This window comes from Pleuronectes platessa, chromosome 22 (assembly GCF_947347685.1).
Source record: "Pleuronectes platessa chromosome 22, fPlePla1.1, whole genome shotgun sequence".
Taxonomy (NCBI): Eukaryota; Metazoa; Chordata; class Actinopteri; order Pleuronectiformes; family Pleuronectidae; genus Pleuronectes; species Pleuronectes platessa.
This window is the reverse complement of record NC_070647.1, coordinates 6,601,468-6,654,834: the sequence shown is the minus strand read 5'-3', so window position 1 is coordinate 6,654,834 and position 53,367 is coordinate 6,601,468. Positions and strand designations below refer to the sequence as shown.

Genomic DNA, 53,367 nt, shown 5'->3' with positions numbered 1-53,367 from the left:
TTTCAGCTAATCACAATGTATTTCATTAGTCACATCTTTAAAACGATGACATCGTGGATGAGACACACATCGCACCTGGTCTTAAAGGGTTGAGTCATTCCTTGTTTACAGTTATAAGCTCTGTAGCTCTGAGCAAAGCCACACGCCATTGAATATATTTTGGAAAAATTGTTCCTCGCTTGTCAAGTGCACCCGTTTGAGCACAAGCAGAGCATGTCCAAGCACAAGCCGGGGATATTTGAGTGATAGTGCAGGGTTTTGATTGAAAGCGTTACAAAATCTGACTGTGAAATGACTGAATCCTGTTCTCAAAACAAAACGGCAATAATTTTACGGTCAACAGGTCTATCACTCAATCAATCAATCAAATTGAAATTGTCTCATAGGGCTTGACAAGGTGCGACATCCTCTGGCCTTAAACCTCAACATCTATATCTTATAATATAATGATGGCTTAAATAGGAGAACGCATTCGAGTGACTTGGAGAGCTTGACGGAGAATCAGGAAGAGAGCTCACAGTGTGTGTTTCCCAAATTCATGTGAGGCACTGAAAGAGCTTTGGTCCACTGAACTGAAGAAGCGTCACACAACAGAACAAGAATGTAGATTCAAGCAAGCCAGGACTGTCCCACGGTGGAATCAGTGTGTGTGTGTTTGTGTGTGTGTGTGTGCATTTGCGTTTGCGTGTGCGTGTGTGTGTGTGTGTGTGTGAGAGTGATGGTGGTGAGATTTGGCAGCAGTTGGACTTTAAGATTCCCATGAGGTACACAAAGGCATAATACTGAGTGTGTGCGCATGTGCCTTGTGAGTGCAGCTCCACAAGCAACAGGCTTCAATGGTGCAATAACAAACAGTTGTGGAAGCTTCTAAATGTCTGTGAGAGAAAGAGTGTGTGTGTGAGTGTGTGTGTGTGCGTGCGTGCGTGCGTGCGTGCGTGTGTGTGTGTGTGCCACAGGCTTTGGCTCCACAACAACAGTTAGTGAGTGTGTGTGTGTGCATTCATTAGCATAAATTAAGAGGAGATAATCCTCTTTAATTCAGGCGGGAGGCTTGTCTGAATTGTTGCACCAACATTTTTTCGGATGCTTGTTACAATATCCTCCCTGGCCCCTGCGCTACCAGGATATAAGCCTGTGTATTTGTTTGTGTGTGCGTGTGTGTGGGAGAGTGCAGTGGGGCTTTTGGAATACCAACATGTACATTGTATCTCTCGTGTGATTACAAACCAAAATAGAATTAATAACGAAAAAGATAATAATAGAAACGGGGAAAGAATGGGAGGAAAATGCTCAATTAGTCAAATACAATAAAAAATAAATTAACTGTCAAATTCAATCTTAATTCAATCTTCAATTTAAATAAACCAATTAGTGTTAAGTAGATCTACTTAAAGCTTGGTTATACTTCATTCATTTTCTTAAGTTGTTTCAAATTTAAATGGCAAGTGCAATAAGTTTGACTGAGTTTCAATAAGACAATTCAGTCTAGTTGCTTTCAAACATGCACTGAACTCTGGATAATCTCCTGACAATCTCCGGAAGGACCCGTATGTGAAAATACAAACGTGAGACTGAGAGCATGAGAGAGTTTCTCCTGCCGGCCCCCCTTATTATAAACTCAGGATAATGTCGGAGTGAGCTAATGAGAACTCGGCAGGAGATCCTCGGCAGGATTCACCACAACAGTGTCGATGCCTTTTCTAACACGTGACAGATGCAAAACCGAGCCGTACATAACAAAGATGTCATGAGAGTTTAAGGTGATAACCCCCGATGCTTGGGTAGAGGTTCTATAAAGAAAAACATACATGACATCCTTCGTTGTTCATGAATGTGAAAGACAAACTCCAGCTCGAGCTCCGGCTCCAGCTGATGCCCTGGTCTTGTGGGGAGTGCTCAATTTTATCAGTGGCAACCACTGTAGTGGTTTTAATCACCTTAACCGTGCACATAGATTAACTCATGGTTGCAAAATGCATCCTTTACAACAGCAGCTGCACCTGACATGATAAGAGAACTAAATACTACTGGCATGTTTCAAACATCTATGATCTCTTAGAAAACAACTTAATTCATGTCTACAACCCCGTCCCAGAGCTTCAGGGAGGCTCCGCCCATCAAACCTCAACATGCTACAACCCCACAATGGATGGTTCCTGCCCATGTGCACTACTGAGCTCTCATCACTTCAGTCCTATTTACCCAAGTGAAGATACCTGTTACAGGCAAAACAACAACATTACTAAAACTGCATGAGTGAAATGAACTGAATAATGAAAAATGAGCAAAAACACAAAAGGGTTAAAACTATAACGACACCACCTCAACGCAACCCACATGTTCACGCACAGGGAGCGACAGGTGGGAAGACAGGAGCTGTGTGGTGACCCGTCGCTGCACCAACCTCCTGTGAAATATCCTGAGCTTTTTTCTCTTTTCTGTAGATCCTGTTACTGTGTAAAGCTGATTCTATTTTGACTGCATGCTGGCAGCTATGGATTATGGATTACGTGCTGGCTGCCTCTTTCCTCTCTCTGACTGTGCATTCATACTGAGAGTGGCGCCACGTCAACATCCCCGAGTGGACTTTCATTTAGGTCAACCACTGTCAGCTCACGCAAATCAGCTCTGTCCATCACACAAAATATCTTAGAGGGCACAGAGAGCTTTGGGAAAAGACGCACACCCCGGTTGTTCTGTGTCACAAACATTCCTCTCCTTAACACGCAGAGTAAGCCAGGTCTTTCTAAATTTTGAGTTTGACAAAGTGAAATATCTGAGAGATGTTAAACATGTCCTAAATGTGTCAAAAGTCCTAACCAGCCTCAGATTATTATTACCAATATTATGTTAAGGCTACTCATCTGGGGCAAATGAACACCAGATTTAATGGCAATCGACCGGTCTGATCATCTTCTCACCAGAACCCACTCCTTACAGGGTTAAAAACTGAAAAGCACACACAAGAATAGACCACGAAACACTACTCTGGATCCAATAAGATACAGGCTGAGACTTCCTCCAGTGAAGTGTTTGCTGTCAAGTGATTTCTTTCTCCACAAGTTCAGCTGAAAAGGTTATCTCTAAACATACAGTACAACGGTTATCAGAGCAAGGAAAAGTCAAAGATGCACAAAACCTGCAGCTTTCCTTTAAAATGTTCTCTTTCGGTCATCACATCGATCTCATAATTTGTTTAGGAGCATTTGCTTTTGTGTGTTTGACAGTGTGTGCATGTGTGTGTGTCTGACCCCTGTTGCCATGACAGTGGATGCTGTTCCTGAGTTGACAGTGATATTGACTTCCAGCGGTGGCAACTGGAGGTCAGTATCCTGGACGACACTGGGCTGACAAATAGCGCTCGATGTATGTGTGTCTGTGTGTGTGTGCACATGTGACAGATGATGTCAGTTCTCAATGCCTGCTGTGGAGCAATGCAGCTCTGTGTGTGTGCTGAACAATGTATTGAAAATGCATCCTTATATCACAGATATCAACATGCGCGGTACACATATCGCAAAAGACTGCTTGAACTGCGGTAGATGTAGGTCCTAGTGTTTTGCATTCACGCTCTGAGTGTCAATATATTTGGCCAATCAGATGGATCCCTGCTGCCCTGGATAATAAATTAAAGATATTCAGATCATTGACAGGTTTTCTGTCAATAAATCATTGTCGGAGGAGGAGAATAGAGAATTGCGAAGCGTCTCCATAAAATCTTGCTCTGCCTCCTCCTGATTAAACTCTACAGTTTGTCCCAGGTTGAATTCATCACTATTAGTGGTTGATTATATAAAATAATTGCGTAGCTTATTTATGATCCTATAACCTGAGGGGGCTCCCTCTCTGCTGACGTATACTTTTCTTAATGAGTTAAGGTGTTTGCCCCAGACTAGGTGCTGTGAGCTGTACATGGTCCCTGTGATAAAACCATGTTGTTGGAATGAAAATAATGCTTTAGATTTTCTTACAGTGTCTGCATAGACCACTTCCTATATGGGGTCTAGGTTCCACCACAGATCTTCAAGTCATATGACTCACCTGACACTTGACACACACAATCCCAGCTGAAGGTCTTCAGAGGATTCTGGAGAGTTCAAGGATCAGTTTCTCTAGTCACAAACGGACCCTTCCTCCTTATCAGGGTTCCCATGCTTGCCTTGAAAAAAAATTCCATGCTACCTCCTGATTTTCCAGGTACCATATTAAGTGATGATCTATAGGCCCCTGAAGCTCACCCCAAATGTTCCTATTTAGTAGTATCATTTTTTTTAAAGAAAAAAACGAAAAATCACAAAATAGCTAAAAGTAGATATAAGATTGAATGTTAACAAATGTATCAAGACTAGACTGGTCATGTCAACTAGTATAGAAGTAATGTCACAGCCTAATGTGAAAATGTATTGGTAGTTAGCTAGCAATGCAAGCTAACTACCAATACCAACTACGAAGATTGCACTGCATGTGCTTGCTAACCATCATTAATGAATCCAAATTCAAAACAAACTCCCCTAAATGTGGTGAATAACACGGTTTTAGGAAAAGTCAATGAGTGAAATACAGATGGGGATCAAACATAGTTCTAGTATTTTAAAAGCAAGGTAAAAATTACCTAAACAATTATAGTGTAAGCTGCTAGCTAGCAAGTTGCAGTTAGCTAGTTAGGAAGATTGCACTGCTTACTAACTAACGTTGATAAACCCAGGTTTACCACACAGTTAAAACACAGCTACTTACATTTTGAGGATAAACTTGCATAAGAAGTTTCACTGTAGATGTCAAGGCTCCCGTGTTGGCTGGAAATGCATGTATTCGACCCTTCTATTGAGATTGCGAGTAATGTTTCTCGGTTATTATTCCCGAAGTCCACCAATCCGAAACTATACTTTTAAAGTCCATATCACCAGGTTTCCTGCATCGAATTCCAACATCAAATATACCAGATAGGATGCCAAGAGCATGTTCTACAACATGGGATCATCCATTTCTATCTACAGTGAAAAGCTGTTCACATGTAAAGGTTTTTATGAATTCATCTTAATTCTGTGCTCAATAGTTTAATTATATTACTATTTTACACATCGATAAAATTTCCAGGACAACTGTTTCAATTTCAATGTGAGTGTTAACCTTTGCTCAGTTTCCATGACTTTTCCAAACCTGGAAAATGAAAAAATAAATTCCATGTTTTCCATTCCAAGTTCAAATTAGTGGAAGTAGAAAGTTGAACCGAATTAATGAATCAAAAGAAAAACTTGGGGAATTAAAAACATTTTGAATAGCAAAACTGATTTGAATAGAAGAAAACAAAAGATACAGAGAGAGACAGTTTATTTTCAAATTCAAGTGGAGGCGATCTTCCCATGCACACGGAAGCGGTAAAGACAAGTATATTCCGCTTGTCCCCAGTTACTGAGGACATGCATTTCCACACCACGATATATGTCGTCAGTTGGGTTCTGGTACCAGGGCACAGGAGAAAAGAAGAGAATGGAGAGAAACAAAGAAGACAGATATCAATTGGGATGAGTGAGTTGGATAGAGTGGGATAAAGAGATAGAATCAAACAGACATAAACTTTACTGCATTCTAACATTTAAGACTTAACAATGGTTTCGTTGCCTGTATAGATTTGATAATTTGCACTTACAGGCAGCTGAAATGTCTGCGTGGACTCGCCACTCTGATCGTAGGTGAACGTTCCAAGAAGACTTCTCTTCCCTGAGATGTCTCTCATTCCCTGGGAGAGAAATAATGCATTAGAGTTGCGACTATTGTATGTGACTCACTTTTTTCTCCAAGGTTTAAACACAGAGTGATAGGACGTCTGCAGTGCCTCTTATAATGGATTTCAACTAATAGTATTGAGAACACTCACATAGAGTTCAAATTCTTTGGGCGCGGACTTGATGCTGCCACTGGGTGAGATGTAGCGGGCTATGTGGTCCACTGTCACGTGTGTAATCTTAACAGGATTAGAGAGAGTGATGGCAAGAGTTCCCTGGGCACCAGGGAAAGACCAACACCTCCCTGGGAGCAGTGGTGCCATACCCTGTGGAGAGAGGAGATGCAATTAGGAAATAATATCTCCTTGTAGTAAACTAATAGTCACTGACTTGCAGTGAACAATACCCAGCCCCACAGAAGATACAAAGAATACAGGGCAGGAGTTGATCATTCATTATACCTGAATAGCGGTCCGCGGGTCCACAGTGAAACTCCAAATCTTGAAGCCAAACAGGGTCACAAACGCCATACTACCATGATAGGTCTCTGAACACCTAGAAGTGATCACCCTGGCACCTGCAAACAGAAACACAAAAATGGGTCATTTGTGTGAATGCTAAGTCATCAGTCTGCAAGAATGTTACAAGAATGGTCATACTGAGCTTATAGAAGTGATAATTATAACTGATATGTGATGCTGATGACTAAATCTGTAATGCAGAATCATTCACTTAAAACAAGTAACAGTGATATGGAGATATTCCTGACCTTGAACCTCGAGGGCAAAGTCAGCCATGTTGTCAGCTATCGAATGCCCAAATCCTTTGTCATCAGGAATGAATACGGCCTGCTCCTGATAGACATTAAAATGGTACATAATTAATTTGTATTGACATTTGTGACATCTACAGTCGATAAGTAGTCTTGGAGATGATCTAGATCTAGAGGATCTCTCCATCTACCTTGATGTGGTTACTGAGCCACTTCTCCATTGCCTGTTGGATTGCTGGGGTTAGTTGACCGTTGGTAGCTAAAGGAGCCGGTGGTTTGACCCCCTGGTAAAGCAACAAGAAAGTTACAGTCACATTTCAGTCACACCATGTCAAAGAAACACAGCAGCAAGTTTGAAGTAAACAAGAACTAAAGATTAATGGCTGTGTGTGTCTGTCACTGGCAGACGTCTCTAGAAGCACTGTTACCTCTGCATTCTTCATCTCCAGCACTTTGATCCTGTCACGAAGGCTGGATATCAGCCCGATCAAGTCCTGCATCTCTAGATTCATCAGCTTCTTGTTCTGAGGGAGAAAGATATGGTCAGAGTGAATAGATGTCTTTGCATTGGGGCTACATTTTTGCAACTTAACTAGTTTCTCAGCAAGAACTTAAATCCTGTATAATTTCTCTCTGGGTAAATCACATGGATGTAAGTAAGTTAGATAAAATACCTTTTTTTTTTAATTTTTCAAAGGAAATTGTAGTTTTAGGTTTAGAGTTGTAAAATTCGTCAGTACTGGCAGTGGTGTGTACTTGTAAAAATATACAGAAGATACAGGGATTATGTTTCACCAAGGATATAAGGCACAACCCAGAGTCAGAGTCTAAAATCTGGATTAGGGACTACTCTACTAGAGCACTACTATATTGTTCAAGAATATAGGAAAATGTAAATGAAGAAATGCATGATTTACACAAGGGTATAGTTTGAGAATCTGAATTCCTCAGAAGCTAAATAGAAATTATAAACACAAATACACAGTGAGAGACATGTAGGTGATCTACAGTTGAGTCCTACCTCCTCAGCAGCATCAAGATGGGTGCTGGGTTGATGAGGTAGAAACTTGAGCAGTTTTAAATCCTTGAAATGGGTCATCACAGGAAAGAGTAACCAAACACCTGGAGAAAACAAGGGGGCACAGTTCTTAGAGCTCCAAAGGTCTGAGAGAACAGCAAGTAGTCTCCTTGCCAGATGACCTGCAAACTTGAATCTTGTAGAATGTCAATGCCACTTACAAAGTGATATGACGAGGAGAAGTAAAAGCAGACCACATGTCTTCTTCATGCGACTGCTGACTGGATTTTTCATGTTAGGACAAGGAAAAAAAAGGAGATTTTTATGCAGTGATTGTGAAAACACAAACTTATGTCAAATGATAGTTGTTCATGTGAACATGCAGCAATGTGAACACAGCCCACACAAACCGACTTAACAGTGCCATTAAAACAAGCACAAGTATGAGCTTGAAGATCAAGGAAACAAAAGCCAAACCTAAACACATCCACCATCAACTTACCTAAATCTCCCACGTGCATCATCCTCGAATTAGCTTCGGCCCCCGTCCATGAGAGTGATGCTGCAAAAAATTGAATATATCAGATTATTATGCAATAATTTATGATATCGTGTTATATTTTACAATGACGGATAATTGTGACACTCACTCATCGAAAAGGCACTGCTAATTGCTCTCATGTATCCATGAACTGAATCCTTTTTGCTGGGACCGTTGGTAACTCTGTAGGTGTAGGTAGTCCGGGTACTGCTGGTAGTACTGGTTTTATTTTCAATGGGCAGCCTGCTGGACAGGCCCTCAGACATCAAGTACCTTGCAGGGATGGTTGGCATGAAGCTGATTGTTTCAGCAGCACTCCTCTTCTTGAAAAGCCTTTAAAAATTGACAACACACACACACGCACAATTGAAGAAATTGGCATTAGGGAATAGACAAATGTTGAATTCAAGCTTGAGACACACACATAGTGTTACGTACTTGACAGGGTTCTCGCAGTTGTATATATTTGACTGACGCAGCGCATCATATTCCTTATGTGTGTCGTAGTAGCCAGCGGACCTCAGGCGTGCACTCGTACGACGCATGACTGAAAGACAGAGGGAAACAGGATATGAATTATCACACTGTTAAACTGCACAGTACTGTATATGCTGGTCTGCTACCTAGATATGTTCCCTAAGTAAATAATTTTGCCTTTCAAATGTGTAGCATATGAATTGCTTTACTGCTCCTTACTTGCCTAAAATTTCCTTTGAATAGTACACAATGGAACTGCTTTGCTGTAAAAAAAGGTTATCAAAGGACTGTGATGTCACCAGGCCCTTGTGTGATGTCACAGAGAGAGAGAGAGAGAGAGAGAGAGAGAGAGAGAGAGAGAGAGAGATTTGATTTTTTAAGTCACTTTTATTTTCTCAGTTTAGTTCCAACAAACAAGTTACTATAACATATCAAAAAAATTGATCGAAAAGAAAAAACAATAATACAATATTCAAACCAAAAAAAAATGACCAAAAACCAGCTGCTCTTTTTTGACTTCAAAACAAAGAACTTCCACATTTAAACTCAGGGACAAAAGGTTTTCATCGGGAAGAGGATCACTGGAGTCCGGCTGAATGAGTCCATCACAGTGATCAACTGAAGGTCAGGGTGAGTCAGCTGCTGGTTCCAGCCTCTCAGCAGGAGGCTGACCACCTGACTGACCTGATCCCCCAAACATGAGGCCAGACCTGCAGCGTAGTCCAGGTGAGGGCCACACCGCTCCAGTATGGCACGGGCTACTGGTCTCCAGACCAGGTTGGATGAGAGTGTCTTTAGACCAAAAACATAAAGGGTCAAAACAGACAGAGGAAAAACAGACAGGGTTTAAACATCAAGTGGCCAATTGGGCTTGGATTTTTGCCATTATTTTTTTCAGGCGGTAAAACTCCTGTGAACCACGGGTCATCCTCATCCTTCAACACGGAGTGTCTCACTGAGTGGAGGAAAAGTTTCAAATCAGGGAAGTAGTCTTCTACTTTAACCAGTCTTGAGCCCTTAGTCTGTTGTAAAAAGGTCCGGATGCTGGTGAAGGTGTAAAAACCTTCTTCATCCACCTGCTTGTTCTCCTGTGTTTCTGTTAAACGTTCCTCTGACTGAGAGGAAGAACACGGTGGGTTTTTCTTTGAAACTTTTTTAGCTTGGTCACTATTTGTCTTGTTTTCTGGGTTTTTTCTTTTGGCTGACAGTTTTTTAAACTCTTCCTCCATCAAAAAATCCTCCTCATCAGAGAGCTCTGCCTCTGCTCCTCTAGTGTCTGTTTGAGTGTTTCTGACCTCGTTCTCCTGATGGACGTCCTCAATGTCCTCCACCCGTGAACCTGGTGTGTCGCCCCGCGGCTCCATCAGGACAGAGGCCCCAGCACCCCCCAAGGCCGGCGGGGGCCCCGATGCAGGAGCAGACGAACCACCATCCGCCAAATCAGGCGGGGGCCCCGGTGCAGGAGCAGCGGAACCATCAACGGCCAAGGCAGGAGGGGGCCCCGGCGCAGGAGCACCGGAAACACCACCAGCCAGGGCAGGCGGGGGCCCCGGTGCAGGAGCAGCGGAACCATCAACGGTCAAGGCAGGCGGTGGCCCCGGTGCAGGAGCAGCGGAACCATCGACCGCCAAGGCAGGCGGGGGCCCCGGTGCATGAGCAGCCGAGTCACCACCCGCCAAGGCAGGCGGGGGGCCCGATGCAGAGGCAGCCGACTGGCCCCCACCGGCTCTGTCAGGGCACAAGCGGATCAGGTGTCCCTCCTTCCCACAGCCAAAACATTTAATGTTCCCTGATGTTACATGCACCGTGTAATTGAAATCCTCAACTTTAAAACTAAAAACCAGGTTCAACTCTTCCTCACTTTTCTTGAGCACCATAAACACGTGTCTCCTAAAAGACACGACATGTTTGAGGTGTGGAGATCTACTGTAAATGGGGATCATTTTTATGGGGGACATTAATTGTCCATGTCTAGCCAGTTCTTTCTCTATTAGCTCATTCTTCAGGAATGGGGGGACATTAGAAATGAGGACCTTCTTGACCGGATTAGCCAGGGACAACACAGGTGTGAAGGAGCCCTGAATCACCACTCCCCTCTCCAGTAGCTGGTTAGCTTTTTCAATGCTATCCACAAACACAACCACAGCACTGTTCATACGTGAGGCCGACTTCACACTGTCATACCCCACAACCTCACCCACAGCCAGACTGACCTTCTCCACCGAGCAGTCCACAGCTGGACACAGTTTGATGCCGTGTCGGCGTGTTAACTTGTGGAGGCCGGAGCATCCACCTGCAGCAGCCATGCTGCACAAACACAAACACAACTAACAACTAAAAACTGCTGCTCATGACACTGTCACTCACACAGAAACAAAAAACACCTCTACTACAAGTGCAGAGGGAAAAAAGAGCAAAAAAACAGGTAGAAAAATCAAACAATTTGAACAAACTTTCTCCAGCTCACTCACCACACTCAGTCCCAACATGCACTCAGAGAGAGAGAGAGAGAGAGAGTAACCCTAACCCATGAGACTAATGAATTATTGTCTGACATCCAACCGGTCTATAGCTGTAGGTTGGGGACTGCTGATCTAGGTTGTCTAGTTATTAGCAACAACTCCAGTAGCATCACTTACGTGACAGAAATGTCTTATGCTTTACGCTTGTCAAGACACTTGTCTCGGTCACGTGACTTTTTCGCCAAACACAAAGCCACATGGTATTTGTCGGACCCATTTGTCAACAAACCAGGTGAATCCAGCATGTCTGTGCAAGAATAAGATCAGTTGCTGGAGATCGCAAATGACGGCGGCCTTAAAAGTATGTTCGAGAAAACAACTCTGCCGGTGTTCTGGATTAAAGTCACAGCAGAATACCCTGAGATCGCCACATCAGCACTAAAAACTCTGCTGCCATTTCCGACATCACATTCCATTATTGTTTACATCTGATTTTCTTGGTTGAATTTCATCAAATTTAAACTCCATTAATCTCCTTCTGGTGACATTTACGCACCAAGCCTGCACACACTGTACATGCCAATGTGCATAATTCGTTTTGTTCGGCTTTGGAGTCTGCAGTTATTATTTTATTATAAAGTGATGCTGTTGTTAAGAAAGCTTTATATATTTCTTACAATATTGTAACGTCCTCACTTACAGAGGACAAGGAACTTCTTCGTAGTTTAACAACTTTTATTAATCTTTTCACGGACATGTCACTTCTAGCTTCACTCCGTTCTCGTACCCTCCACAACAACCCCACTCCTGCTCATCAACACAAACAGCCAATGAGAGACTGTCTCCCCCGAAAAACCCCATTCTATTGGTCCAAGCAATCACATGTCCCACCCCTGACCCCTTCACAGACCCCAGGATATCAGAACACTCCTTGAACACAGTGTTTTACTGAACAACGTCAAAAACGCACATAAACATAAACCCAGTCCGTTACACTACCTCCCCCCATCAAAGTCCCTCGTCCCCGAGGGACTCCCAGGTGGTCAGGAGGTCTCCGTTCCCTCTGCGGCCGTGCAGCAGAGGAGGGTCCAGCCAACGTGGAATCCGGGGCATGAACCGGAACCTCCGAGCTATGTTGGGGAGAAGCTCGAACAGTGTCCCCGACGCTCTGTGTTCCAGCCTCTACTCGCAATGGAGTCGCCATGCCCCGATAGGGAGCCAGTCTGTCTATGTGGAGGGCAACTTTCCTTCCTCTCAGCGGCAGTTGGACCCTGTATACGACTTCACTCACCCTCTCCAGGACCCTGCAGGGCCCCATCCATTTACTGTCCAGCTTTGGGCATCTGCCTTTCTTCCTCTGTGGGTTGAACACCCAGACCAACTCGCCGGCTTCGAAATGTCGTCCTCTGGTGTGTACATCATAGTTCCTCTTCTGTCTTGCCCCTGCACTCTGCAGCTGTCCCCTGGCAAACTTGTGTGCGGAATCCAGCCGATCCTGTAACTTCCTGGCATATTCAGGCCCCGGAGGATCCAGCGGGGTGTCCGGAGGTCGCCCCATCATCATCTCAGCCATAGTCCGGATTTCTCTGCCTAGCATGAGTAGGGCGGGGGAGCAGGATGTGGAGTCTTTGGTAGCAGACCTGTATGCCATCAGCACGAGGGGAACATGGGTGTCCCAGTCCTTTTGGTGTTTAGCGGTCACTATGGCAAGTTGTTGCGCCAGTGTGCGGTTGAACCGTTCGACCAGGCCGTCGCTCTGTGGGTGGAGGGGTGTGGTGCGTGTCTTATGGGAACCCAGCTTTTCACACATGGTTGCAAACACACGGGACTCAAAGTTCCTGCCCTGGTCGGTGTGGATGACCTCAGGTGCCCCGAACCGGCTTTACCATCTCTGGTTTCACCAGCGTCGCTGAAGAGCCTGTGTCCACCAGCGTAAAACACTCTGAACCCTCGATAGTCAGTGGTGCATACCAGCAGTTTCCAATCCACGTTTGGCCCAGCATGATGAGGCTTTCCAGCTGGCTGTCAACCTCACCTGCTGATGGTGGCACTCCCATCCGATTAGTGCAGCTTAATGTCTCTTTATTTGAAGGGGTGCGGGAAACAGAAGCAGGGGTCCGCATCATCCCGATGATGCGGTCCCTTGCTCGTTTCCCTGGTTAGCTGGGTTTCGGGGGCATTGTCGAACCAGGTGGCCAGGCTGTCCACATGCCCAGCAGACCCTTGAACGAGCAGTGTAGTGGCATGCACGAGCTGTGTTAGCTTTTCCACCCATGCAGGTTTTGTCGTACTCAACTCAGCTCCACGCGCAGCTCTCACTTGTGCAGTAATATCCACTGCCGTTTCCCTTGTCCCACCACACAGCATCTCTCTCTCTGTGGCTAATTCCAGAGCCGCCTGGAGGGACCTGGGATGGGCTAGCAATGTCTGGATACGCAGGTCAGTTGGTAATAAGGCCTGCAGGAAATGGTCGCGGGCTAGCTCACTCTGGATGGTTGGGTGCATGTGTGTATAGGTGCGGTGGACATGCCCCTCAATGTCGTTGGCGAGATCCCTCAGCAGCTCCCCAGGTCGACGCTGTCTACTGCACAGTTCAGAGCGAAGCAGGCTGGCTGTTGAGCACAATCCGAATCGTCTCTTTAGGGCCCCCACCAATGCATCGTAGTCGCTCCTATCAGCGGGGCTTAGCAGCAACAGGCTAGTCAGTGCATCCCCCGTAAGGCACCCAGCGAACTGGAGGGCTTTTTCCTCCACAGACCATTTTCCAGCCTGGGCTAACAGTTCAAATTGAGCATGAAATGCTTCCCAGTTAGCTTTCCCGTCGTATCTGGGGGTTTTCACCGACGGTGGGATGGCGTCCCTGTGTGGCTCCGCCCGCGAGCTGCGGCCCGTTATCCTCTTCCTCTTTTTGCCCTGTAAACAAACACAAACATTTCAGAATCTCCATCTGACAGCAGCTGCAGTGACCTTGTTGCATAATCTGGCTGTAAAATGTATGAGTTGTCTGTGGGCATAGTGTACAGTACTCACATAATTATCACCCGCTGACCACTCAGGGAAGAGATGAAGGTGGAGCTGCCTCTCCCTCTCAGATTCTTGTTGGATAGCGACTTTCATTGTGGACATAGGACAACTCGCATGCCTACAAGCACGCATGCAGGAAGGCGTTCGGTGGCTTCTAAACATACGGCATGTTCTCGGGGTCCAGCTGTCAGTTAATCTTTCCCTTTTTATGGGAAAACAGGAAAAAAGAGGCAGAGATAAATTTCTGCGTTTGAAACTGTCATCAAGGACACAAACAATAAAGTCGACAAGGATCTTGGAACACAAATAAGAAATAAATATATGAAATATAAGGTGAGTGTGATTAGATTTTGACACAGATGATGAACCAGTCAGGTGGACTTTCTCTGGAGGGGGGCGGATCACTAGAGGATCATTAGGAACAACAGGAGCTGTATAGGCCGGATAAAGGAAAATCCCCTGTCCATTCCTACATAGACACAATCAGGGAGACACATAGCTGAGTGAACATATGGGTTGGAAGATACACACAGAGGCTCCCAGTTATGTGTTTGTTTGTATTTCTGTGTGTGATACTTACACAAATCCAAAAGGAACCAGGTTGTTCCCCAGGTCCTGAGACTCACAACTGGGACGTTGTTGAACTAGAGACATGAACAGACACAAAGTGTCAGTTACTGCCTGAAAGAGCTGCAGTGGAGTAAAAACACAGCCTGTCCACTTCATATCAAACTTACATTTTGCAGTCACGCAGCCTGTATTACTTAGCTTGTTTGATGTTAACACCTCCCTGCCACTAGGTTCCAGTAATGCACCATAGGCTGGATGCCAATAGCCATTAAATAATAATAAGAAGCCTCCAGCCCACATGAATCTCCGTGAAGTGCTGCCGCTCAGGTGTATTGGTGGTGGCATGCCCGCGTGCTAAAATAACGAAGACACGGGCATTTAAGCCCTCACAGCTAGAAGACTATGGCTTCACAATTCTGAATATGAGTGTGGCTGGTGGGATTAATAACAAATTTATTATTGCAATCATAATGAGATAAACATGTTTTTTTTAAGAGTTGCTCTATATATAGCCAATATGGATGGAATAAAATGACATGTCTGTAGGAAATATTAATGTGGTTCAATAATAAACTTAATATAACATTTTTTTGATATGGCACACTAATTAACAAGAACATTTTACATCAACACTTATTGTCAAAAAGGTTGCCGACCCTTGAATGTATACTAGTGTTGTGCATATGTTGTTCAAATAACATTGATCGGATACATTTTATAAAAAATAAATAAAAAGCTCTAGTTTGAGTTTCCCCTTTCTTATTTTATTCCTAATTTATAACTACATTACACATGTTAACAATCTCAACAAATATCAACAACTAATTAGTGTCTGTTGCATCTGCATCCTAACCAACCAAATCAGAACGTTCCTGCACATTTCAAATATCATCATGCCCTTAAACTAATGGCCCAAGTCATTTATTCAGGTTTTTCAGAAAACACAAATTAATTAACAAAATATTGAATATATGATATTTATTAATGAATTCACTCAAAAAGGTTATGAGAATAGATGACTATTGAGATACTTAATATATAACAATGTCTGTCAATTATGTAACATAAGAGGAATAAATGACCTTCAACTTTCTCTTCTTGATTGACAGAGCACAGTCGGATCTCAAGCTTTGTTGCCTGGTCTGATGCTTATGAAGTGAGATACATTCATTTTCAAGGAACTCATCATGCTTGAGCACCTTTGCATAGTAAGGTGGTGGGCTGATTCTTGCAGTCTGGAGAATGATGACGTAGTCTCTTGGGGTGAAGTTATCTATAACTATTTTGCGGTAAATAGTACTATGCATGCTGACACACTCCATTTGTGTGTGTCCTGCAACAAGGTATTCCTGTGTTTGACTTTGATCTTGTTGCGTTCTGGATGGTCTATGATCAAACCTTCAAAGGACTCTTCGAAGGATGGGGTATAGTCTGGATCGCTTTTGACGTCATCAGATATTTCCTCTTCATGGTGTCTGCTGTGCATCTTCAACTACATCAACAGGAGTGTTTAAGGTATTGTCTGCTCCATCTGAAACAGAGTCTTTGCCTGGTACATGCTGCTTCATCGCTTCAACGCGTGCCTCATTGTCATTTTCAGTGGATGAGGCCTGATTGGTGTCAGAATTGTCAAGTGCATCTCTTACCAAAAAGGAAAAACAATTCAACCTTTTGAGGTGTACAGTCAAAAATGTTGGATCACCCTAAGGGTGCACAAGCTGTTGTAAAGAGGATCCTTTGTAATATCTTAGTTAAAAACATACCGCGCTTTGATGCATGAACTGTTTGCGGGAAGACTGATTCTCCTCTTCTTGGTGATACCGCAGCTGAAGAAGTGATGAGCTATCAGTCAAACCCCCCCAAGCCCCTTGGTGCAGCAGCTCCCCGCCTTCATCAGCCATTTCTGCCAGCACCTGGACTTGATGCTGCAACAGGTCCTTCCAGGTACCTGCCTCCAACTGTCCTGCATCCAGGCCTCTGGTACAACCAGGCAGCTCATTGCAGCCAACAACAGGTAGGGTATCAACGACTACACATCAGTGGATTTGGATGATTTAGGTGACAAACTTACGATGGTGGGTTTTGTTATGAATCGATGGTGTCGGGTCATGTCTGCGTGTCGCTCCGCTCCCTTTAACACTGTGAGCGTCTCGTGTTGTACTGAGCACAACATGCTGACGAGTCATTTTTCATGATGTTTAAATGCAGCCTCAAACTCTGGAGTGAATCAAACGAACACTAAGTGACTTCATGTGCTGATCAGGTCCTGATAACTAGTGAGGAGTGTTTATTAGTTCAAGTGAGAGCAGGTCAGAGTGGAGGACACAGGAACTCAAGCACGGTACAAACCAGCTGCAGCTTCTGCTCTGATCACTGAGCAGCTGAGACCAGAGAAACAATGTGTTTTCACTGTTTCCGCTGTTCTTCTACTGCGCGTGTCGCTGTGAGCGAGTGAGTGGGGGGCGGGCCCCCTTTGCCTGTGTGCGTGTGCGCTCTCTGAGCGCACATGCACACAAACACAGTTTCTCTCGCTCCTGGCATTTCACACGATGGCCTGATACGATGATGATTTTAAAAAAATGCATGCGAACGTAAGTGGTGTACTCATGTTCATCATATATAAAAAGATTCATTCAGTTCATCGATGACGAAATATATGAACAACATATGCACAACACTGCTATACATTACACAAAGCTCTGGTTTGGTATAAAGTGGACAGGCTGTGTTTTACTCCACTGCAGCTCTTTCAGGCAGTAACTGAAACTTTGTGTCTGTTCATGTGTCTAGTTCAACAACGCCCCAGTTGTGAGTCTCCCTCAAGGCCAGGGGAACAATTTGGTTCCTTTTGGATTTGCGTAAGTATCACACACAGAAATGCAAACAACCACACAACTGTGAGACTCTGTGTGTATCTTCCAACCCTAATGTTCACTCAGCTAATGGGTCTCCCTGATTGTGTCTATGTAGGAATGGACAGGTGCTTTACCATTATCAGGCCAATACAGCTCCTGTTGTTCCTAATGATCCTCCAGTGATCCGCCCCCCTCCAGAGTAAGTCCACCTGACTGGTTCATCATCTGTGTCTGACCACAACAAAGCCAGAATCAAAATCTGAACACACTCTTCTCATATTTCATATATTTATTTCTTATTTATGTTCCAAGATCCTGGTGAACTCTATTGTTTGTGTCCTTGATCACAGTTTCACACACAGAAATTTATCTCTGCCTGTGTTTTTTTCTGTTTGTCCATAGAAAGAGAAGGGTTCAGCAACAGCCGGACCCCGAGAACGTGCCGTATGTTAAGCAGCCACCAAACGCCTTCATGATTTACCGCAAGGAACAGATGCCAAAAGTTGCGATCGAGATGGGAAAGTCCGACTGTGCCTCTGTCAACAAACTCATTGGACAGAGAGTAGGTATCTTTATTCTGAATGTTTCAGTCAGTATCATACAAACTTCACCAAAGTTTAATTAAAGATTCACAAGCGTCGTGCTGTCATCTATCGAGCAGTGTCAGACATTACTTCAAAAAAGTTTCTCTGTCACTCTTGACATTGTGACTCAATTAGTTTTGTTCTTGGGAATGATTTGTATTTACTGTCACGTGACCAGCGAACCAACCTAAATTGGAAAAGAGAATTTCCAATATTTTATGTCACAAATACACTGTGGGAGGTTTCAATGCAGGACCTGCACCAGTTAATGTGGATCTGTGTGTATTTATGCTTGTGTGTGTTGTCCTGTGTCCACAGTGGAATTCGATGTCCGACGACGAGCAGAAAGAATATTTCACAGAAGCTAAAAGGCTGCGTCAGCTCCACAAGGATCTCTTCCCTGAGTGGAAGGCGTCTGATAATTATGTAAGTACTGTACACTATGCTCACAGACATCAAGGTCACTGCAGCTGCTGTCAGAGAGTCTGACATGTTTGTGTTTGTTTACAGGGAAAAAAGAGGAAGAGGATAAGGAGGAGGGGTCTGCCTGAGACTGGAGAAACTGACACTTGAACTCTCCAAAATCATCTCAAGACCTTCAGCTGTGATGGCTCTTCACCTTCAGTCCACCTACACATTTTTTTTAATTTTTTTTATAAAATTACTAATTACTAAATTACCAGGCCCATGTCTATAGTTCTTCATCATGTACACAGTATCAAACTCAACTTGTAGAGACCTCACACATGTGAGATTTCTCATGTACTGTCGGTTCTGCTGGAGACTTATATCATTTTCTTTTCTTGGAACAGGTCAAGTGAAAATGGTAACAGGAAGAACTACAGATACACTCAGTTGATAGAGCACATTCCTCCACCAAGCCCAAACAGTTCCATTACATTAAAATAGGCCTTATAACCAAAGCCAAATTATGTTCCTCAGGTGCACAGTGGAGGTAGTTACAGGTTTCTATTTCTATTTGTTAACATACAGTGGCTGGAAATGAGTAATGTAAAGTGGAATGAAATGTTAATAAGTTGTAAGGTTATTAAGCTTAAAGATACTCTCATATGCACCAATATGAACATACACTATTTTTTTCAAATACTTATTGATCCCATGCCCAGCAATAAACAAGTTCTACCACCTCCATGTTTGATTAACACCCCCTAGCGATGCCTACCTTACCTAACCCACTCAGCCTCCTCTACAATTTTCTTGTTACTTTTTTTAATGATTGTTCTTTTCATGTTGTACACTTTCCTTGTAGATCATTTGTGAATTTGTGCAGTCATTTCTCGGGACAGGAGTTTTGAAAACACTTGTGCTTTGGTCCTAGATCTCCATATTGGAGCACAGAAAAAAAACTGACAGCAGAGGAAACAAACTTGGCAGTCGGGTCAATAGGTAAATAGTGTGTGACAAAAATAGTGAATTATGAAGCTGTGTCTTTGAAGCAGCAAGAGAGACACACTCAAGTCTCACACACACACACACACACACACATGCACACGGTGACAAACACTTACTTTGCTAAGAACAGGGCTTGCACCTAACCCCATCAGAGTGCTTGTGTTTTTAATTCCCTTCAGTCTGCACAGGCACACAAACTGAGATGGATTTGTGCTGGGCACCATGGCAACCAGTGGGGTTATTCTCCATCACTGTGGCTGTGGAAAAGAAGAAAAAGAAAGGGAGAGAGAGAGAGAGTTGATCAACAGCAGACATTTACACACACACACACACACGCACAAATGTATTGTCATTCTACGGTTGTTGAAATTGCGTTCATGCAGCTCACTGACAAAGGGGTGTGAATAGAGGCTTCCATGGAAGGAATAAATATACAATATGTTTTTCTTTGATGAAACAAACAAACACACATTTTAACTTGTATACATAAGTTAACGATACTGCTACACTTCACTGGGGTTCCTGGATAGAGAAAAATGGTTAATTATGATTATATGTGATGTACATGTGTGACATTATCTATTTGGCTGCACTTCACAGGAGTCCAGATTGTATGGAGTAGTTGGACTGGTTTATTCTGCATTAGATTGGACAAACACACAACCACAGTTGTGAAGTACAGTTGTAAGCTGATCGAGTCTGTTCTCGCTGAACCATATTAGTACACATACAAGTCAGGTAAACTCCATTGAGCCGTTAAGCAGATAGCTAAAACACTGCTCGTTAACACGAATTCTTAACAAAGCAATACAAATACGAATTCCACAAGCATTTCGCTTGATAGACAAGTCAAGCGGTAAATTTGACACATCATACGAAACATAGCTTACAGTAATGACTTAGTTTATGTCCGAGCGAACAGAGGGGCAACATACCCACAGCAAATCAGTTCATTTCTGGATATTACAAAGTTCACTAAAATCACTTTGCTCAATAAGTTCAGAGTGAGACTGATATGCCTGCGTTCAGGACCTCTCTGACTACCTACATACTGAATATCAAAAAAATTTACTGTATAGATTAAGAGATTTAAAATAACTTAAAACAAAATAATATTTTGTTTGATAGATACTGCTATACTTTACTACAGTAAAAGTACGGTGGCTGCTGTATGTACCTGTGTTTTCCCAAACCACATCCCCTATTTGCAATGCGTTGAGCTCTCTAGGCCACCGTATAAAAAAGTGGACTATTTTAGACACAAGACATATCCCTACTGTTACAACCCGGCTCGACGGAAGTAACATAAAGTAGACAAACAAGGATTAAATATAAGAAAACTGGGTTTATTGTTATGAATGGTAACCAGACTGGTGAATGGGAGCCATGCAGCCAGCCCTGCCTAGCGAGCCCCATGAGTGAAGCCTCCCAGGCTTTTAAGGCAGCAGCAGGTGCCAGGTAACGAGGAGAAGGAGGGGCTGAAGGAGGAGCTCCAGGAGCACTGCAAAACAAGGAGCAGATCTGCACATAACACCCCCCCCTCTTAAAACGGTTGCTCTAGGCAACCGCCAAGTTACACACAACAAATTTACACCAAAATAAATTGAAATGTTGCATCACATATGCTTCTGACACTTATGACCTTGAAAGGGCATCTGCGAGCACATTGTCCCTTCCACGGATGTGCTTTATTTCCAGGTTAAAGCCCTGCAGAAACAGACTCCATCGCATCAGCCGGTGGTTGGAGTTCCTCATTCTGCCGATGAACACAAGTGGGTTATGGTCGGTGTAGACCACCAGGACCTGACTGGAAGAGACATACACATCGAAGTGGTCCAGAGCAGAGATAAAAGCCAAGGCCTCTTTCTCAATGGTAGAATAATGCATCTGATGAATGTCAAGCTTCTTTGAAAAATAACAAACAGGATGCTCAACCCCTGACGAGTCGTCTTGAAGTAGGGCAGCACCAACCCTTGTCACCAGGAGAGAACGCTCGATGCTTTGCCCTTTGGTCATATCACCCCTTCATCCGTCCTTGGGCTTCCCCCAAGTTTTGCCTCGCCAGCTCACATGCCTTGTTCAGCTTTGACCGAAAATTACAAACAAAGTCTAGCAAATTTGTGGCGGGGGACTGGTTTGCCAACCATCTCTCTTTCAAAAGTTTCAAAGGGCCCCTCACAGTATGACCGAACACCAGTTCAGCTGGACTAAAGTCAAGGGACTCTTGAGTGACCTCTCTAGCTGCAAAGAGGAGCAAAGGGGTTCCCTCATCCCAATCTCTCTCAAACTCCTTACAGTAGGCTCGTAACATGGACATTAGGGTCTGATGAAACCGCTCAAGGGCCCCTTGAGACTCTGGATGGTAAGCAGATGAAGTCTGGTGCTCAATAGACAACTGCTGGAGAACCTGAGAGAACACACGGGACATAAAATTCGAACCCTGGTCGGTCTGGATAACTCTTGGCAGGCCAAACACTGTAAAGAACTTAATAAGGGCCTTGGAAATGGCTGAAGCAGTGATTCTACGTAGAGGAATAGCTTCAGGAAATCGGGTAGCTGTACACATGATTGTCAATAAGTACTGGTTACCTGATTTGGTACGAGGAAGGGGACCAACACAATCAATCAAGATACGCTCAAAAGGCTATCCTATGGCAGGGATAGGATGTAAAGGAGCTGGGGGAATCTTCTGGTTGGGCTTACCAATAGTTTGGCACACATGACATGTTCTACAATGCTCAGCAACATCAGATTTCACACCAGGCCAAAAGAAATGTCTCAGCACTCTGTCTAAAGTTTTCTTAATCCCCATATGACCAGCAAGACAATGATCATGAGCCAACTGCAAGACATCCTGACGATAGACACTTGGCACTACCACTTGAAACACACTACTCCAATCATCATGACAGGACAGTTTTGGAGAAGTCCACTTTCTCATTAACACACCATTGTTTACAAAATAGCAACAAGACACAGCTGTCATCTCATCATCAGGAACAACCTGGTCAAAAAGAGAAGATAAGGTTTCATCTCCCCCCTGCTCACACTTGAGCTCGTTACCAGAGGGAAACACTTTACCAAATCCCAACATGTCACCCTTCGCCAAAAATGTGTCAAACAGTGCAATATCAGAATCAGCTTCTTTGTCTTGTTTCTTCTTCTTTGACATGGCACGGGTAGTGACACAGACAGGGAATGCTTCTGGGTATTGCTTCTCAAGATCATCTGGGCATTTTGACACTACAGGAAAAGGAACAACCTCAGGAGCCGCAAGCCCCCTACCACCGGCTAGGTCATTTCCCAAGATGAAGGACACCCCTTTAATGGGAATGCTTGAACACACAGCTACAGCTACTTCCCCAGAAACAAGACCAGTTTCAAGTGTAAGGTTATGCATAGGCAGAGACAGATACCCCCCCCCCCCCCCCCAAACCCTTGGACGAGGACACTGGAACCCAACTTAGACTGGTCAGAAAACGGTAGGAGGTCCTGTAGAATCAAAGACTGAAAAGCTCCACTATCTCTCCAAATCTTAATCGGTTGCTTGGTTGAAGGATCAGTGACAAGAGACACAAAACCATCCATAAGGAAAGACGAAGAACCAGGCAGCTCACTCTTTTGAGCGGGTTGGTCGATGTTTTGGATGACAGCACTATTTTTCACAGTTTTTAGTAAGGCAACAGGCTTATAAGACTCTTGTTTCTTACTCAAGACAGGGCAATCTGCAATGAAGTGACCACTGTTCTTGCAATAAAAACAAGTCCTCTCTAATGGAGTACTCACAGTAGCCGATCTTCTAGTGAAAGCTGTAGAAACGGTCGGAGGAGGTTTTGAGCTGGTGGAGGAAGTGGTTGGAAACCGAGGTCTATTAAAACCAGTCCTTCCTTTTCGCTCACCTTGGTCGTTATCAAAGTTTACCTTGAGCGTCAATACAAACTTGTCTGCTAGAACAGCAGCCTTATCAAGAGTGGTCACTTCTTGCTGATTGAGATAAGTACACACGGCAGTAGGCAGACAATCTTTAAAGTCCTCCAGCAGAACTAATTGTCTAAGATCTTCCTTAGTTTCCGCCTTCTGTGACTTGCACCAAGAGCTAAAACTGATCTCCTTTTCTCTTGCAAACTCAACATAAGTTTGTTCATCCAGCTTACTGAGGCCTCTAAAACGCTGGCGGTACGCCTCAGGAACGAGCTCATAAGTTCTTAGAATAGCACCTTTAACTTTTTCATAGTCCTTGATATCCTCAATGTTTAAAGCAGTGTAAGCGTCTTGTGCTTTTCCCACCAGAACGCTTTGCAAAAGCGATGTCCAGGCATGTATTGGCCAGTCTGACACAGTAGCCACTCGTTCAAAATGAGCGAAGTACCTCTCAACATTTTTCTCAGCAAATGGAGGTACTAATCTGATGTTGCTCGCTACATTAAACTGAGCCGAGGCAGAACTGGATGAGCTCAAAGCAGCATGCTTAAATTCAAGCTCTTTTAGGAAACGCTCATGTTCTAGGTGCATTTGTCTTTCCCTAAGGATACGCTCTTTTCCTTTATCCTCTAGTTCTAATTCTCGAAACGCCAACTCCTTCAACCTGAACTCCAGCACAGCATCTGACATTTGAGGAAGATCAAGTTGATGCTGATATGCTGGTAAAGCAGACGGCTTTAGGACGCCTCCTTCTGCTAGGCTAGCCTTAAGTGCTTCTCTTAAATTATCTTTAAGACGTTTATCACCACTGGCAATCTTAATGTCATAATGGCTGGCAAGGCTAAGGAGCTGTTCTTTAGTGAGTGGACAAAGCAACTCCTCCGAGGATGCACTAATAAAGTCATCGATAGCCTCCATACTAGATAACTTCAGTAACCAAACATAACAAAATACACCAATCGCCGTTACCCAAGGTTTCAACTTAAACCAGTACGCCCAGTACACACCTCATCCAACACTACAGCTTATCACAAATTCTCTCTACTAAATGATTCTTGAAACCATGATCACAGAGATAGGCCTAGTAACTCCCATCTAGCTACTAAGTAGCACAAAATATTACCCATAAAAACCCATTACCAAAATGGACCCTGCTGGTAATCAAGACCAAGGCAACAACAACCTCCGGGAGAACTAGCCCACAAAGTCAAGCTAGACACCACACACACCGCACCTGACAAATCCACAAGCTATACAAAACAAAGATAGGACCCTGGACATGTTACCACAACTGTCCCCATAAAGCAGTCACTAACTCAAATAACTTTACAAATCAATCACTGCTGAGCACAGTGAGCAAGCCTCCGAGTGCAAATGATCATCTAAGCAAGCCCCCTGGTACCTGCCTAACTTCAAACTAACCCTAACTGTCTTCTGAGGCGTGCCGGGCTCGAGGCCTCTTTAAAGCAAAGCTCAGTTAACCTCAGCCATGTGACCAAGGCCCTGAAATGCTCGCCCCCACCAGAGAACAAGTCTCCACCCAGGATTACCTCGAAAAAAATAAATGAATAAATAAATATAACAAATAGTGCACCGATGGAAGGACAAATTGCTCTGCCCAGCTGGCACACTCCCTAACTAACCAGGGAGATCACTCACAACTTAAAATCATAGCACTCAGATTCAATGCTCACCATACTCACCATGACAAGAAGCTGCTCACAGCCACCCTACCAAACACCACCAAAGCATACCGGGTTACTCTGTCTAGGGGAAAAATAGAAAAAAAATAACTCATCCAGATTGATCCCGGACGAGCCCCCAATATGGTACAACCCGGCTCGACGGAAGTAACATAAAGTAGACAAACAAGGATTAAATATAAGAAAACTGGGTTTATTGTTATGAATGGTAACCAGACTGGTGAATGGGAGCCATGCAGCCAGCCCTGCCTAGCGAGCCCCATGAGTGAAGCCTCCCAGGCTTTTAAGGCAGCAGCAGGTGCCAGGTAACGAGGAGAAGGAGGGGCTGAAGGAGGAGCTCCAGGAGCACTGCAAAACAAGGAGCAGATCTGCACATAACACCTACACATAGTGAAGACGACATTTGAACATTGAGTCAAACCTTTATCACACTTCACACTGGGTTCTTCACACTGTAGCTCTGTTAAAATGGAGAGAAATATGGACGCGGTCTTGTCGTTTTTCCATCACTTCGCCAATGAACCCCCTGCGTCGTCGCCTGACGGGTTTTGTCGATTGGGTGTGACGTCATCAGGCAGCGACAACCAGGAAGTACCGCCGCGCGTCCTTCAGTGCTGCCCGGTGCTGCTGAGAGTCTTGTTGTTGTAGCAGCAGCAGCAGAGTGCATGTGCTTCCTCTGGTTTCATGGAGTGACAGGAGCAAACAGCAGCGGAGAGAGGATTCAACCTGCCACTCGGTGAGTGCCTTCAACACGAGTCACCTCAACTGCCATCAGTTCACTCTCTGTTCGGATGAGCTAAGCTAATGATTCGCAGCTTAATGTCGAGCTGAGCCTGACACAGAGATGCCAAGTAGATTAAATGAATATGTTGGTGTGTTATGGCCGAGGCGAGGACGTAAAAACGCAACGATTGTGCAGAAACAAGGAGTAAACTCAGAGTTCAAAGGAGCAGCAGGTTTAAAATAATGAAGTGACTGTGCTGGTTAGCATAGCACAGGTCAGTGTTAAATAAGATACAACTTTGTGGATCCACACACCGGGGAGAGGCAGTTGATCCAGCAGCAGGCACGTCAGAATGAGGGAAGACAAGAGAAGATAAATATAGAAAAAGGAGATAGAATCAAATAGTATGTACATTATATTGTTAACTGTTTGTGTAGAAATGTTGAGAAGTAAAGTGCAGTGGTATGATGATTGCACGAGCAGGTATGACAACCTGTTGTACATAAACAGAAGGACATATTGTGATGTGCAGGTGACACAAATGTGCCTGTTAGAGATAATAGTATGAGTGGAGTGACATGAGAAACAAAGCAGTGCAGTAAGATATTCCATCTGGGCCGGTGCCTCTAGAGCAGGGATGCCAGGGTGAAATTTGGACAGGGGGCCAGATTTTTTTTCAAGCAACCTCACGGGGGCGGATTACACTTTCGGTCTGAAAAGGCCAAACACTGACTCAACACATGGATAGGTTTGCTATTTGAAATTATTCATGATGGCCTACACATCAATAAGAAATTGCATTGGCACCAAAATAGCCTCACAGTGAGGCCCACATTACATCTTACTCCTAAAGCAGGAGACAGTTACCCTATAAAGACGTAACATTTTCCTATCCATGCAAGTAGCCTACATTTATAAATTAGAAATGCAACAAAATAGACTAGGTGCCAACGAAACACATTTCCTATAAATAACATAAGTATAAACTGCTAATTACTATTATTATATTTATTGAAGGCTTGCACATGAAAACACGTCAATGCATAATTAGGCCAATTAAAAGAAGTCCAGGCCAAGTAGGCCTAAACGAGTCACAGAAAGTAAGCGCCAGAATAAAGTAGTCAAACAAAAGGCCATGTGATTGAATATCCAGTAGGAATTAGTAAAACAAAAAGGTTCTTGAAAAAATTGTCAAATATGAGCTATCGAAAAACATTGGCTCAACAACAGATAAGGCACATTAACTTTGCCAATCATCACCAGTCACCCCCAACCCATATTTCCACACACCCATATGCCTATATGGCACTAACCTGGCTATCAGTCAACCCCAACCCCTTTTATTCCCTCCCGACCATATCACACTGGATTATGATAAATGGGGAGACCAGCATACTTCGGCTACTTGTCGAAGCCAGACCCCTTTTAACTTTCACCAGCTTGTCCATATCGGGGGACAGTTTGGGCAGTGGCTATTTTCATAACATCATTCAGATGTCCGTGCGTCGTCTCTTCACTTCTAGCATCAACACTCGTCTTCTCCCTCCACTTCCTCATTCACCCCTGACCCGCCAACAAACCAACCAATGAGAGCCTGTCATCCCACACAACCCCATAGCCATTGGCGGTAACCCTGGCATCCCTGCTCTAGAGTCTGACAGAAGTGGAGACCTGCAGAAGTGTTCCCTCTTGCATTGTGTGTTACTGTGTGTTACTTTGTGCAGCACCTGCTTGTTCACAATGGTGTTTTGGCAGCAGTTACTTGCGCTCCTGTATTGACTCGTCCTGCCCTATTGTGTGTGTTTGAACTCCCTCCAAGACTCAGGTAGAGATGCCGGCTCCGAGTTCATCAGAGAGAAAGGCCTGCTGGGATGCCAGGGACCTGCTGTGGAAATGTCTGGATGACAAGGACGACAACGCTGCAGCCTGCCAGAACTTCCAGAAGGAATTTGAGGCAAATTGCCCTGCACAGTGGGTAAATGATCCCGCTCTCTTTCCCGCCTCTATGAACTGTTAAATCCTGGGGTTTACATTTAGACGTTGGTGTTGAGAGCAGTCCCTCAAAAACCTAGAAATCTGTTGGATTTAAGAGCACACACTACCTAAAACTGAGCTTCAGGTTTATAGCAGGACTCATCTTCTCTGTTTTACCCGACAGGTGAAATATTTCACCAAGAGGAGAGACTACTTGAAATACAAGGAGAAGATGCAAAATGAAGGCTTCATACCTGCCAAAGGCCCCCAACAGCCCTCCTAACAACTGGAGAGCCGACAATCTGCAGACTGAATGGCTTTAGCCTCATTCACACACGTTCAGGACTGGGGGAGCAGTTTTGTTATTTATTGTATAGAGAAATAAGGTGCAGCAGGACAGCATACAGAAAAATAACTCTAAATGAGAGCGACGTGTGGCATCACTCACACTGAGATACTTTGTATGAAAGGAAACCACAGGAAAGGAAGAGGGAAAAGATCCACAATAATTGAGTCAAGTGGTCTGAAAATGATTTGTTCTTTTGTCTGGGTGGACAAACTTGAAATTTTAAATGAATTCTGATTAGTTCTGATAAACGCAGGCCTTACATATATCTGGATGTACAGTACACACTCATAATGGATTCTTTGTCAGCACTCATCAACATGATTTTTCTGTTATTGAAACCAAAACGTGTGTAGTTCTGTTGTTTGGGTTGACGTTTTTTTGCAGTCAAATACATACTTAGCCTTAATAATTCCTGATCAAGGTTTTTATTCTGTGACAGGATCAAATCTGATGTGTTTTTCTGTGAATAAATAAAAAGAAACTCATTGTTTGATGTGATTTTTGCTTTATTGTTGTTGTACATGCGTAATGTTGTATCGTCCTAAATAGAGTCTCTGAGATGGATACAAATGAGACATCGAGGTTTAATACATAATTTAGGAATATAACATCTCATTTAGAAACAGTCAGAGGCACATTATCTTTATATTACAAATCTGGATGTATTTACAAAGAAGTGTGGGCGCTGGGTCAAAGGTCATCGCTGCAACGCCGCGGAGATGTACGAAACCTTCAGCAGAACTGAATAAATTACAAAAGACAAATGTACGCTTCTGATTCCTCCTACAGTTATAATGTAGTGATGTAAAAAAAAAGCCACAAATTACATTTCAAATTTGTGTAAAAATACAGTATCAAGCATTTCTTTGACATTGTTTTTGCTAAACACAGCAAATGTTATGCGCAAACCTTTTCATTGATAAACCACAGTGTGATTAAATGGCTGATTGGAGAAACGTCTGCACCACACAACCCTGCGCTCACTCGCTGGGAATACTTTGGACGCTGCATTCAATACAACTCAGAACTTGCAAAGACATGCATTTCATAAAAATAAAATGTTTTTATGACAATTACTCAAGCTATTGAAGCTTGATAAAATATGAGTCAAAGGGTTTTCTGCTACTAGCAAATGCAAAAATTTAAATTTTCATTGATAAGGATCATTACATGGGCATAACTCGGGATCAGTGAGTAGCATTTTCTCAGATTTCATGAACGCCCAGAAGGCAATATTGTTCAGGAATAAAAAGCATGTATTGCTTTCCAAGTTTTAAGGAGGATGGTAGTGAACCATTCCTTGGTTCTTGCGCTGCTCCGCGTTTGCAGCAAGGCACTAAACCAGTGAGAGGTTGAATTCCCACAGGAGACATTCGTGTTGCAATCGTATTACAGGCATAGGGTAACGGCACAAGCTGTCCAGCATGTGTATGTTCAAAGTGTGACAGGGAAGAAAAATCTGCTATGGTAAAGACACCGGTCTGATATTAGGAGACAGATTTCCAAATGAAGATGGAGATAGCACCTACAGACATCTATGGACTGTATGTGCTTTCAGTTTGTAGCTGAATATACACACGTTTTTTTCTCTATAGATACAAATCATATAGACTCTAATGAAAAGACACTGGGGACAGCATAATAGCAGCCACATTAAAAGCCCCTTTTCATGCATTTATCTTCTTTCAGCACAGCACTCAGCTCTTCTTTAACACTGTAATCTCAGGGAAAACACGAAAAGAAGCATGTCCGTGGCCATTTGGCTTATTTCTACCAAAACGACTCCACAGAGGAAGGCATGAAGTGGCTCTAAAACACTTTCCAGGCATCTAGAAATATCACTCATAATTTTCCTAACATGAATCAATAAATCAGCTACAAATAACACTTCTTGATCAGCTCTGTAGTTTTTAAGGATCTCCTCAGTGATTCGGTGAGAGCAGGATTGCCCTCATAGATTAATGGAGGGTAAAGAAAGGTTTTGCCCTGGAGGTCAGAGCTCCACCTAGTGGCCAGTTTCACGTCCTGCATTCCTTTTGAAACCAGCTCATGGATATATATTTATTTCTAATGTTTAAATCTAACAATAGCATAGTGTTTTTCTCTCTCTCCTTTTCCTCTCCTCCTACCCTCCATCCATGCGCCCTCTAACCAAGAAAGGCTAAACGCTGAGTGAGACCATCCTCTCGGCACAACGTGTGCCATTCGCTTGTCAAATCCACACAGAAACATTTGCTCCATCTCTTCCTCTCTTTCTCTCTCTCACTGATTCATCCCCCTCTTCCTCCCACGTGGGCCCCATCATCACAGCGGTGGTTATAAGATCCCGGTGACGTTCCTGGCCTCTGCCCAGGCTGGGAACTCGTTCAGGTTAAAGAGGGGAGCACCCCACGTGGATATGGCCAACATTACCACCGCCACGCCGATCAGGTTCACCCCGAAGCCTGCTTTCACCTGGAGGAGAAAAAGGGGGAAAACAATGATGTAGAGACAAATACAAACCAAATCGAAATACTCTACAAACTGTCTGCTTTAAAAAGAATATTTCAGTTTGCAAAGAGTTAAGAAATGAAAGAGTTCCTCAACCTTCTGGTTACGTAAAGCGACTTTGACTCACTGTACCCTTGGGCCTTTTGATGCTGCAGGTGCACAGAGAGCATGTGACTTTGTGTGTGCGTGTGTGTGTGTGTGTGTGTGTGTGTGTGTCGTACCATGTCACTGATCTTCACGTGGCCGTAACTGAAGACGATGGCGTTGGGGGGGTTCCCGACTGGAAGCATGACCCCGAATGACACGCACATGGTGGACGGGATCAAAGTGTGCAGCGGGTTGATGCGCAGAGTCTCCGACTGGTACGAGGGAAGGGAGTAAGGGAGAACGAGGGGGGGGGGGGGGGGTGGAGGAGAAAGAGACAATAAATGAATAAGAGAGATGAAAGGAGGAAAGAAAGGAGAGATATAAAATGAATTCTTATAAAGAGAAGGGAACACATGCACATTACATTAGCTCAGCAGTGATCCACAAGGGGGAAGCAGAGTCATCAGTGATGCTGTGATTTGATAATGACCCAGAGGAAATACTACAACACTTTGAAAAGAGCATGGCGGCCAAAAGCCTTTGGTTCCAACTCAAATTTAAATCTGACGAAAAACATAAAATATTATTTCTAAATGCTCAACAATCAAGGTAAAAGTTAGCAAACAATGACATGCATGTTATTGAGTGGAGCCCTGGCTCCTCCAATCTGCATTCAGAGGTGTCCTTTGGCAAGATACTGAACCCTAAATGGCACCTAATGGCTGTGCCGATAGTGTATGACTGGTATCTGATGTTTGCACCCATTCCAGATTATGTGCTCATCACAGTCACATATAACAGCCTTCGATCAGTTGACCATTATGCGTTTCTTTTCCGCCGTAGCACTCTTACTTTTCCTCAACCTGATATTTTGTCATGGCCGTGGACAGTGGCCGGTCCTTGTGTGTGTGAAGGAGTTTGTGTCTTACCAGCGCGGACAGGATGGGCAGGAAGACGGTGAGAGTTGCCGGGTTGGAGGCAAACTCAGTGACCGCCGACACCAGCAGGCAGGCCAGCAGGGTGACGGCCCAGGGAGGAAGGCCACTCATGGGCTCCAGCTGTCTGCCGATCCACACCGACAGGCCCGACACCTGCACACACACACGCACACACACACACACACACACACACACACACACACACACACACACACACACACACACACACACACACACAAAAGTGAGCACTCTCAAAGAATACAGCCACTCTGAAACCCTCATGCAGCATTGTCTGACAGACAGTAACAGATCAGATCAAGTTTCCGGTTATGTTATTTCTTCATTATAATCTCAGTTTAAAAATTGGACAACCGGAGCATGACATACAGATATGATGCACATGCCAGTCATATATATTTTATATGCAATCAAACCAATAGCCCAACTTAATCACCCAGTACTGTAACACAACGACAAACGCACAAACAAAAACCCAGTACCTTACAACCAGCGGCCAGTGCATAGCCTCCTCCCACCAGGATGACGATCTCCCACGGCATCAGTCTCTGAAAGTCCTTCCAGGTGATCATGGGAGCCAGAGGGTCCGACTCTGAATCATCCACTGATTGGTGAAACCAAACACACACAAACAAACACACACACACAAACACAGTAGAAATGTCAGTGTCCTAGTTGTGATCTTACCGACTATTTTTATCATTTTACAATGTTTTGTTTTGTTTTTTGTTTTTACTCTTTTCTCATCTGTAAAACTTTGAATTTTTGTATTTGTGTTCTAATATTCTCTGATCTTCAAATTGCTTTTCAGTGTTGCTATCAATTTTGAAATACAACAGAGGTTTTCCAGCGGTTTTCAGCAGTGACTGGAGTTGAACAGTTTTACTCTGACCTGGTGAACCTGAGGCATATACGTGCAATAAATGAACCCGCAGAGCCTGGGAACACAAAGAGGGGCCTGTTGGGAGTCAGAGCTACTGGCTATTCATGATTCATAAAGCCCCAAAATACACGATCACAACATAAAGTTTTTCAATTCACCCCAAACATAGGATATCATGACAAATAGCATGTCCACCTGCCTGAGATTAGTCAAACATCGTGCAGGTAAATCAAAAACGGCCAAATGCATGAGTGAATGGTGCTGACCTGCGTTTCTACAGCAGGAGGAGGAGGAAGAGGAAGAGGAGAAGGGTCGCCTGGCAGGGATGAGGAAGAGCAGGAAGCCAAGAAGGACAGACACTGTGGCATCGGTCCTGTAGCCTTTCCTGAGGGAGAGAAGCACAAATTAAAGTTCAATTATTGTCTTTCACAGTTTGAATAAGTGCGTTTACACAAAGTCTAATACTCTGATTATATTTGCTTAGAAGCCCACACAGAATAAAAATGCTCCAAATAGGCTTCTCAATCAAAATAAACAGGCCAATTTCTGACCATTAGAGGATCTAAAGCTTTTCATAATGACATTGAATACCAAAGAGATGTGTTTTTTAGCGATGTGCTGTCATCAAGATAATGACTATGTCTATGTACATTTCTGTCTGTGTGACAGTGTGTGTTTACCTATTTGTTACTAACAAACTGGACCACTGATCACTGACTGGGAACTAACATGTGTAAGTGATAACAAGACCACTTCGCGGTGGTGTGCGCCCCAACCTTATGGCCACTCACTTCTCAAAGAGAGACGTCCAGCCAGGCACGAAACCTGGTTCTCTGGTGAACCACAGCAGAGTCATCAGGATGAAGAAAACACCGGTCACCACCTCTGGGTAGCTGAGACACACGCACACACACACACACACACCCACACACACACACACACACAAAAAACACACACACACACACACACACACACACACACACACACACAGAAACCACAAAAAGACTGTGAGCAGCAATTACATGAATGATAACGTCTGGGTGCGTGAGTAAGATATACACACATACTGTTGGTCTTTCAACGCTTGTGAGGAATAAGTCTTTACTTTCAAACGGCCCCTTGAATGAGTGAAAACCAGCCAATGTCCTTAAAGTGCATTGCCATGTGCACAATGTTATATTTATAAACTGAAATGGAAACGACAAAGTAGCTTATTGGGCCTTAAAACATCTTTGGGGTTTAATGTCTTTTTATATCTTGAATTTCTCCCAGAATTTCTGCAGCTGGTTCTCAGTTTGGTTTCCACTGCAGCTTGGCTGAAAATGACCCAAATGAAATAACAATTTACAACATAGGATGCACACACAAACACAGAGAGAAACACTCGCACACACCTGATGGGTCCAAGTTTCGCGTACTCCTCGTGGATCCTCTTCTCCGACAGCATCTCTCTCCTGGTTTTGCGTTTCTTACTCAGCGAGCATGTTTCTCTGAAGCTGAACGCACAACAACAACAAAATCAACCAGAGTGCAACCTGCAGCCATAGGACAACAAACAGTCTCCTGGTTCACCATTGTACAGACGGAGGGATTAACGTGAGGCTATAATGATACGATGGTGAGAAGTGGCCAAGTCAGACACACACACACAATAATCATACATGAATATTAGAGGAACAACCTACATCACAGGATACACAGGTCTGCTTAACACACATTAAAAACCCACTCACTTGCAGCCAAGGAAGAGGAAGTGCAACCACAGCCAGGTGAGGACCAGCATGATGATGGCGATGGGGAAGCTGAAGATGAACCATGTTCCAAAGTTGATCGACTTTGCATCTGGATAACGGCTGGAGACACAGAGACAGTTAGTTTAGTTTAGGATATCTGTGTGTGTGTGTGTGTGTGTGTGTGTGTGTGTGTGTGTGTGTGTGTGTGTGTGTGTGTGTGTGTTTATTTCCTTTGCCCTCTCGCCCTTCACAAACTGAAGATCACATTTATTTAGTTATTGATCAATGATGTTGGATCATGAAGGTCGACCTTCTGGTTACAGGACGACCTGCTTTACCTTCTGAGCCATAACCACAGCTGTAACCACAGAAGAAGAATGAATGGAGATATCGTATCCAGAGGACACTTGCTTAATATTATCAATTTTGAAAAAGCTTTTTGAAAGAATGACAAGGACAGAGAGCTGAATAAGAAAAGCTATATTATTCATAGAAATGTCCCAACTGATTACGCGCTGGTTAGTTAACCAGATAATCAGTTTAAACAGGCGAGGAAAGACTGTATTTACCATTAACTCCTGTCTGACAACTGCAAATCAGATTACAAATCCACTTACAACAATGCTTTCAACACTTCTTGACCTGCCTCCAGTGCTAAAGGTCCTCCTGGTATGTTATATAGAGCAAAAGCCGACGGGATTAAAGAATTCTTTCTCGTGGTTTCTCTGAGCCTGTCTTCTTGCACAGAATCAACTTTTTTGCTAAGGGAATTGGTCAACTTAAGTTTCTCGTGTCAGCAGCCACTGAAGAAAATCATACCCTTCTCAAAAGAGAGGACCAAAGTTGGGGTCAAAGGAGGCTCTATAACTTTAAATGTAACTTTATCAAATTCAATGGCTTTGGAGATAAACATCAAAACTATAAATCTCACAGGGGCACTAAGAGAAAAAGAGGATGAAAGTTAGTCCTCAAATCTATGCAACATAACAGTTTGTCAAAATCCATGTGATTTCCTTAAAGAGATGTTGAGAAATGTCATATGTCTTAAACTAAAGTGGTGCACCATCCCACATTATCATCCACAGGTAAAAAATAAAACAAACCCAAAAGTGGATCGAAATATTTAAAGGGGACATATTATGAAACTTCCACTTTTGTAGTGCTTCTACACATTAGTTTGGGTATCTGGCATGTCTACCGTCCCAAAAACTCTGGAAAAAAATCACTCCCGCGATTTGTTGTGGTTCCTCTATTTCAGAAACTATGTGCTAAAGTGCGTCCAATTGAATTTCCCCCGAAATAGACGTCATAGTCGAAAAATGCCCATTTAGTACATTCCCCCATAGCTCTATGCACTCCCCCACTACCACTCGACCCACCCCTAGATGGACCCTCCCACTTTATATAAGCTCGGTCCACCGGTGTCCGCCATTTCATTCTTGCAAGCCTTGGAAACACTTGGATTAGCTAACTAGCAGCATGAATCGGTGGTCGGCTGCAAACATGTCTTCATGTGACTCCAGCTTCTGAAGACACAAGATTGAGATGGATTGAGTTCATATATGATGGCAACGTTCCTGCCACCACTTTGAATCGGACTGTTTTATCAACCTGGGCCAATATAACGCTGGATTCTCTAAAAGGTTGTTATTGAAAGAGGGGTCGGTGCCATCTTTCCATGGCAATACTGAAGACGAGGGAAATGTAAGTATTTTTTTTTTATAATTCTGGTATTTGCTTCTTTTAGACATTTTGTGTGGAGACTAGTGCCGTTAGCATGTTGTGCCGTGTGTGTGAGGGGGTGGGGGGCTAGTATGTAGTGGTGGGGGATAGGGAGAGACTTTACAGGAGTTTTCATTAATCGAGGACGGCTGGCGAGTCCACGGTGAACGGTGATCACATGGCAGGTTCGTGAGTGTTGTGCTCTCCACGCTCCCCCCCCCCCCCTAGCAGCTACTACGAACCCCGGTAGTAGCTGCTACGAGCTCTGGTTGTAGCTGCTGGAGCTTGAAGTTAGCTACGGATGTTTTTAGTAGCTGCTACGAGCTCCGGTTGTAGCTGCTGGAGCTTGAAGTTAGCTACGGATGTTTTTAGTAGCTGCTAAGAGCTCCGGTTGTAGCTGCTGGAGCTTGAAGTTAGCTACGGATGTTTGTAGTAGCTGCTACGAGCTCCGGTTGTAGCTGCTGGAGCTTGAAGTTAGCTACGGATGTTTGTAGTAGCTGCTAAGAGCTCCGGTTGTAGCTGCTGTAGTTTGAAGTTAGCTACGGATGTTTGTAGTAGCTGCTACGAGCTCTGGTTGTAGCTGCTGGAGCTTGAAGTTAGCTACGGATGTTTGTAGTAGCTGCTAAGAGCTCCGGTTGTAGCTGCTGTAGTTTGAAGTTAGCTACGGATGTTTGTAGTAGCTGCTACGAGCTCTGGTTGTAGCTGCTGGAGCTTGAAGTTAGCTACGGATGTTTGTAGCAGCTGCTAAGAGCTCCGGTTGTAGCTGCTGGAGCTTGAAGTTAGCTACGGATGTTTGTAGCAGCTGCTACGAGCTCCGGTTGTAGCTGCTGGAGCTTGAAGTTAGCTACGGATGTTTGTAGCAGCTGCTAAGAGCTCCGGTTGTAGCTGCTGGAGCTTGAAGTTAGCTACGGAAGTTTGTAGTAGCTGCTACGAGTGTCGGCAGTAGCGAACTTCCAGCCCAGTGCTGCCGTGGGAAAAAAATCAGCGGCACAGTACTAACGGGAGGACACGCGAGCGGGGGGGGGAGAGCGTGGAGAGCACAACACTCACGAACCTAACTTCCAGCTGCAGCTGCTGCTACGGCCGCTCGTTCAAGATACCGGAGTATGTTGTTGTCATAATGTGCGGGACTAGAACGATTATTCATTACCAGCCCTAGTTTGGGGAAATGTGTCCTTGTATCCTTGTATGCATGACAGTAGTACAAACATGAATAACATTGCTGCTTTTGGTATTCAGGCAAGCACATTTGTTCACGGTGCTAGGCTACATCACGTAGCATGCCAGACGGACCCACCACAGATGCGCACACATGGAACGCAGCTTTCTATGAAAACACTGCGACCTCACAACAAAAGTACAGGTTGGTTTACCCTCAGTTACTTCTTCATGTCATTGATTGTGTCTCCGTGTTAAAGTTGTAACAGCATCTCATTTGTTGTGACTCCATGGATACTGTGTCTGTTTTATCATAGGCACACAGAAAACTGTGCTGCACTGATGTTGGTGTTGGGACCTCAGCTGTAGAGACCTCGCTTGGAGGAGGGAGAGGACAACCCAAGTTGTTCAAGTATGGACTTCGGAGAGCCACAGGATGCTACCTATGATCCTGATGACTCAATCACAGTCTTGACTGAGTCAGCAGATGTGACGTGAGTGACTCAATATTTAATCTAAACATTTCAATAATCAGATGGATTACCATCCTACACTTTTTTAGCCGTTGCAGCCTTTTGGTGAAATCTTTGTCTATTGTCTATGAAAACTGCCTCCTGGAGCTGTTTGAGGTGTGTCCTGTGTGTCGGCGGGGGACAGATGTAATATATAAGAAGGGCGAGTGCACAGAAAAGCCGGTGAAAGCAGATGCAACCTTCCGTGATTCTCACAGGCTTTATTTAAAATCCAAACATACAACAGTATGTGAAACATAAATAACATCAATTAACTGCTGTCTCTAAATGGTCTTCACGATTTAAAGACCATTTATTTATCGTCTTCACGATAAATAGAATAAAATAATTATAAAAAGAAAGTAATAAATACAAAAAGTGCAAAATGTCCAACTTTTTCCCCCAATTTGTATTACAGATCACGTGGATAACCTGTTGGACCTCATCTTTCACGAGGTTTTTCAGGACCCGGCCCCATATGTGAATGAGGTGCTGAAGATCTCAAAACGTGAGGATCTCTCTGCCAAGTATGAGAAACCTGACAAGCAGGAAGTTATAGCCAGCTATGTGTCGAGTTTCAATCAAGGGCAGGTCTGAACCCTGCATAACTTCCCTGAGCATCAGGGAACACTCTGCGTATCTGGAGCACCACGCAGGAGGGCAGGACCACCCTGATTCTCCGGCCCAGGTGGCCTCAACACCAGCTCACAAAGCTTCTGTACGCCAAATCCCTGTAACAGCTGAGCAAAGTTTACATTGTATTTAGAGAATAAAAGGTGACACACAAATATAAAGTGTTCCTTTGTTTACAGTATGGCTACTGATGGCACAAATTGTATTTTTGTAATCAATGTTTTCATTATACTTGGTATGTTTAAAAAGCTCTGTGGCAATCTTTCTGACAATAAAAGTTTATAGAAGCAGTTGTGTGCTTTTAATGTTTGATATGTAGCATGTCAACAATTGACACGTGTAAGATGAGCAGTTAGCAAAGTAATACACAGAAGAGTAATTTTTGTATTTATTCCTCAGTCATAATTTTATTGCAGAAATGACATATCTCATGCATAAAAAAAAAAAAAACTTACTGCTCTATTCCTCTTGGACATAAAGGCCCATAATCTGCCCTATAGATGTTGAATGCATTCTGTAGTGAGAACACATTCAAACACATGTCCTACACCTCCATGAGAGGGGGGAGAAGGGGGAGGGATGAGTGGGGTGAAAGGGGGTGGGGTAAGATGGGGGCGGGGTGAGAGGGGGGCGGGGCCCTCAAAACAGCTTGATCTGAGGAGGTCTGTTTTAGACAGAGTAAAAAGGTGCTGTTTTAAATGATCCTTGGGGTATTTTTACCAAAAAATGTTACAAACATTTCATTAAGACCCCAAGGAACCATATCAACTGTGGTGAAATGGGCATAATATGTCCCCTTTAAAGGGTTGGATATTATAATGAGATGTAAATAGGCCAATATCCTCAATATTAAAACATGAGTTCTCTAGCTGGGCTTTGCTGATATTAACTTAGCTGGAGCACGGTAGCACCACATATAGTGTAGAAGGGGAATGGGAACCACCAGGAAGAATCTCGGTGGGCTGGTCGCTCTGTGGGACAAACTTGAGCATCCCTTTTTTTCCCTTTAGCTTGAGCAACCCATAGATGCATTGTGAGCGTACTTTGATTATGCACCAACCCACATATGGGGGGATGCATTTCATTCCCTATGAATGGGCTGATGTCATGCAGGACTGAATTGCAGTACAGTAGCCAGTCGCTCTGTGGACCGCTTGTGCAGCTTTTTCTTTTTTTTTAACTTGAGCAGCCCATAGATGCAACGCCTGCTTCAATTATGCACCCATGTGGGGGTGTTCTCATTCTGGGCTGATGTCCTGTGAAAGCAAAACTGAATAGTGGTGCCGCTGCGTCGTTTGCAGTAGAAGTTGAGAAACATTCCTTTTTACAAGCAATTAATAATGGCCTTGCCCAAGCAACTAGAAAGGGCAGAGCCGAAATGGCAAGGGAGAAAAAAGCTGATGCTGCCTGCAACATGTATGAATATATTCAAGGTCAAAGGTTGTCTGTGTGTGTGTATGATGCTGGGGTCAAGTTCAGTACTAAGACTCGGTAAGACCTGCTGCAGAGAAGGACTTGGACTGACTGACCTGAATACACACACACACACACACACACACACACACACACAGCCTCATTTACCATGAAGGGACGTATTAAGACGAACTCAGGCAGTCTTTGCTCTAAAATTATGTCAAAAAGTTTGGTTCAGTGCATCATGTTAACACAAATTTTGAACTTATTTGCCCCAAAAATTTGGCTTGCGATGATTTCAACTGACCACACACACACACACACACACACAGAGACAAAGCGCCACATGCACAACGAATCAAATCCTGACCTTTGTCCAACAAGCTGCGACATGAAGGAGGCCATTCTGCCAGGCTTAGAGCAGCGGCCCGGAGGAAATCTGCTCCATCAGCCCTGTAGAGGCTGATTAGTTTGATCTCGGACCCCATGCGCCAAACACCCCACCCCGCCACACAAACACACATATACATACACACACACACAGACTCCTCTCACATGAAGTGCGCAGCAGCCTAGAAATCACCCACAATGTAAATATGCTTATAAAATGATGGTGTCTCCTAGCGTTCCTGAGCTAATACAGGACCAAAAATATCTTCCCAATCCCAGAACAGTTTTTAAAGCTACTTTATCTTCTTATTTCACAACTTCAGTGTGTGTGTGTATGTGTGTGAGTGTGTGAGTGTGTGTGTGCTTATTTGTGCGTGTGTGCACCAGGGCCGGGTCTAGACAGGCATGTATGAGGGGGCAGCCACAAATCTTGAGGGGGCATTGTGCCTAACCCTAACCCTAACCCTATTTAGTTTGAGGGGGCACAACATTTATTTGAGGGGGCCAGGCCCCCTCTTGCCCCTGCCTAGACCCGGCCCTGGTGTGCACATGTACCAACTTGTTAAACTGCTCGGCAAAGATGAGGTTGCTGGATGTGCCGGTGATGGTGATGAGTCCTCCGATGGTCGCGGCGTAGGTGATGCTGAGCGACAGGCATTTACAGATCATGTGATCCCTCTTGGTGGGATACTGGGAGTCTCTCCTGGTCTTCACCCGCTTCACGTTTGGGATATCGATCGCAACCTAAGACAGAGGTGAGATCCACGGTAAACAGCAGGAGAAGGAGAGTTTCTTCTTTCTTGTTTCCAGCAGCTCTACAGTCACACATCTGCCTCTTCAACCTCCAAGAAAATGTTCCTAACCTGGGGCAGGTGTCCATTGGTGTGTTGGATGAAGTCCTGGTTGGAGACTGGCAGACCCAAACCATTTACCTCCACAGTCTGTACCTGAGAACACGAGGATTTACATGTAGCTCTTGGATGTAACTGTTCTAATGCTAATTGTTTGAGTGATTTCTACTTAGCACAAACAAATCTGAAGCCCGCCCGCTACATCGGCTGCTCATGCATCATTTGATCAGTTTTGATATTGACCGATCATAGATATCTGGGTATTTGTATAAACAATGTCATATAAAAACTTTTTTTAACAGGTCATGTTGCAGAAAAAGATGACTGGGTTAATTGAGTACAAGTCTCACCTCTGTTAGTGTAGAAAGCTCCCGTTTGGTGCAGTCACTGCTGGAGAGAGAGGACAAGTAATGGTTGTATGAATTAACAAGCGACAAATCAGAAATCACGTGGTAATGTTGCCGCTCTCTTTAACGTTGTGAGATAGGGAGGTTTGTGCAAGATAATCATTGATGGATCTTGAAGAATAATAATCAGACATGTGTTATGGTACTGAGTGTTTGCAATTTGGTGCAGATCCAAATTTAAATGATTTTAAATGCGATGCTCAGTGGCCTTTGATTGATATCACAATTTAGGGAATTGAAAAAAAAACCATAGATTGCCAGACACCCAATGCACCAGCATGTGTCCGGAACAAATAAACAAACACAACACGGACCTGTCGTTGCGGTAGAGCAGCTCCAACTGGTTCTTATTCAGGTTCTGTTGTTTGTCTGAAACAGCTGTGGACAACATTTATTATTATTAACAGTGTAACAGGGGAACAGTTGGTGTAACACTGAATTAAAAAAGGTTTTCACAGAATATTTATGGATCAACAGTCTGTTTCCACATCTCAGTTTTTTCTCTTTGAGTGCGACAATCAAATATAAACAGTTTCAAGTGCATGTGGGTGCAGGCGATTCTGTAAACATGTGTTTAAAATGACTTGTATGTAAAACCCATCGTACCGCCGTCATCCTCGGGGGCGTCGGCGGTTTCGGAGTCCTCGTGGCTGTCGGCCAGACCGGTGCAGATGAGCTGCTGCAGGACGGCCTCAGCTATGGGCATCACCATGGCTGTGGTGGACGTGTTGCTGAGCCACATGGACAGAAACACTGTGCAGCACATGAAGCCCAGCACCAACCTGGAGGAGAGAAGAAAGAGGGACATTGGAGGATGTGTGTTTGGACTATTTCCAGAACCAGTCTAAGCTTTAGGGAGTAAGGGCACGTCGGTCAGTCCTTTCTTCTTTGACCTCAATCTTACGACAGGAACAAGTGTGTATGTGAAATCGGCCGCTGTGCTGAGCGCATGAAAGGTGTGTGAGCTGCTCACATGCCAGGCTTGGCCCCCGCGACCATCACCATGCGCAGAGCGATGCGTTTGTGCAGGTTCCACTTCTCGATGGAGGCTGCCAGGCAGATGACTCCCATCAGCAGCAGGGTGGTGTCTTTACAGTACTCAGCTGCCACCTGAACAGACACACACACACAGATTCAAATCTTTTAATTTCACAATAAAAATCGGCCTTTTCAAAACGTAAAACTGTCGATGGGGAAAAAAGGATCTAAGGAGACTCTTCACCCACTTCCCTACTTCACCCCCTCCTTGGTCTGGATCAACACTTACAGTTTGCCAGTTGTTCTTTTTAATCTGCTCTACTTCCCACCCGCAGGGTTCACAGCCTCAAAGCCTTGTGTAAGCCTGCGTCTCCTCACCTCTCACCCAAAACACTGCTGCACCTTCTCCTCCTTGTGTTGCTCCACAGAAACACCACAGAAAGAAGTACAGTAGAAGAAGTAGCTAGTTCTGGCACCGAGCTGTTAAATATCATCCCTTGGATAATTAAAAAGGGATTTTTATGATGTACATGTAAGAAGCTGAAATACGTGGTACTTCTGCTTATCAATACTAACGCAGTGAGGATTAAGTCTTCTGTGGCGGCCGCAGGTTCGATTCAGACCAAGGCCATAGTGCCCAGAACCTTAAAGAATTAATAAGAAAACATTTTAATTAATTGACTCATATAACCAATTGCTCGCTACATTTCATAATTGAACTTAGACAGGATGAATTGTTTCAAAGTTCCAAGAGCTGCTCTGCGATGAGAATATGTATGAAGCAGTTGATCGCTCGCTCACTGTTTACTAATGTGAGCTTTAGAGGTGAGACATTCGCCAGAAGAGCCAGTTAATCAGTTCTCATTTACATTCAAGTCTTTGGTTATTAGAGAAACTTCAGAGACTTGATACTTCAGAAAATTGCTGTAAATCAAACAGGAAGTCTTGGTAATCAACAATTAAAATGTCTTCTCTTAGAGGATTTGAAAGAGATTTTAATGATATCCATAGCGCTGCAAGTAACAGTTATTCTCTTGATTAATGGGAAAATCGAAATCTCACAATTATCCCAGAACCAATGACGGAAAATTAGAATTCAACAGAACTGCTGCTAATAAAGATAATCAAAGTATGATCTGATACGACGAACGAAGGCCGAGGATCCTCTAGTATCATCGGTGGAACTTTTGTTTGCAAAATAACTTAATACACAGAACATAGAACAAATTTCACAATATATCGAGTGATCTGTGAGTCAACAGTCAACAAGGAATGACTTAAATATGCATGTTACTGAATTAGGAAGTCTGCATGGATATAGGACATATAATTGGAATTAGATGTAAGTCTTTGATTTGAAGAGGAACTTCAGAGACTATTTAAGAAAATAAAGTGTGGACAACTTAAACTTGTTGTCATGTTAGCCTGAGTTTAAAGTGATGCTCCCTTCAGCACTTGCAGTGAACACATGAGTGACAGCTGAATAAATCTTCACTGTGAGTCATCAGTATTAAGCAGCCAGTAGAAGTAAGTGTTGATAATGCAGTAAGTCCAGGACTGTGGTTGTATATACTGTACGTAATGCTCCACACAGGCATCCTGCCAGTGGCCACTGGAGGGTTGAAGTAGCGGGTATTAGGGGAGACTGGAAAGCACCATAACAGACTGGAAATGTTGCATTAAGCTCTCTGCTGGTGTATTTGTGGATCGCCATCACATGAGGCTTAACAGCATTCGTTCACAGGCTGCTTTGTCACTGTTTGTCAATGCGATTTGGTCACATGACTCACTGTTTTTATGTAACGCTGATGAGAGCGGTGAAGACGATGCCGAGGGGTGCGTTTAATTGAGAGGAAACGGAGACTGTGTCAAACCAATCAAATCTCACAGGGGCGGAGTATCTGAACGCACCGGGCAGTGGTGATGGCCGGAAAAAGTGTCAGCACATGTGAATGCAGAAACCGAGAATAAGAACACTGATTGATGATGGTATTAGTGATGATAAGTTTCAATTGCCACCTGGTAGCTGGCTGCAGTATATTTAATAAATCCAGCCTCCTCCATGTTAATGAAAAGGACGTGGATCAAACTATAAAGTCAGTGCTATAAAAACAACTGAGACTCACTCTTGAGTCGAGTATGTGTATCAACTGGACAGAAGTAGGAACTGTGAGTTAGCTACACCCCAACTTTGTAGTTAAATGCTGCCCCCTATCTGTTTGGAGTATAAATCATTAAGCACATGCTGCCCCTTTAAAAGCCCACAGGAACATGCATCTGGATCTTGACTCACTGGAGTTCAAAACACTAGAAGGCCTTTTATCCATAATTCCTTCTGATCTGGAATTACTGTGCATCCACATATACAGCAAATATGATCAGCTGACTCTTATTAACAACACAGTAACACATTGTAAGAACTGGATATAAGAACCGGCATTCATCAGCAGCCGGCAATCGCCGTTAAGCCCGACACAGTTTATCGCCTGGCATAAATAACACAAGTGTTTCACTCACTCTTCACAGGGACAAAGGTTAACACACTGTTATATTTACAGTCTGGGCTTGTTTTACAATAAGAGAAAAACTAAGCTCCTGTAAACAGTTTTTGTTGGGAATGGGTTTCCTGAGGTATCAAAACAGCTCTGCAACATTTCAGTGGAGCATATCTAGAAGTGCATGTAAACAGATAGATTTCATCATTGTTTATTCAGATGAAGGCCAGCAGACTTTATTAATGGGGACAAATACACACAAATGACACTAAAAGTAAAACGATTTGACTTTTACCAGATTGTTCCTGAATTTGGGTTGAAGCAATCAGAATGTGTTGTTTACATGGTCGTCTTTAATCACACTGATTCACTGGGTCACAGTTATCAATTTTTGTTGTTTATTTTGTTAATGTTTCTAAAAGTTTAAAAAACACTTATAAGGTTTAATTATTTAGTATAGTCTCTCTGATAATCTAATGCTATTTTATTTATTTAGTTCTAGACCTGTCTGCTTTTGTACCTGTTGTTGTGAGTGAAGTTCTCATGGAAAGCTGAAGACAGATGACTACAACTCACCTCGCTGGACTTCAGGACCCCGAACAGCGGGTAGAGGAAGGCTGGGACCAGGGCGGCAGCGCCCAAGGGAACGGCCTCGGACACCCAGTAGACCGCCGTCACCATCAGCACGTACGCGCAGCAGGCCTCCTGCAGGCGGGGACATGAACATTGTAAGGTCAGAATAGACACATGATCATGCTTTATCAAACTTCCACACCACAGCAGAGCTAGCACAAGCACACACACCCATACACACACTCTATCTAACACATATGTACACAAGCACAAACACTTATGTTGCTATTAATCTGGTTATGGTTATGTAATATCAACATACCAGTCGCTCATGCCGCTCTTTTGCAACCCCAGCGGGCTCAGTGACAGGCTCCCCAACTTTAAAAACCAATCTCGTGACATTGGTTAAGACCTCATGAAAATTACCAAGACTCTCATTAATCATTACAAAAATAAAAGTCCCAAAATCAAGCCTCTTCCAGCGACTCCACACATCCGCAGCACCACACACACAATTTCAATTCCAAGCCAACATTTGGGGAGTAAAGCCCAAAATGTGTCCCTCATCCCATGTTTCCACCGTGGCTTTATCACAGTCTGTTAACGTAAAACAAGCAGTTCATGCATGCTGTGTGATCTAGTAGCGCTTTTACATCAGATAAAACATTCAGTTTAACATTCAGTTTAATATCTTGCGGTAACAGGTCAGTTAATCTGAAATTAATAAACCCGGGGGGGGGGGGGGGGGGGGGGGTAAGCTGCAGGGTTATAGCACAAAACGTGTCCAGACCTGTTCAGAGCAATTCAAGCCATAGACTCACAAACCGGTGACTCTAACAGGATAAATAACCTGCTAACTGTGTTACATGACCTCGATAAAATAAATTGCATCTTCGCAGTTTGAATTTTGTTACATGTGTGATGTTTTTATGGATAATTATTCAACAAATATAAGGAAATTTCAGATATGATCTTTCCCTCTAAAAACCCTCTAGTTAAAAGCATATTAGGCAGAGCTAGACCAATAAAAATCAACCCATCCAACATAGCTGTTATCGGCTTATTGCAGATGTAGGTGTTGTTGTATTCATAAGAAACTAAAAAGTGCTGGATAGAAATTCCAAACTAGGTATGTGGTAATTTATCAATAAATCAATCAATCAAACTTTATTTGTACAGCACCCTTCATGCAGGTGAGAGCAGTTCAAAGTGCATCACATGTGATTGACTGTGTGATAATAAGACCAAACCAGGGAATTGGGAAACCTCTTTCCGTAAATAAGACAGTGCTGATCACCACAACCACATTATAGACTTAAAGACAATCTATCCCTGAATTAGATTGTAATTTGACCAAGTTTTATATGGACATTATATTTATTATAAATAAAATGATGATGTATTTTTATTACGTATCAAAGGACCAGAACTTGTTGCGTATACAGAAGTCGTCGACCCCAAATGTCAGAGTCAGGACAAAACATCAGCATTTGTTGAATGCACGCAATATCGCCACAGTGGATGTTAGCATTTATTAGCTTAGCTGTGGCTCGACTTCATTGTCATCCATAGTCACCGCTTCTGCATTTCTATCTCAGATCTTAAAAAGCAAATACCAGCTGAACTCTGCAGCAAATGTACAGTCTGTGACACATGAACACCATCTGAAACTACAGAGATAGAAGAAGAAAGCTGAATTTAGAAAAAGTATAACACATGATTCTTGTTTCATGTACGGCTGGCTTCTCCTGCAGTGATTGTAACTGTAAGTTGGGTTAAGCTTAACCATAGTATTTTATAGTATTTATTGAATCGTCAGGGTTGATTGTTTGTGACCTTTTACTTTGTATTGCTGTATGTATATATGCATATTTATTCTATTCTTATTTATTTATTTCTCAATGTTTTACTCTTTATTGTACCCTCAGCACCATTGTAAATGAGGGTCTTATTCCTCAATGTGTTTTCCGAGGCTTAAATAAATAATCAATCAATGATACTTTGATGAAGACTGATCACTTGGCACTAGTTTGGTTTAATGGTACAGATTATACTCCTGAAATCACAACCTGTGGATTTCACTTGGCAAGAGGGACGTGGCGTTTCCCAGCATTTAACACTGCTGGATTAGGCTGAGAACAGAACAAGGTGTTTGGGTTTTAAATCAAAGAGGACCTCGCCAAGGAAAATGTCATTTAAATCCTGTCACAACAAACAACTTTATAAAGAGAAGACATATGTATGTATGTTTTTGCTCGACAGCTGCCACCCTTCCTTTGTCTCCTTCCATTTGGTTAACAAGAGTTTCAATCTGTCTGTCTCCTCCACATTCAGGAACCATGAGGTCACTGAGGACGCCGCATGATAACGGGATTAACACACAGATAGGCGTTTGATTATTGATCAGTCATGGAGACCGAGAAGAATGGAAAGAGGAAGAGAAAGGTGGCACCAGGGAAGAAAGAACAAATAGACAGATTAATGGAGACTAACGTGGATGAATAGATAAACACATAGGGACAAAGACGCACCAGCAAAGATGATCGGATTCAGTAGTCACTGATCATTGATTATTGGTCTCTGTCTATCAGAAGACAGTTAACACTCACAAAAGATCCTTAAACATTCATCTGTGCTTCGTTTTCGGTCTTTAGGTCAAACTGCTGAGTGAGCAGAGACGCAGGTATCACAGAGTCACTGATGCAACCTAACTGATAACCTGTCGTGTCAGGGGGTGGATGTCAATACATGCTGGTCCTCTAATGGAAAGAGAGAGGCAGGGAAACCTGGGACGTAACCAGTATTTTTAACAACTGTTGGTCCTCTTTGAGAGTTTTTCTCTTCCAGAGTTGATCATTATTCATTTTGACCTGATAGAAACAAAGGTGTAACCGCAGATCACTGTTGAAGTCAACGGCATTTCAAGGCAAACAGGGAAGGACAGGGAGGAAACAGTTGATGTGACAAGCATGAAATTGGAGGATGTTTTTGTTAGATGTAGGTAAAAGTTCACTTGACTTTCTAAAGGCTGCAGAAGAATGTGCTGCTGCAGAGACTGAATGTGTCAATGGATCTTAATATCACATTGGACACTATGTGACTATATTGGTACTGATGTCCTGTATGAGTAAGTGGGAGATCCTATAAAACCATGGGCATGTGCATTATTTTCAGATACACACACAGCTCTGACCTAACAGCATTAGCATTCTACAGTAATAATCCTGTCTACAAAGCTACTGTTTTATGCTCGTACACTAGTCTTGTTAGCTACCACCAAAATTAGGATTTAAAGAGCAACATCCAATTCCCCAGAAAACATGACTGTATTCTACTTTGACTGATTAGTTTGGTCCACTTCCAATCCACTAACATGGAGGAGGCAGGGTTTAAGACCTATACTACTATCAGCCACCAGGAGATTGCTTCACTTTTGGCGAGCTGTCATGTCGTCCATCTTAATATAGAATAGAATAGAATAGAATCCTTTTATTGTCATTGCACAGTGTACAATGAAATTTAGCAATCTATGAGTCTACGATCTGAGCTGATTTAGCATCTGCTCACCGAACTATAAAGTGTGTTTACATAATCTCATCAGCATAAGTATCTCTGTCGTGAGCTCGGCTGCCAAATATTTGGCAATGTGAGCTGAATGAGAACCCTCCAGTTTTCCATTGTGATGGATTTGTGTAATCACGAGGGTCCACAGCTCACTCAGCTGAGAGGGAACCTTTCTTTGACACTTTGTCTTTGCTGACAGGCCAGTTTGTGTCTCAGCATGCAACAGAAGCCCATTGATTGTCTCATCAGCTCCCTGTTATCTGTGGTCCGCTTAGGATATGGAGATGATTGGTATTTAGAAGAAACACACAGTGGTTTGAAACCTCCTGACAGGCCAATTAGGTCAAATAACAGAAACAATCAGCAAAGAAGTAAGTAACTATTTAAACTGTCAGATAACACACACATAAACCATCTCTGTCCCAGACAGCACAATCAACCTAAGTTCAATACTTAAAATATTTCATAAACATGTCCAATAAAGCTGGATAGACACACTTAGCAAATCTTCTATTATAATGATCTGCGTCATTCTGTCTGTTTTTAAGACGTTGCCACAGATGTGCGTCGAACTCCAGTCCCTGTTTAACCTGGAAAAGGTCCCTGTGCTGTGACAAACATCCTGCCTGGTTCCTGTTCCAAAGAGTCCAGGCCAGTACTGTTTACTTGACACATCGTGAAGGAGTTTGACCGACTGCTCCTGGATGCAAAATCGACTGGTCAAACCTCCTCCTGAGCCACAGTGTTGGGCCACATGGGATCTGAACTGAATTTGTTGACTGGAAATTAAACAAAGCAAGGTCTACATGCGTACAATAACTTTACTAACATGTTTATGTTAAGCAGGAATAATGATTACCATGTTTGGAAGGTTAGCCTGCTAACATTTGACGATGAGAACTACTACACACTAAGTACAACTGAGGTTGATGTGGATGCCATGAGTTTTGCAGGACTTAAAGAACAACGTATTGTAAACACTGACATTTTTACACGAATGTCTGCACCGAAGATCGTGACAATCCGTCCAATAGTTGTGGAGTTATGGAGTAAAATCCATTCAGCATTATCTACCATTGGCCTCTGTCCATGACCTGGCCTGACTGCACCCAGCAGATGTTCTGTCCTGCTGCAGCTGGACACAGTACCACTCCACACGCACACACACACACACACACACACAGGCGTAGTGTCACTCTGAACCCCTGTCACATTCCTGACACTGTCTGGGGTCCCGGGTGTCGTAAGAACGCCACGTGGGGCCAAAATCCAGCATGGCGGTGGGGTGATTATATAACTTAATTGCTTGGATTGTTTCTTTCTTTTTCTTTGTAGTGAAGCTTTTGTTCTTTTTCTGTTTTTTTCCCCCCCTTGGCCCCATCCTGTGCCGCCTACTCCTGCCAAACATCCACCAGTCCTGACATAACAGCAAGGCTTCTGGACAACCCTGCTGATTGGCCGGCGGACGACTAGCGAGCACACGACACTTGCTTAGAATTAATGATGTTATGAGAAACACAAACACCTACGACTAATATAACACATCATCACACGCCTGTCAGCACTAATACCATTGTTACAAGTGGTTAAGCTACTAACAGTGGTAATGTTAATGTGTGTTTTAGGTCACGTGACTGTATTATTAACCTCATATAACCAAAACATAAACCGTGTAGGTGTTAATCCAAACTGGCATCATTATGTGGTGAGATAATATTTAATTCACAGAATCTGGGAAAGAGATGATTTGCTGATTCGTTGGAGCACTCTCATTATGATTTAGCGATTACAAGACAAATTGATTTAGATGTAAATATATAAGATACATAAATTCCTGGATCTCCTTATTTAGCATCTGTGATTGAGTGCGGGCAGCTAGCCCCTAGTTTGTGCTGCTCATGAATAAAGTCATGCAGCTGATATGGGCCAGTTTTACAGAACACATTTCAGAGCATGCATCACTGATCTGAAGGAATTTCAAAAGACGAGTATATTTATATCTTTCTTTTTTTCCTTTCTGCTGCATTGAATAACGCAGTCTGGTTGTTTTTGGAAAACACAAAAAAGGGAAACATTCATTCATAACACTAACTGACAACTATTTGTTACATTTTTGCTTCACTTTGCACAAACTGAGCTGTTGTAGGATATGTCGTTTCCCTCAACTATTGTTTGAGAATATATCTTCTTCCAGGTGGTTTAAGGGGTCACTGAGGTTTCAGGAAATAACATGAGAGCAGTGGCCATAGCCCTCTGCGTTTTTCAATGCTTGTCTGGTGTTTGTTCTCTCAGAGAGACAGATGCCTGGTTGTGACTTGAATGTAATTGTAATTCATGAAAGGCACAAACTGTGGACTGCGGACTTTGGAGGACAACATCCTGAAAAAGACGGGGTTTTTTTTGGGGGGCTTTGCTTCTCAAGGTGCCAGAAAACATATCTGTGGTAAAGTTAGTCTCATAGGCTTAGCAACTTGTTCATAGGAAATTATGAGGAGGAGACCATCTGCAAATGAGACGAATCACAACACAGGTCTGAGCCACTCAAAATGATCCTGTGACCTGTTTCAAAATCCTGTCAACACCACCACCCCCGAACCGGAACCAACTCCATGACAACATTTTCCTCAACAGGCGGTTTGTCCTCACAGACGAGGCAGCAGCTCTGTGACTTGACAACCCTCTGAATCACGTTTCATTTCAAAAAGGTGAATGCCTGATCCACAGATTGGGTTTGTGCAGACTGAGATAAGCCTCTTGTGTTCTGAGCTGGTTCATCTGTCTGTGGACACTTTCCAGAAGCAAACACGAGCTACTACAACACACAACTTTTAACTTCCTGTCCTTTTTTGGCAGAACACTGATCTCCATCTGATCAACATGTCGTGACATCTCCTCTCCACAGGCACGGGCACACGCACACACACACATACACACACACACACATAAACACACAAACACTTATCTGATGATTGGAAGGGCTCGAGAACAAGCACTCATCTAAACAAGAGACAGTGTGCCTTTTGACTGATTCCCTCTCTCCGTCTCTCACTCGGCCACAAACACACACACAAACACACGCACCCACACAATGACACAATCACATCAGGACACTGCAGCCATTAGCAGCAACCAGGGGAGACATCAACACATGAGCTGGAGGTTTTGTTTACAGCTGTATCGGATTGTTTTCTAGGTATTTATTTGACTTAAACTGATTTTGTAAGACTTACTTAATTACTTAATAAACTAATTTAGAGTATCAATAAAAAGACAACAGTAATTGTACTGTATTTTGTAGTTGTTTGCCATTTATACCTCCTTTAGTATGTGTCAAATCACTGTTGTATCTTATCTGTCTTTCTGGAACAATAATTATATTTGAGTGTTTCAAGTGAGTTTGTATATAAAAACGAGTCCTATGCTTTTCTAGAAGAAGAAAGGAGGTTCCTGTTCTCTTTGTGTGCCTATAATAACATCACAATGATAATACAGAGTCCCTGTTTTTTCTCAGATTACTGTACTCACGCTGGTGGGGTGGATGAGCGGCAGCGGGAGCAGGGACAGCGGGATGAGCACCACCAGGATCAGCTTCCTCGCCCGCCACAGCTTCCTGAACAGATCCATCCTGGCGGCGGCCTCTAGCCTCATGGGTGACCCGGCTCTCTGGATCGGAGCGGCCACAACTCAGCAGCAGAACCGGGCGTGAGGAGTCCCAGGCGCGGGGGCAGCGTCAAGGCACCACCGGCCCTGGAGAGCTCGAGGTGGGAGCGAGGGAGGAAGGTGAGGCCGTCTCAAAGAGGTCCTGACTTGGCTGTGCGCTTTTACGCACAGGCTGCGGACATTGGCCGGACCTGTGTGTGTGTGTGTGTGTGTGTGTGTGTGTGTGTGTGTGTGTGCGTGTGTGTGTGAGGTGGGTTAATTTGCCTGAACTTTTCCCCCCCCACTGAGCTGTGACTTCCACCGGGTCCAGCTCTCCTCCCCACCCGTGTGTGTGTGTGTGATGCCTTCAGGAACATCAGGTGAGGCCGCCGGTACCTTTATTACCATGGCTGGATATGCTAATTAACCACGGCTGTACGCCAGCCTCTCTGGCCGCTGCTCCACCAATCAGGGTGCATGTTGCTCTCTAAAGGAATATTATCTAGATAAGGTGGAAATAAACATTTTAACAAAATATATTAATTAAAAAGATATTGTAAAATAAAACAAAGAAACTTGACAAACACTTCAATGTTACAGTTTGTTGCTATGAAGTGTGTGTGCGCAAAACTGTTTTAATGTTATTGTAAAATAATAATTTTCTATAATGACTTTAGCTCATGAGTTGAAGCTGCAGCCACACACTGCCACCTGCTGGATTTAATTAGTAAGTGCTGATCTGTTCTTAAAGAGGTAGGGAATTTAGAATT

The 53,367-nt window shown here is 43.6% G+C and overlaps 3 protein-coding genes and 1 long non-coding RNA gene across 5 annotated transcripts; 2 read left to right on the top strand and 2 right to left on the bottom strand.

Annotated features, from left to right (window-relative positions):
• Positions 1 to 5,322: 5,322 nt before the first annotated feature.
• On the bottom strand, positions 5,323 to 25,628 carry LOC128428785 (SUN domain-containing protein 2). 2 transcript variants are annotated; one of them, XM_053415031.1, is made up of 15 exons: positions 25,488 to 25,628; positions 19,559 to 19,699; positions 14,601 to 14,664; positions 8,496 to 8,604; positions 8,167 to 8,390; positions 8,019 to 8,078; positions 7,738 to 7,797; positions 7,520 to 7,620; positions 6,927 to 7,022; positions 6,690 to 6,782; positions 6,496 to 6,580; positions 6,188 to 6,303; positions 5,879 to 6,052; positions 5,651 to 5,740; positions 5,323 to 5,459 (listed from the first exon to the last, which is right to left on the bottom strand). In XM_053415031.1, the coding sequence occupies exons 2-15, from the start codon at positions 19,664 to 19,666 to the stop codon at positions 5,343 to 5,345; spliced, it is 1,497 nt and encodes a 498-aa protein (XP_053271006.1). In that variant the 5' UTR covers positions 19,667 to 19,699; positions 25,488 to 25,628; the 3' UTR covers positions 5,323 to 5,342. The 2 variants fall into 2 exon arrangements, with proteins under 2 accessions (XP_053271006.1, XP_053271007.1); XM_053415032.1 differs by lacking the exons at positions 14,601 to 14,664; positions 25,488 to 25,628 and having other exon boundaries at positions 19,559 to 19,675.
• A 9-nt stretch (positions 25,629 to 25,637) lies between these two features.
• LOC128428786 (cytochrome c oxidase assembly factor 6 homolog) lies at positions 25,638 to 28,606 on the top strand. Its single transcript, XM_053415033.1, has 3 exons — positions 25,638 to 25,802; positions 27,610 to 27,765; positions 27,949 to 28,606. Exons 2-3 carry the CDS (start codon positions 27,622 to 27,624, stop codon positions 28,045 to 28,047), a joined length of 243 nt encoding a protein of 80 aa, XP_053271008.1. The 5' UTR covers positions 25,638 to 25,802; positions 27,610 to 27,621; the 3' UTR covers positions 28,048 to 28,606.
• Positions 28,605 to 52,606, bottom strand: slc13a4 (solute carrier family 13 member 4). The gene is made up of 16 exons (XM_053415030.1): positions 52,484 to 52,606; positions 45,398 to 45,526; positions 42,322 to 42,458; positions 41,958 to 42,130; positions 41,663 to 41,726; positions 41,292 to 41,331; positions 40,954 to 41,037; positions 40,650 to 40,834; positions 34,263 to 34,382; positions 33,924 to 34,025; positions 33,321 to 33,422; positions 32,779 to 32,914; positions 32,129 to 32,230; positions 31,620 to 31,781; positions 30,825 to 30,962; positions 28,605 to 30,567 (listed from the first exon to the last, which is right to left on the bottom strand). The coding sequence occupies exons 1-16, from the start codon at positions 52,604 to 52,606 to the stop codon at positions 30,430 to 30,432; spliced, it is 1,935 nt and encodes a 644-aa protein (XP_053271005.1). The 3' UTR covers positions 28,605 to 30,429.
• Positions 35,433 to 38,571, top strand: LOC128428787 (uncharacterized). Its single transcript, XR_008333837.1, has 4 exons — positions 35,433 to 35,966; positions 37,224 to 37,347; positions 37,460 to 37,636; positions 38,073 to 38,571. It is a non-coding gene; the product is annotated as an uncharacterized LOC128428787 (long non-coding RNA).
• Positions 52,607 to 53,367: the final 761 nt, after the last annotated feature.

Excerpts from the sequence above, each read along its gene's own strand:
- LOC128428786 (XM_053415033.1), top strand. The coding sequence starts at position 27,622 with ATGCCGGCTCCGAGTTCATCAGAGAGAAAGGCCTGCTGGGATGCCAGG. Across the intron at positions 27,766-27,948 it reads CAAATTGCCCTGCACAGTGG|GTGAAATATTTCACCAAGAG; the intron begins GTAAATGATCCC and ends TTTACCCGACAG.
- slc13a4 (XM_053415030.1), bottom strand. The coding sequence starts at position 52,606 with ATGAGGCTAGAGGCCGCCGCCAGGATGGATCTGTTCAGGAAGCTGTGG. Across the intron at positions 41,332-41,662 it reads CTGCTCTACCGCAACGACAG|CAGTGACTGCACCAAACGGG; the intron begins GTCCGTGTTGTG and ends CTCTCTCTCCAG. Across the intron at positions 30,963-31,619 it reads TGCCCATCCTGTCCGCGCTG|TCGGAGACTCTGCGCATCAA; the intron begins GTAAGACACAAA and ends CCCTCGTACCAG.
- LOC128428785 (XM_053415031.1), bottom strand. The coding sequence starts at position 19,666 with ATGGTGCCCAGCACAAATCCATCTCAGTTTGTGTGCCTGTGCAGACTG. Across the intron at positions 8,605-14,600 it reads CTGGTTCCTTTTGGATTTGT|TCATGCGTCGTACGAGTGCA; the intron begins GTAAGTATCACA and ends TCTGTCTTTCAG. Across the intron at positions 6,304-6,495 it reads CTTTGCCCTCGAGGTTCAAG|GTGCCAGGGTGATCACTTCT; the intron begins GTCAGGAATATC and ends TTCTGTTTGCAG.